Consider the following 72,089-nt stretch of genomic DNA (forward strand, 5'->3'; position numbering starts at 1 on the left):
CACTGGAGGCACAAAAGGGGCTGGATGTGCAGCACTCCCTTCACAAACGTCTGGACTTCTGGAAGAGAAGCCAATTCCTTCTGAAAGAAAATCGAGAGGGCCGAAATCTGAACCTTAACACAGTCTAATATCAGGCCCATATCCACTCCTGTTTGTAGGAAGTGGAGAAAACGACCCAGATGAAAATCTTCCGTAGGTGCATTCTTGGTCTCACACCAAGACACATACTTTCGCCAGATACGGTGATAATGCTTAACCGTCACCTCCTTCCTAGCCTTTATTAAAGTAGGGATGACCTCTTCCAGAATCCCCTTTTTTGCTAGGATTCAGCATTCAACCGCCATGCCGTCAAACGTAACCGCGGTAAGTCTTGAAATACACAGGGCCCCTGTTGCAACAGGTCTTCCATCAGCGGAAAGAGGCCAGGGATCTCCTGTGAGCATCTCTTGTAGATCTGAATACCAGGCCCTTCGAGGCCAATCTGGAACAACAAGTATCGTCTGTACTCTTCTTCGTCTTATGATCCTCAACACTTTTGTGATGAGAGGAAGAGGAGGAAACACGTAGACCAATTTGAACACCTACGGTGTTATCAGAGCGTCTACTGCTACTGCCTGAGGGTCCCGAGACCTGGCACAATACCTCCGAAGTTTTTTATTGAGGCGTGACGCCATCATGTCTATTTGAGGAGTTCCCCAAAGACGTATTATGTCTGCAAAGACTTCTTGATGAAGTCCCCACTCTCCTGGATGGAGATCGTGTCTGCTGAGGAAGTCTGCTTCCCAGTTGTCCACTCCCGGAATGAAGACAGCCGACAGAGCGCTCACGTGATTTTCCGCCCAGCGAAGAATCCTGGTGGCTTCCGCCATCGCGCCTCTGTTTCTTGTCCCGCCTTGGCGGTCCACATGAGCCACTGCTGTGACATTGTCTGACTGAATCAGAACCAGTAGGTTTCGAAGAAGACTCTCCGCTTGTCGAAGGCCGTTGTATATGGCCCTGAGTTCCAACACATTGATGTTTAGACATGACTCCTGGTCTGACCAAAGTCCCTGAAAATTTCTTCCTTGTGTAACTGCTCCCCATCCTCGGAGGCTCATGTCCGTGGTAACCAGGATCCAATCCTGAATTCCGAATCTGCGACCCTCCAGTAGGTGAGCACTTTGCAACCACCACAGGAGAGACACCCTGGCCCCTGGGGACAGAGTAATTTTCCGATGTAAGTGTAGATGGGACCCGGACCACTTGTCCAGAAGGTCCCATTGAATAGTCCTTGCATGGAACCTTCCGAATGGAATGGCCTCGTAGGCCGCCACCATCTTTCCCAGAACTCGAGTGCACTGGTGAACAGACCCTTTTCGGTTTCAGCAGGTCTCTGACCATAACAAAGAAAAAAGAAAAAAGAAGCATTTTCTTGGACGCACTCAATCACTAATTGTTTACTTAAAATGTCTATTCTTTATTGGATATACATTAAAATTTAAGGAATTGGTGAAATATTAAAATATAGTGTGAATGAGGGGCGTGGCCTGGCTGGCATCGAGGAAGGTCGGGTATCTGCTGAGCTCCGGCCGGCAATGCATTAAACTACACCCCTGTGCTGGATTTGGAAGCCCACCTGCAAGGGAATAGTCCCCTAAGCCTTACCACATCACCCTGCACCCGGAGGAAGAGGCTGCGGAATCGGGGGGGCCCTGCGTTGCCCCCTGCGGATTGCGGCCTACCTCCGCCCCAGAAGCCGGGGCCTCGATTTTGGAGCGGCGCCGGCGATCCGTTAAACCCGGTGCGGCGGCCCTGCGGACTCCCTCCCCCACCTGAAAGGCACTCCCTGACACCAGAGGACTTACCCATCGGGCGCTGGCCCTCACGGGAGACCGGTGACCGGACGATCTGCGGGAGGTGAGGGCTGATACGAGTGTGGCTGGCGGCCGGCGGCCATCTTGTGGTTGGCGCCGCCCGGCCTTTAGACTTTACCTAGCCGATCCCCGGCCTCTCCGGGCGCCTGCCCTTCAACCCCCATCTTACACATCATTGCTGGCAAGATCTCTTCCCCCGCTGGCGGGGATCAACGACCGGGGGAACTCCGGAGGGCCTGTATATCACTGATCAGCGGCGGCCATCTTGTGACTGGCTCAGCACCCATCTCACTCCCTGACTGGGGCTGGCTGTAACTAGGGCTCCCTCTTGTGGCGAATGCTGGAATAGTCAGCTCACAGCCACTATACCTATATTTCTATAACCCTGCCTGTTCTCATGTCTCCTGTTTAGCGGCCGGGAAGGAGTCATTATATTGCACCTTAAAACAACAGGTGTGATGCTCTAACAGCCCTGCCGCCATCTGCTATGCCCAGAAGCTGCGGACTCGTCGCTGTGGATGCCCGGCTCCCGCTGCCTCACCCTGAGCCTTTCGACATATACGACACGCTGCTGTGACGTTCAGGAGTATCACACTGTGACACCTCTAACACGTTGTTTCTGGCAAATCCGATTCGCTACGTCCTGATATGCCTGCTATCTTCATAGCAATGTAACTTTCCAATACCCTCCCGACGCTGATGTGACCTTCATTAAACTGCTCACTGCGCCCTACATGGCTTCTACTCTACATATCTATTTCTAGCGACTGCATATGGAGAAATTCCTGGTGTCCACCCCAATGTCCTCGACTGGTCCTATTTCAAACGCACGCGAGGACACATCCCACAGAAATTCCTCGGACTCCGACTGCTCCACCACCCGATCTCGATCCCAAAGAAAACGTACTAACGTACAACTACCAAACCGCCTAAAATGAAACCCACTGACATTGCTGCGGTTCTTGGACCTCTCTTAGACGAAAAACTGGCGGGCCTTAAAGAAGCTATTGATTCCACCTTGGCCCAGCTGACTCAACACAGTAGCCATTTGGATGATGTCGAGCAGAGGGTCTCCACATTGGAGGATGATCTACAAGCCGCACAGTCTACTATAAAGACCCAGACCACGGAAATCAAAGGCCTCACGGAAAAACTCGACAACTTGGAAAATCGGAGCCGTCGGAACAACCTGAGGGTGGTGGGCATCCCGGAGTCGGTGAGGGGCCACGCGCTGCTGGACCTTCTATCCAACTGGCTGCCCGACAAATTAGGTATAGACCTTCAGGGTTCACCTCTGGCCATTGAAAGGGCACACAGAATTGGCCCTGAACGCAGAGAATCCGCGGGACGCCCTAGACCTGTTATCTTACGGATTCTAAACTACGCGGATAAAGCCAGGCTCTTAGACCACTACCGAAAATCAGAGAACCTCCTCTATAAGGGAGAAAGACTGCTCATCTTCCAGGACTTCTCCACTCATGTCGCCAACAAGCGCAGAGAGTTCGCCCCGATTTGCAAGCGATTGTTTGAAGACAACGTCAAGTTCTCACTGTTATACCCTGCTCGTCTTCGGGTCTTTGTCAATGGAAAACCATGCTTCTTTGACGATCCGATAGCGGCAAAGACCCATTTTGCACACCCTGACACTTGACTGTCCACCCTCACTTAAAGCTTGCATATCTTTATAACCGCTTTAATCAATGGGTCACACAATGTTCGGGATATGATTTAGGCATGCTATTTGCGCATGCTGGAGGCTATGCCTCCCATTGTTCTATGTCTGTTAGTTTGATATTTTTATCTGTTTGTTTGTTTGCTCGTTCTGCCTGCTGGGGTAGTGTGTCTCGATCCTCCATAGGTTGGCCCCTCCTTGCTCATTGGGACGGGGGGAGGGGCACCATTTCACCTATACGATTTTGATATTCTGCTTTCCATCTACGGGGGTAGGATAGCATAGCTACCCAAGCTACCACTCAGACCTCAACCCCGGTGACAGCCCCACTTTTAGATTTTAATATAGTTTCGTGGAATGTAGAGGGTCTCAACAGCCCCATTAAACGCAAGAAGGTGACTGCACACCTCTCTCGCCTGTCCCCCCAAGTCGTGTTCCTACAAGAAACACACTGGGTGCATGATTCCCCTGTGTCACTAAAAGCCCCCTGGATTGGGGAATGTATATCTGCTCCTTACACCAATAAAACCAGAGGGGTTGCTATACTCTTTCATAGAAATCTTCAATTCTCCATACGTAAAAAATATATCGACCCAGAGGGCAGATTTATCCTCCTAGATGTCTCCATCGACAATGTGATATATACCTTTTTGAATCTATATGCACCCACTGGCTCTAACAATCTCTTCTTTGCAGATATCCTTCAGAGAGTCCTGTCCTGGGGCGGCAAAAATTTAATTTTAGGGGGAGATTTCAACACGGTCGTTGATCCATCCATGGACAGGTCCGGGGTGAGTACCAAAAAACCCGGATCCTCCTCTACTCTGCTTTCCTCTCTTTGCTCTCAACTTACCTTACTAGACCCTTGGCGTACACACCATCCCCTTCAACGGGATTATTCTTTTTATTCACACCCGCACTCCACCCACTCTCGCATTGACTATCTATTTCTATCTAAACACCTTTTCTTTAAAGTCACCCACACCTCAATCAAGGACATCATTATTTCAGACCACGCTCCCATCACCCTGTCCCTACATTTATCTCTACCCCAGAATATTTCTAAATGTTGGAGATTCCCAGCATATCTCATACATTCAGAGGATTTCTTATTACATCTCAAACATTCCTGGCATAATTATACTACTGATAACTTGGATCAAATTTCTAAAACTCCACTCTTTTGGGGGGCCTCTAAGGCAGTCCTTCGAGGCCATATTATTTCCTATGTTAACTCTAAGCGTAAGAAATTCAACACCAAATTGCAGGAACTTAGCGCGGCTCTCACACTCGCATATCGCACCTACAAACAATGCGACAATCCTACCCATAGAGAAACGTACCTCATGGCAAAACAAATCTATGATACCTTTCTCACCGAACAGGCCCAGATCAGCTATGATTACGGCAGAAACAGGTTCCATAGGTGGGGGAACAAGTCTGGCAGACTCTTGGCCAACTTGGTTAGGGGGCCCCGAAACAAAACATGGGTTAACTCGTTGCACAGCTCTGGAGGTGTTCTCTCTGATCCCACTGACATTTGCTCGGCTTTCATGAGGTTCTATAAATCCTTATATACTGCCGACACTGATGACGCAACTGATGGTCAACTATTCCTGGTTGAGGCGCAGTTGCCAAGGCTAGAGGTGGAGGAAAGGAACTCGCTGGATGCTCCCATAACTGACGATGAGGTACGGGCCACCATTAAGTCCTTACCCAATGGAAAGAGCCTTGGCCCTGACGGCTTCAGTGCCGAATTTTATAAGATGCTGGATGCCGATATACTCCCTACATTAACACGATTATATAACCACATCCTAACAACCAACATGTGTGGGGGAGCGAGCTCGGGACGGGCCTGGTTCTCTATTGTCGTTTTATAGATGATTTATTTTTTATTTGGGATCACAACAAAGCACCCCTTACACCTTTTTTAAATAGTCTTAATAATAATCACTTTGGTCTCACCTTCACTAGTAATTATAATTTTACCAATATCACTTACCTAGATATAGCTCTCTCCGTTGAAAATAATACAATAACTACAGAAACCCATGTTAAGGAGGTAGATCAACATGGGTTTCTAAATTACCAGAGTAATCATTTGAAAAAATGGCGGGATAATATCCCAAAAGGACAATTTATCCGTATGAAACGGAATTGTTCATCAGAACTGGCCTTTGAGAGACAAGCACATAGACTACACAATTCCTTTATAGAACAGGGCTATCCTAGAGAGGTGATAGATAAAGCTTACAAGGAAGTACAGGGAATGAAAAGAGAGTCCATACTTATGAGATCAAAAAATAAAAATAAAAATAATAAAAATAATAATAATAAAAATAAAAGTAAAAACAAAGGACAAGTAGGAGATGGGGAAATTGATAGGTCACTGAATTTTGTAACTCAATATAACTCACACGCTGTGGAAATTAAAAACATCATAAAAAAGAATAGTCAACTTTTGGTGTTAGATAATTATATTGGGGATCTTATTGGACCAGAAAAGGGAGTAACATTTCGAAAAGCAGGGAATATTAAAAGTATACTAGTCCCAAGTCATTATATAAAGAAAAATAAAAATAATGAGAATAAAGGGGAAAATTGGCTATCAATAAAATTACCTATGGGTTTCCACAGATGTGGGAAAGATAGATGTGAGACCTGCAAGTTTACTGAAAAAAAGTCCACTACCATAAGATCATTTGTCACAAATGAATGCTATAGTATTAAGGATTTTATAAATTGTAGCTCCAATTATGTGATATATGTATTAACTTGTGGTTGTGGTAAACAATACGTGGGTCGTACAACAAGGACCTTACATACGAGATTTATGGAGCATAAACGAAACATTACAAAAAATTTGAAAACTCATTGCCTGTCAAGTCATGTATCAAATTGTGTAGAGGGTTCACTTGATAAAATTAATATAATTGGCATTGAACAAATTGGAGCGACACAGAGAGGGGGTGATCGCTTCAATAAGCTATGCAGACGCGAAGCATTTTGGATTTTTAGATTATGCACACTAAAACCGCAAGGATTGAATGATACTGTAGAATTAAACAATATATGAGTACATAAAAATTAACAAACTGAATACTAATTGGCTATAGTACGACTAAATTTGAGCATCTATATGATTGGTATATGTAGATAATTCTTTCCTTATAATTGTGAGATATGATATTATACTACATCATATGCTTATATATCTTCCTCCTTCTAATAGTTGATTCCTATGATTAGCTTCCCTTCCATATATATATATGTGCGTGTATATTTAGATGTATATGCACATATATATGTTTATGTATATGTAATACTGTTTTAATTGTTATCTTAGCCTCCAGATATATCATTTGATGCGATATGATGAATTAATAAATTAATAAATTAATAAAATAAAATATTATTATGTGTTTGATTGTTTGAAAATCATGTGATAACTGTGGTGGTTGTTATTATTATAACCACTATACTTATTATGAGTATTACTATTCATTATTTAATATATATTTTATAATAAATTTTTTTAATATGAACTGAGATAGATTAAATATATCATTGGTGTGGAAAATTGCGATGATGATTGTTATATAGCTTAATAAGTAATGATTAATGTATGTACAGCTAACTGATGCTTGTTTAAATAATGTCACAAGTAATATATATATATTAAACGGGCAAAACATGAGATTGATATAAACAGGAAATGATACCATAACAACCATGAAAACGCTTGATGGAACGCATGATTGGAACGCACGGAATGCGCATGCGCAACCTACGGAAACAGGAAAGAGAGGGAGGTTCCTGAGCTCCGTTAAATACAGAGCGGTGTAAGACAGCACCATTCATTCATTCATTCTCTCTGAAGAAGCCGCCGAGCTGCACAAAGGCGGGGAAACGCGTTAGAGGAGTGCTATCCTCGGCTGGGATCAATTGCTGCTTACAACCAGCACCGCAAGAGTGAGGACCTGTCTGGAGCCTAAGGAGTGAGACGTCACCCTGGTAAAACCATACCATGGTCTGAAGACACGCCGAGTTGCTGTTTGCTGAGCGTGGCCACGCTGGACTGATAAGTACAATAACATACTAAAATCTGTCTGCAGTTGTTGCAATTAAGCAAGGAGATTCCTGCACTAATACTAAAATCTGTCTGCAGTTGTTGCAATTAAGCAAGGAGATTTCTGCACTAATACGCTTGCTACTAACAAATTTCAAGCCTTGAACCATAATCAAATTATCAGCTGAAAGAGATTTATGCTTTTTAACTTTCTCCATTCTCCATTATGGCATGCTAATGGCTACTAACATTCAGCCCATTAATTCAGTCTAATTATTCCGGAGTGGCTACATCATTGACTATATATTATATATGTTTTAAATGATATTAGAATTAACACCGGCCGTGTGATTCATGTTTGTCTTGTAATTGTTAATTAAATGTTACATGTTTTTAAATATATATTGATTTGGACAGCGCTTCATTTATTTTTTATATGCTCCCATAACTGACGATGAGGTACACGCCACCATTAAGTCCTTACCCAATGGAAAGAGCCCTGGCCCGGACGGCTTCAGTGCCGAATTTTATAAGATGCTGGATGCCGATATACTCCCTACATTAACACGATTATATAACCACATCCTAACAGGGGAGACTCCCCTTCGTTTTAACGAAGCCAAGCTTATAGTACTCGCAAAACCAGGTAAAGATCCTGCCCAAGTAGGGTCATACCGCCCCATTTCACTCCTCAATCAGGACTTTAAAAATAAGAATTTACTTACCAATAATTCTATTTCTCATAGTCCGTAGTGGATGCTGGGGACTCCGAAAGGACCATGGGGAATAGCGGCTCCGCAGGAGACTGGGCACAAAGTAAAAGCTTTAGGACTAGCTGGTGTGCACTGGCTCCTCCCCCTATGACCCTCCTCCAAGCCTCAGTTAGGATACTGTGCCCGGACGAGCGTACACAATAAGGAAGGATTTTGAATCCCGGGTAAGACTCATTACCAGCCACACCAATCACACCGTACAACTTGTGATCTGAACCCAGTTAACAGCATGATAACAGAAGGAGCCTCTGAAAAGATGGCTCACAACAACAATAACCCGATTTTTGTAACAATAACTATGTACAAGTAATGCAGACAATCCGCACTTGGGATGGGCGCCCAGCATCCACTACGGACTATGAGAAATAGAATTATCGGTAAGTAAATTCTTATTTTCTCTAACGTCCTAGTGGATGCTGGGGACTCCGAAAGGACCATGGGGATTATACCAAAGCTCCCAAACGGGCGGGAGAGTGCGGATGACTCTGCAGCACCGAATGAGAGAACTCCAGGTCCTCCTCAGCCAGGGTATCAAATTTGTAGAATTTAGCAAACGTGTTTGCCCGGACCAAGTAGCTGCTCGGCAAAGTTGTAAAGCCGAGACCCCTCGGGCAGCCGCCCAAGATGAGCCCACTTTCCGTGTGGAATGGGCTTTTACAGATTTTGGCTGTGGCAGGCCTGCCACAGAATGTGCAAGCTGAATTGTACTACAAATCCAACGAGCAATCGTCTGCTTAGAAGCAGGAGCACCCAGCTTGTTGGGTGCATACAGGATAAACAGCGAGTCAGATTTTCTGACTCCAGCCGTCCTGGAAACATATATTTTCAGGGCCCTGACTACGTCCAGCAACTTGGAATCCTCCAAGTCCCTAGTAGCCGCAGGCACCACAATAGGTTGGTTTAAGTGAAATGCTGAAACCACCTTAGGGAGAAATTGAGGACGAGTCCTCAATTCTGCCCTGTCCGTATGAAAAATTAGGTAAGGGCTTTTATAGGATAAAGCCGCCAATTCTGATATACGCCTGGCTGAAGCCAGGGCTAACAGCATTACCACTTTCCAAGTGAGATATTTCAAGTCCACAGTGGTGAGTGGTTCAAACCAATGTGATTTTAGGAATCCCAACACTACATTGAGATCCCAAGGTGCCACTGGAGGCACAAAAGGAGGCTGTATATGCAGTACTCCCTTGACAAACGTCTGAACTTCAGGTACAGAAGCTAGTTCTTTTTGGAAGAATATCGACAGGGCCGAAATTTGAACCTTAATGGACCCTAATTTGAGGCCCATAGACAGTCCTGTTTGCAGGAAATGCAGGAATCGACCCAGTTGAAATTCCTCCGTAGGGGCCTTCCTGGCCTCGCACCACGCAACATATTTACGCCAAATACGGTGATAATGTTGTACGGTTACATCCTTCCTGGCTTTGATCAGGGTAGGGATGACTTCATCCGGAATGCCTTTTTCCTTCAGGATCCGGCGTTCAACCGCCATGCCGTCAAACGCAGCCGCGGTAAGTCTTGGAACAGACATGGTCCCTGCTGGAGCAGGTCCTGTCTTAGAGGTGGAGGCCACGGGTCTTCCGTGAGCATCTCTTGAATTTTCGGGTACCAAGTCCTTCTTGGCCAATCCGGAGCCACGAGTATAGTCTTTACTCCTCTCCTTCTTATGATTCTCAGTACTTTTGGTATGAGAGGAAGAGGAGGGAACACATACACTGACCGGTACACCCACGGTGTTACCAGAGCGTCCACAGCTATTGCCTGAGGGTCCCTTGACCTGGAGCAATATCTGTCCAGTTTTTTGTTGAGGCGAGACGCCATCATGTCCACCTTTGGTTTTTCCCAACGGTTTACAATCATGTGAAAGACTTCTGGGTGAAGTCCCCACTCCCCCGGGTGAAGATCGTGTCTGCTGAGGAAGTCTGCTTCCCAGTTGTCCACTCCCGGAATGAACACTGCTGACAGTGCTATCACATGATTTTCCGCCCAGCGAAGAATCCTTGCCACTTCCGTCATTGCCCTCCTGCTTCTTGTGCCGCCCTGTCTGTTTACGTGGGCGACTGCCGTGATGTTGTCCGACTGGATCAATACTGGCTGACCCTGAAGCAGAGGCCTTGCCTGACTTAGGGCATTGTAAATGGCCCTTAGTTCCAGGATATTTATGTGAAGTGACGTTTCCATGCTTGACCACAAGCCCTGGAAATTTTTTCCCTGTGTGACTGCTCCCCAGCCTCTCAGGCTGGCATCCGTGGTCACCAGGACCCAATCCTGAATGCCGAATCTGCGGCCCTCTAGGAGATGAGCACTCTGTAACCACCACAGGAGAGACACCCTTGTCCTTGGAGACAGGGTTATCCGCTGATGCATTTGAAGATGCGATCCGGACCATTTGTCTAGCAGATCCAACTGAAAAGTTCTTGCGTGGAATCTGCCGAATGGAATCGCTTCGTAAGAAGCCACCATCTTTCCCAGGACCCTTGTGCACTGATGCACTGACACCTGGCCTGGTCTTAGGAGTTTCCTGACTAGGTCGGATAACTCCCTGGCTTTCTCTTCCGGGAGAAACACCTTTTTCTGTACTGTGTCCAGAATCATCCCTAGGAACAGCAGACGTGTCGTCGGAATCAGCTGCGATTTTGGAATATTTAGAATCCATCCGTGCTGTCGTAGTACTATTTGCGATAGTGCTACTCCGACCTCTAACTGTTCTCTGGACCGTGCCCTTATCAGGAGATCGTCCAAGTAAGGGATAATTAAGACGCCTTTTCTTCGAAGAAGAATCATCATTTCGGCCATTACCTTGGTAAAGACCCGGGGTGCCGTGGACAATCCAAACGGCAGCGTCTGAAACTGATAGTGACAGTTCTGTACCACAAACCTGAGGTACCCTTGGTGAGAAGGGCAAATTGGGACATGGAGGTAAGCATCCTTGATGTCCAGAGACACCATGTAGTCCCCTTCTTCCAGGTTCGCTATCACTGCTCTGAGTGACTCCATCTTGAACTTGAACCTTTTTATGTAAGTGTTCAAGGCTTTCAGATTTAAAATGGGTCTCACCGAGCCGTCCGGCTTCGGTACCACAAACAGCGTGGAGTAATACCCCTTTCCCTGTTGTAGGAGGGGTACCTTGATTATCACTTGCTGGGAATACAGCTTGTGAATGGCTTCCAATACCGCCTCCCTGTCGGGGGTAGACGTTGGTAAAGCAGACTTCAAGAACCGGCGAGGGGGAGACGTCTCGAATTCCAATTTGTACCCCTGAGATACTACCTGCAGGATCCAGGGGTCCACTTGCGAGTGAGCCCACTGCGCGCTGAAATTCTTGAGACGGGCCCCCACCGTGCCTGAGTCCGCTTGTAAGGCCCCAGCGTCATGCTGAGGACTTGGCAGAAGCGGGGGAGGGCTTCTGGTCGTGGGAAGAAGCTGTCTGTTGCAGTCTTTTTCCCCTTCCTCTGCCCCGGGGCAGATATGAGTGGCCTTTTGCCCGCTTGCCCTTATGGGGACGAAAGGACTGAGCCTGAAAAGGCGGTATCTTTTTCTGCTGCGAGGTGACTTGGGGTAAAAAGGTGGATTTCCCAGCCGTTGCCGTGGCCACCAGGTCCGATAGACCGCCCCCAAATAACTCCTCCCCTTTATACGGCAATACTTCCATATGCCGTTTGGAATCCGCATCCCCTGACCACTGTCGCGTCCATAATCCTCTTCTGGCAGAAATGGACATCGCACTTACTCTTGATGCCAGAGTGCAAATGTCTCTCTGTGCATCTCGCATATATAGGAATGCATCCTTTAAATGCTCTATAGTCAATAATATATTGTCCCTGTCCAGGGTATCAATATTTTCAGTCAGGGAATCCGACCAAGCCACCCCAGCACTGCACATCCAGGCTGAGGCGATTGCTGGTCGCAGTATAACACCAGTATGTGTGTATATACTTTTAAGGATATTTTCCAGCCTCCTATCTGCTGGCTCCTTAAGGGCGGCCGTTTCTGGAGACGGTAACGCCACTTGTTTTGATAAGCGTGTGAGCGCCTTATCCACCCTAGGGGGTGTTTCCCAACGAGCCCTAACCTCTGGTGGGAAGGGATATAGTGCCAATAATTTTTTAGAAATTAGCAGTTTTCTGTCGGGGGTAACCCACGCTTCATCACACACTTCATTCAATTAATCTGATTCAGGAAAAACTACGGGTAGTTTTTTCACACCCCACATAATACCCCTTTTTGTGGTACTTGCAGTATCAGAGATGTGCAAAACCTCCTTCATTGCCGTGATCATGTAACGTGTGGCCCTACTGGAAAATACGTTTGTTTCTTCACCGTCGACACTGGAGTCAGTGTCTGTGTCTGGGTCCGTGTCGACCCACTGAGGTAACGGGCGTTTAATAGCCCCTGACGGTGTTTGAGACGCCTGGACAGGCGCTAACTGAGTTGCCGGCTGTCTCATGTCGTCAACAGTTTTCTGTAACGTGCCGACACTGTCACGTAATTCCTTAATTACGGCCATCCATTCAGGTGTCGACTCCCTAGGGGGTGACATCACCATTATAGGCAATTGCTCCGCCTCCACATCATTTTCCTCCTCATACATGTCGACACACACGTACCGACACCCAGCACACACACAGGGAATGCTCTGATAGAGGACAGGACCCACTTAGCCCCTTGGGGAGACAGAGGGAGAGTTTGCCAGCACACACCAGAGCGCTATATATGTATAGGGACAACCTTACAATAAGTGTCTATCCCTTATAGCTGCTTATATCTGTTATTTTGCCAAATAAGTGCCCCCCTCTCTTTTTTACCCTGTTTCTGTAGTTGCAGGATGCAGGGGAGATTCTGGGAGCCTTCCTACCAGCGGAGCTGTGTGGGAAAAATGGCGCTGTGTGCTGAGGAGATAGGCCCCGCCCCCTTCACGGCGGGCTCTTCTCTCGCTTTTTTCTGGAAAACTGGCAGGGGTTAAATACATCCATATAGCCCAGGAGCTATATGTGATGTATTTTTTGCCAAATAAGGTAAATTCATTGCTTCCCAGGACGCCCCCCCCCCAGCGTCCTGCACCCTCAGTGACCGGAGTGTGAAGTGTGCTGAGAGCAATGGCGCACAGCTGCAGTGCTGTGCGCTACCTTATGAAGACAGGAAAGTCTTCTGCCGACGATTTATGGACCTCTTCTTGCTTCAGCATCTGTAAGGGGGCCGGCGGCGCGGCTCCGGGACCCATCCATGGCTGGGCCTGTGATCGTCCCTCTGGAGCTAATGTCCAGTAGCCTAAGAAACCCAATCCACTCTGCACGCAGGTGAGTTCGTTTCTCTCCCCTTAGTCCCTCGATGCAGTGAGCCTGTTGCCAGCAGGTCTCACTGAAAATAAAAAACCTATTTAAACTTTTACTCTAAGCAGCTCAGGAGAGCCACCTAGATTGCACCCTTCTCGTTCGGGCACAAAATCTTAACTGAGGCTTGGAGGAGGGTCATAGGGGGAGGAGCCAGTGCACACCAGCTAGTCCTAAAGCTTTTACTTTGTGCCCAGTCTCCTGCGGAGCCGCTATTCCCCATGGTCCTTTCGGAGTCCCCAGCATCCACTAGGACGTTAGAGAAATATTGACCAAAATCATAGCTAATAGGTTGCAAGCCTACCTACCCCGCCTTATCTCACCCGCGCAGATGGGGTTTATCAAGGGTAGACAATCCACACGAGGAGTGCGAGCGGCCCTGACTGCGATATCTCACACCCGCTTTAATCAGGCCAAAAACAACATCATTGTAAATTTGGACGCAGAGAAGGCGTTTGATAAAATTGCCTGGCCTCACCTATCCCGAGTACTCGCCCACCAGGGATTCGGCGCAGCGTTTTGCAACTTGGTTCAGACCTTGTACAATAACCCAGTGGCACAGGTCTTAGTCAACAATGTGACATCTCCACCCTTCACGTTGGAAAGAGGCACTAGACAAGGATGCCCCTTATCTCCCCTCCTTTTTGATCTAGCATTAGAACCTCTTATACGCCATATTCTGCTACACCAAAACTATAGGGGCATCGAGGTGGGTACACAGGAATTACGGGTGGTGGCATTCGCAGATGACCTCCTTTTTATGTCAGACCCTCACCGTACGATCCCACAACTGATTGCTGTGATTGATCGTTTCTCCTCTTTTGCAGGGTTTTCCATTAATTACAGTAAGTCGGAGGCACTAGACATATATAGACAGGCGAGACTAGGTTGGGGGACCACTTTTCCCTTTAAATGGGCGAATACACATATTACCTATCTAGGCGTTGCACTCCCTACTCACCCCTGCCACCTGTATAGGCTTAATATCACCCCGGTGCTCCATAAGATTAGAACCGAACTCGGTCTCTGGCAATCCCTCCCCCTTAACATGCTAGGGAGATGTAATCTATTTAAGATGACCAGCTTCCCAAAACTCCTCTATGTTCTACAGATGACCCCCCTCTTATTATCCAAGTCGGATATATCTTCTCTGAATACCTCTATCTCCAGATACATCTGGGCTGGTAAACGTCCAAGGATTAGCATGAAAAAATTATCCCAGACGGTACCTAGAGGAGGAATTAATTTACCTGATGTTAAACAATATAATCTTGCATGCCTCCTCCGCATTGCTATGGACTGGCTTGGAGACAATAATTACTACACAGACTCCAGCCTAGACTCTCAACTTTGCGCCCCCTTATCCCTCAGTTATCTTCTCCATGCCAAACCCTCCAAGTTGGCGCTACATATCACCACTAATTCATTACTACTCCCCATAATACAGGCGTGGCAAATGGCGAGGAAATCTCTCAATCTTCAACACCTATACTCACTCTCGATGCCCCTTATAGGCAACCTGGGGTTTCAGGAGGGAGAGGCTCTGCAACCCTTCATTACCTGGCACTCCCTTGGTATCCGCAACCTGCGCAATTTGCTTAATTCCTCTCGCGTCCCGCTGTCTTTCGCAGAGGCACGAGGAAAATATGGCCTGCCCCCTCACCACGAGTTTGCCTACTTCCAGGCAATACATTATCTTAAAAATGTACTTTCCAAATTGACGGGGAATGACTTTCTTAACTCTCTAGATACATTACTCCAATCAACATGCTACTCTATATCAACCATTTATACACGTATCCGTCATGAACTCATTCCTGACACGGACCTTCCAAAGCTGTCCCAATGGTCCTCCCACATTTCAACGGTAACCCCTGAATCCCTCCTCAATCACTTTCAACTCACCCTAAAACTTATCCCTGCAAGCTCCTATCAAGAGATGGCCTATAAAATGCTCCACAGGGCATACATCTCACCTTAACGCCGATCTTTGATGGGCATCTCAGAAGACAGCAAATGCACTAAATGCTCAACGGAGGGGGCCGACCTTTTCCATTGCTTCTGGGACTGTGCTCTGGTGTCACAGTTTTGGCATGAGGTATATCATTATGGAACCACCTCCTTAGGCATATCCTTTAGTTGCACTGTTTCTTGGGCATTGTTTGGGTGTTTGACTGACCAACCAGATATCCCCAGGTCTAACAAAAAATTACTTATGATACTATCTGCGGCTGGCAGGAAGGCAATCCTACAACAATGGATCCACAACATACCTCCTAATCTTTCAATGGTGACCTCTAGATTATTTTTTCTATTCACCATGGACTGGCTGGAGGCCTCTATCCATAAGGAGAGGCTCACCCCTGCCCTATTCCAATGTTGGGACACATACATTCTGACACTACCCTTACACACTAAACAAGCCATTGACAAATGCTTTCAATCTACCTCATGGTACCTTCTCCACACTTTAGCCCAACCTAACCCCTTGAACATCTGATTTGCCCTCTCTCCTTTCCTTTTTCCGGATCCCTCCTCCACTCAGTTTTATTCTCAATAGTCTACCGGGTTGACTAGAAATATGGACCCTCGATATGGGAAGATTGCTCTGTGGATGGATCGACGGCCCGTGTCCCATAGCAGGCATTACATGTTAGTTTATTTTCTTATGTTTTAGATATTATGTATATGTTGAGGGAATTCGAAATACTTTGTCCGTATTGGCGGAGAACCGAGGTTTAAACCACCCCTTTTCATCTATAGTCTGATCCGCTTGGAGAACTAAAACATAACCTCAATTCCCTGATATCCTTAGTTATACATGAGTTACCTTTCTTGGAAGGGTATAAGGTTTTATGTAGAGAAAAGTTTGAAAATATGTTTTGATCTCTACCAGGTTTTATATGAGACTGAATACTTTATAACTTCCTGTCTTCTGTCTAGAGGCTTATATATAGTGCATATTATGTTGTACAATGCTAACTATATATTCCATTCGATGTCTCGAAATACTGTATATCTATTCTGTATGGTGTGAGATTATAATAAAAATAATTTGAAAATAAAAAATAAAATATAGTGTGAATAAGAAAAACAGAATGTGATAATAAAAACTACTCGTTTCCGAATGGTGATCCCTCAAAGTGTTAACTCAATAAAGGCTATATTGCCTGTAACATAGTATCCGTGTCTTTTATTAGTGTTGTCCTGTAAACTGCTTTTTAATGAGTACAACAGGCTGCCAGTATTATTGCTTATGCTTTTGCAACAATTTCAGGTATGCTCTCATACAATGTAGCTACTATTGCTGTTCTTATAAATTGTAGCTTATAAATGTTGCTGGCTTTATTCCAAGGATGTGTCTCTGCTAATCTTTCATGCAGGGGAAATATTTCCTCCACTAATTATCCTTGATAACCACAAAAACTTGCAAATATATTCTTATATGCTACAGCTATTTGATATTAGCTTGATTTTATTATATATTGCCCAGTTATCTGTGATTAACACACCATCTTTTCTATATTATTCAAGGGATGTCTTTCCCACCATATCTAGTGTGTTATCTTATAAACTATAAATAATCCGTTAGCCTGTATATAATAATCATCACACTTCCATCCCATCAGAGTAATTGCATGTATTTTAAGCAGCCGTGCACAACACTGTTATTTCATTACAATCTCTCAGTATCAATAATACTTTCAATTCATTTATTGTTCTGTCTGATAGTACTGATTGTTTGTAGAAAGTAATAAGATTTAATGTATTGCGATCACAGCACTATGTAGCTTTATAGGCTGTGATCATAGATGATACAGGTGAACACTGAAAGCCGGCCGCCTGTCTTAATGCCGCTGGCCGCACTGAGCTCAGCGTGTGTGCGGGCTGACGCCGGGACTCCCCGCTCTCTCTCCGTCTGATGGCTTCACTCACGAAGCCGCTGCCGGCAGCGGAGATCGTGAGAGGGAGCGATCGAGGTCTATTGCTTATCTCTGAGGGAGGACAACACAATTACATTACACTTATAGACACATTATTATCTTTAGTTTGACTTTGAGTTAAACACCACCCGGAAGCAGCCCACGGCCGTTCCACCTTAGGCTTCCTCAGGGCGCTAACCAGAGCCAGGATTTCCGTCTCCTTATATCTCCCACATATTGTTTTGATTGGATCTAAAGGCTGTCAATCATTCAGATCCTGCTGCACACTTATAGCATGAATCTTGACATTGCTGCAATGGTAAAGCCATTGATATTCCTGCTATTTCTGTAATGGTAATACATTCCATTATATTATATCATTACAACTGTGATCCGAGGAATCAGATAAATATGTCAGTATTAATAAACATTATTTAGAATTTTATTATACTCAGAATTACCACATTAATCCCAGTAATAATTCCTACAGTACATTTCTTCCTACAAAAATTATCAATATCAAATTTTTTAAAAGTGAATTTTTGTTCTGACCTAAATTCCAGATAATTATATCCTTTAATTTTAAGAATTCTCATATGTTTGGAATATCTTAATTTCAGTTTTACTCATCCAACCCTATTCTGATTTCTTTAATGCCAATTAATTATTTTTTTATATTATTTTTCGTGCCCAATATTATCTTTCCATTACTCTATTGAATAACTATTCCTAATACATTACTATACATCAAAAGTTGTTCCTTTGATCTCAATACTACATGCTGGTTTCCTGATATTGGTCACTATCTTATATATGGTCTCCTATTTTTATAGATCTTTTACACTGATGATTCCCTTTCATCATTACTATGTGAATATAGGCCCTCATTCCGAGTTGTTCGCTCGCAAGTGAATTTTAGCAGCTTTGCACACGCTAAGCCGCCGCCTACTGGGAGTGAATCTTAGCTTCTTAAAATTGCGAACGATGTATTCGCAATATTGCGATTACAAACTACTTAGCAGTTTCAGAGTAGCTTCAGACTTACTCGGCATCTGCGATCAGTTCAGTGCTTGTCGTTCCTGGTTTGACGTCACAAACACACCCAGCGTTCGCCCAGACACTCCCCCGTTTCTCCGGCCACTCCTGCGTTTTTTCCGGAAACGGTAGCGTTTTTATCCACACGCCCATAAAACGCCGTGTTTCCGCCCAGTAACACCCATTTCCTGTCAATCACACTACGATCGCCGGAGCGAAGAAAAAGCCGTGAGTAAAAATACTATCTTCATTGTTAAATTACTTGGCGCAGTCGCAGTGCGAATATTGCGCATGCGTACTAAGCGGAATTTCACTGCGATGCGATGAAAATTACCGAGCGAACGACTCGGAATGAGGGCCATAGTGCACGTCTTATTTATTTCACTGTGCTCCATTCTCCTTAGTGATTATTCCCTCCCCTCAATCCATATGTGCAATCCATCTCCAAGTCTCTCTCGTTGGAGATAGTATAATTTAATCTAAGTTTTTAACTGTGTGCGATAATTATATAGTGTTCTCTCTCATTATTATGTGGTAATTCATTAGATATAATGAAGTGTTCTTACTCAAAAATTATTATTATTATTATTATTATTATTATTGCCCTCCCTCCCCAAGTGAAGTGCCTGAAATCCAAATTAACACTCTGTGCCACTACCAGTGTTTTCAACCCATGATCCTAGTATATACATCTTTGTTATCAATTATCCTTAATTTTTGTGAATTAATATTCACCAATACTACCTATGTTTCTTAACCCACAATTGCCACCTACATTCGAATAAGGTCGGTTAATAATTTACCATTGCAGCAATGTCAAGATTAATGCTATAAGTGTGCAGCAGGATCTGAATGATTGACAGCCTTTAGATCCAATCAAAACAATATGTGGGAGATATAAGGAGACGGAAATCCTGGCTCTGGTTAGCGCCCTGAGGAAGCCTAAGGTGGAACGGCCGTGGGCTGCTTCCGGGTGGTCTTTAACTCAAAGTCAAACTAAAGATAATAATGTGTCTATAAGTGTAATGTAATTGTGTTGTCCTCCCTCAGAGATAAGCAATAGACCTCGATCGCTCCCTCTCACGATCTCCTCTGCCGGCAGCGGCTTCGTGAGTGAAGCCGTCAGACGGAGAGAGAGCGGGGAGTCCCGGCGTCAGCCCGCACACACGCTGAGCTCAGTGCGGCCAGCGGCATCGAGACGGGCGGGCGGCTTTCAGTGTTCACCTGTATCATCTATGATCACAGCCTATAAAGCTACATAGTGCTGTGATCGCAATACATTAAATCTTATTACTTTCTACAAACAATCAGTACTATCAGACAGAACAATAAATGAACTGAAAGTATTATTGATACTGAGAGATTGTAATGAAATAACAGTGTTGTGCACGGCTGCTTAAAATACATGCAATTACTCTGATGGGATGGAAGTGTGATGATTATTATATACAGGCTAACGGATTATTTATAGCTTATAAGATAACACACTAGATATGGTGGGAAAGACATCCCTTGAATAATATAGAAAAGATGGTGTGTTAATCACAGATAACTGGGCAATATATAATAAAATCAAGCTAATATCAAATAGCTGTAGCATATAAGAATATATCTGCAAGTTTTTGTGGTTATCAAGGATAATTAGTGGAGGAAATATTTCCCCTGCATGAAAGATTAGCAGAGACACATCCTTGGAATAAAGCCAGCAACATTTATAAGCTACAATTTATAAGAACAGCAATAGTAGCTACATTGTATGAGAGCATACCTGAAATTGTTGCAAAAGGATAAGCAATAATACTGGCAGCCTGTTGTACTCATTAAAAAGCAGTTTACAGGACAACACTAATAAAAGACACGGATACTATGTTACAGGCAATATAGCCTTTATTGAGTTAACACTTTGAGGGATCACCATTCGGAAACGAGTAGTTTTTATTATCACATTCTGTTTTTCTTATTCACACTATATTTTAATATTTCACCAATTCCTTAAATTTTAATGTATATCCAATAAAGAATAGACATTTTAAGTAAACAATTAGTGATTGAGTGCGTCCAAGAAAATGCTTCTTTCTTCTTTTTTCTTTGTTATGGTCAGAGACCTGCTGAAACCGAAAAGGGTGTCTGTTCACCAGTGCACTCGAGTTTTGGGAAAGATGGTGGCGGCCTACGTTAGCTTCATATGAGTCCAGGACTCAAAAGCATTTGGAGGGCACCTGCGTACAGGGTCATACAGGGTCGAGAAAACCCAAAATATTCTCAGCAACGCAGAAGGTACCACAATACATTTGAACTGTATACACAAGAAAATTATAGTTAAAAAAACTGGTGCGGGATTACACAAACTATATGTACATTCGTATTTCACTAGGTCTCTGACCATGTTCTGGATGTCCTGGGCTTTCTCCATTGGTAGGAAGACCTTCATTTGTTCCGTATCCAGTATCATACCTAGGAACGGTAGTCGAGTTGTCGGAATCAACTGTGACTTCGGTAGATTTAGGGGTATATGCAATTGCGGTCGAATTCCCGCAATTGTCGAAAAACTGGACTTTTTCGCAAAAAATAAAAATAAAAATCGACAATGCAATTCAGTACTTTCCGTCAAAAAAACGGACTTTCAAAATTCGACTTTTTGAAATTCGACATTTGCCAAATTCGACATTTCTGCAATGGTACAAATGTGGCAATTCGCCAAAAGTATATTCAATTGAAGTTTGGAAATTCGACAACAGTGCTTTTAGACAGTAAATTCGTAATTTTCAATCCGCCACACTTTGGTGGGGGAATCTAATAAAAAAAATTTAAAACATGGGGTTTTTTTTTTGGTTTTTTTTTATTGGTAATAGCATATCTATTTATATTAGAAGGGATTAGGTACTTGGTTTGTCTATTTTGGAGGCACAAGTATTATTTATATATTTTTAAAAATATTCTTTTTTTTTTTTTTTAAATGGAATGGTAAAATCCCGAATGAAATAAAGTTTTACTTTCACGGTGTGTGTCTCCTGTTTTTGTTTGGGTATTTTTTTTCCAGTAGAACTACAGGTACCAGCGGGCCCGTTTTTCTCCCGCATGCTGGTACTTGTGGTTCTCCAAGTACCAGCTTGTGGGGGAGGCTTGCTGGGACTTGTAGTACTACTGGAAAAAACAATATTCTTTCATTTTTCCAAAGGCTATCAGCCCCCCATCCGCAGCCCTTGGATGGGGGGGAGGGGGGGGAGACAGCCTCGGGCTTCCCCCCCCTGGCCCTTGGTTGGCTGTGGGGGGGGGGCACCCTTGATTGAAGGGGTCCCCACTCCCCCAGGGTACCCCGGCCAGGGGTGACTAGTTGGATATTTAATGCCACGGCCGCAGGGCACTGTATAAAAGTGACCCCCGGCTGTGGCATTATCTGTCCAGCTAGTGGAGCCCGATGCTGGTGTAACAATACGGGGGACCCCTACTCTTTTTGTCCCCCGTATTTTTTGCACCAGCACCAGGCGCAGAGCCCGGTGCTGGTTTTAAAAATACGAGGGATCCCATGACATTTTTTCCCCCGGATTTTTAGAACCAGGACCGGCTCGAAGAGCCCGGGGCTGGTTATGCTTTGGAGGGGGGACCCCACGCAATTTTTTTTCGTGTTTTTTACCGTTTTTTAAAAATCGGAACAAAATCCGTCAAATCGGCCGTTTTTCGACAGCGGGACTGTCGAATCCGTTTTTTATTGAATATGGTCAATTTCGGCACCCACTTGCCGAAATTGGACGGTCGAATTGTGTCGAATTAAAAAACGGGTGAAAAATTGCCGCGATTCGCCGCTAATTGCATATACCCCTTAGAATCCAACCGTGTTGCTGGAGCACTCTCAGAGAGCGCCAAACTGCTCAGCAATTTCTCCCTTGATCTCGCTTTTATCAGGAGATCGTCCAAGTATGGGATAATTGTGACTCCATGCTTGCGCAGGACCACCATCATTTCCGCCATTATCTTGGTGAAAATCCTTGGGGCCGTGGAAAGTCCAAACGGCAACGTCTGAAATTGGTAATGACAATCCTGTACAGCGAATCTCAGGCATTCTTGATGGGGGGGATATATGGGGACATGAAGGAACGCATCCTTTATGTCCAGAGACACCATAAACTCCCCCTCCTCCATATTGGCTATTATCGCTCTGAGCGATTCCATTTTGAATTTGAATCTTTTTTTTTTTACAGGTTTAGGGATTTCAGATTCAAGATCGGTCTGACCGAACCGTCCGGTTTCGGGACCACAAAGAGGGTTGAGTAGTAACCTCTTCCCTGCTGGTTCATGGGAAACCTGATTATCACTTGCTGTATATACACAGCGTTTGAATTGCAGCTAACACTACATCCCGCTCCGACGTGGAAACTGGTAGGGCCGACTTGAAAAATCGGCGCGGGGGCACCTCTTTGAATTCCAGTTTGTAACCCTGGGAAACTATTTCTAACACCCAGGGATTCAGGTCTGAGCTGACCCAGACCTGGCTGAAAAGTCGAAGACGTGCGCCCACCGGTGCGGACTCCCTCAGGGGAGTCCCGGCGTCATGCTGTGGGTTTTGGAGTAGCCGGGGAGGTCTTTTGTTCCTGGGCGCCTGCTGAAGCAGGTGCTCTTTTGCCTCTGCCCTTACCTCTGGCAAGGAAGGAGGATCCCCAACCTCTTCTGGACTTGTGCGACCGAAAGGACTGCATCTGATAGGGTGGCATTTTCTTTTGCTGTTGGGGAATATATGGTAAAAAATTTGATTTACCTGCTGTAGCTGTGGAAACCAGGCCTGTCAGCCCATCCCCAAACAATACATCACCCTTATAGGGTAGTACTTCCATATGCTTTTTGGAATCCGCATCACCTGTCCATTGGCGAGTCCATAAGGATCGTCTCGCTGAGATCGACATGGCATTGGCCCTAAAAGCCAGCAATCCAATGTCTCTTTGAGCATCCCTCATAAATAAGACTGCGTCTTTTATATGGGCTAGCGTTAAGAATATAGTATCCTTATCCATATTTTCAAAATTATCTGTCAGCTCATCTGCCCAAGCTGCAACTGCGCTACACACCCATGCCGACGCAATCGTCGGTCGTAGTACAGCACCCGTATGAGAATAAATACACTTTAAGTTAGTTTCTTGCCTGCGATCTGCAAGGTCCTTAAGGGCAGCTGTGTCTGGAGACGGTAGCGCCACCTTCTTGGACAAGCGCGTCAGGGCCTTGTCCACAGTGGGAGGTGATTCCCAAATCTCCCTGTCCTGTTTAGGGAAGGGGTATGCCATATAAATTCTTTTGGGGATCTGCGGCCTCTTCTCCGGAGTCTCCCAAGCTTTTATAAAGAATTCATTTAATTCATGAGATGTGGGAAAATTAATAATCTGTTTCTTTTCCTTAAACATGTGTACCCTTGTGTCGGGAACCGAGGGTTCATCCTCAATATGCAAGACATCCCTAATAGCCACAATCATACACTGAATGGTTTTAGTCACCCTAGGGTGCAATTTTACTTCGTCATAGTGGACACTGGAATCAGAGTCCGTGTCGGTAGTAGTGTCTTGTGTTAAGGGACGTTTTTGAGACCCCGACGGGCCCTGTGAATCGGTCCAATCCGAGGATTGACCCCCTGATGTTCCCCTTAATTCAGCCTTATTAAGCCTTTCATGTAAAGATGTCACACTTGCATTTAACCTATGCCACATGCTCATCCAATCCTGAGTCGGCACCAGCGACGGGGACACACCACTCATTTGCTCCACCTCCTCCTTGGAGAAGCCTTCCGCTTCAGACATGTCGACACACACTTACAGACACCTCACACACACAGGGGGTTACCTGTAAGCGGACAAAACCCCAACCAGGCCCTTAGGGGAGACAGAGAGAGAGAATGCCAGCACACACCCAGCGCCCAAACACTGGAATATATATGACCAGATAGCGCTTTTATATATTTATAATGTTAATCTCCACTCACTGCGTCTCCAATGTGCCCCCCTCCTCTTTTTTCCAGCCTGTGAAGCTCAACAGGGGAGAGAACAGGGAGCCAGCGTTTTCTCATGCAGCCTTTGTGGAGAAAATGGCGCTGGTTAGTGCTGAGGATCAAGCCCCACCCACCCGACGGCGGGCTTCGGTCCCCTCATGATATTGTAAGAAAATGGCGGGGGTCAGTGTCCCACAGCTGTCCCACAGCCTAATCCAACATATTTATGCCCAAATTGAGGTTTATTGCTGCCCAGGGCGCCCCCCCTGCACGCTACAGTGCCTCTTGTGTGTGTGACTGGGAGCAATGGCGCGCAGCTTACCGCTGCACGCTTACCTCATGAAGATCTGATGTCTTCTGCCGCCTGAAGTCTTTTCCTCAATACTCACCCAATCTATCTTCGGCATCTGTGAGGAGGACGGCGGCGCGGCTCCGGGACAAACCCCAGGTGAGACCTGTGTTCCGACTCCCTCTGGAGCTAATGGTGTCCAGTAGCCTTAGAAGCAGTGCCCAACTTGACAAGCCAGCTCTGCTTCTCTCTCCTCGGTCCCACGATGCAGGAAGCCTGTTGTCAACAGGACTCCCTGAAAATAAAAAAACTAACAAAATTATTTTTCCACAGAAAACTCTGGAGAGCTCTCTGCAGTGCACCTATTCTCCTCTGGGCACAAGATCTAACTGAGGTCTGGAGGAGGGGCATAGAGGGAGGAGCCAGTGCACACCCATAGTCAAAGTTCTTTTTAGGTGCCCTATCTCCTGCGGAGCCCGTCTATACCCCATGGTCCTTACGGAGGCCCCAGCATCCTCTAGGACGTAAGAGAAACAATCTTTAGTATAATTAACAATAAATAACAGCTAAAATGCAAATGAATAATATTAGGAAGATCAGACAACATGTTGCTATATAAGGCAGAAATGGATTCGTTGTGCAATACCGATTGTCGGGACCCTGACCTCGAGCGCAGCGTGTCCCCTCCCGGGCTCGCCACACTTTGGGCCCGGTGGCGACATTCAGTGGACCACCACCCAAGTGGGGATTCTGGGTGGTGGTCAGGATTCCGACTGTCTGCATTTCAACAGGTGTCGGGATTTCCGAGTCTGTATTTTGAGCGCCGGTATCCCGACAGTCAGGAATTTAATTGCGTCACGGAGAAATGATTAGCGAAATCACATTTTAATCTTTGCTCACTTATTATAGCAATACGTAGAGCAGTTCTAATATTAATGTGTACTTTATATTTCTAAATAAAACAAAAAACCCATCCAATCCTTTAATGTATGCAATCATAACTGTACCCATCCCAAAGACTTTCTTTGTCCAAGTACTTTCATTACCTATCCCTATATAAGGGATGTAGTTATGTGACCGGCGGTCACAACATCAACGCCTACATCCCACCCCCGCAAAACCACGACAGTCGGCATGCCGACCAACAGGGACTATTCCCACTCGACACTCATAGAATAGGAACAGAACCCACTAAGGGGATGAATACACCTCCCCTAAGGGGATGAACAGGGGGTTGACATAATGACGCCATTACTGATGCATGGCCTGCGTTGCGTGAATGATAACGCCCAAACGGACAATTGGATCAAAATTTGGATTGCACCTCCAGTGTAGAGAATTTAGGGCGACATGTACTAAGCAGTGATAGGAGTGGAGAAGTGAGCCAGTGGAGAAGTTGCCCATGGCAACCAGTCAGCTGCTCTGTATACTTTTATAGTATGCAAATTATAAATGTTACGTCAAAGCTGATTGGTTGCCATGGGCAACTTCTCCACTGGCTCACTTCTCCACTTTTATCACTGCTTAGTACATTTCCCCCTTAATAAACCACAAAAATGGTCCTGTCACTTTTTACCGTATCTGCTACGGGTGCTCCTCGGGTAACGCCAAGAACTATGGATTAATATTTACTCACATTAAAACGTCTCAAATTAACATCTCTATGGGGTATATGCAATAGCGGGCGAATCGCGTCATTTAATCCGCCCCTGTAAAATTCGCCCGCACTCGCCAGCCGCAGCCCTGTCGCCGGGACCCTGAATTCACCATATGCAATGTAAAACGGATTCGACCCACCCCCAGGCGGATAACGGCCAATCGGCGAGTAGTGGGCGTCCCGAATTCGCCTTCCCGCCGAAAGCAGCCCTTTTTTAGGGCTTGTTTGCTGCGTGCTCTGCAGCCATTTTGTGAACCTGCAGAGAGGTGTGAGGAGGTGCAGAGCTAGCAATTTGGTTGTTTGCTGTGGATATCGTTTGGACACCCCAGCAGGCTTTATTCCAGGACAGTCAGGAGGATTCCTGTTACCCCGGAGGAGAGCCATTTTAGGAGCTTTTACAACATTTGTAGGTAAGTACCACATGTGTGTCTGGTGTTGCATGTATGTGTTTGTGTAGTGGGGGTTGCCATGAGGTGTACATGGGGTGTTTGTGTATGTGTGCATGTGTGCAGGTATGTATATAGCCCCTTGCTTGTGTTGCTGCATTTTTTGGGGGAGACTTGTGTTTTGGGGTAGTTTTTCACGTTTTTTTTTTTATTTTTTAAAAGACTTTTTGGGTCTTCTATTAGCATTGGTGTACCTCCTGAGTGTGCTGGGATGTTTTTTGGCCATTTTGGGGTGATTTGGAGCAAGTTTGGTCGACAGCCTGGTCGACATGTGCTGTGGACTGTTTGGCAAACATGTGTTTTCCCTCCTCATTTAGCATTGGTGTACCTCCTGAGTGTGCTGGGATGCTTTCTGGCCATTTTGGGGTGATTTGGAGGAAGTTTGGTCGACAGCCTGGTCGACATGTGCTGTGGACTGTTTGGCAAACATGTGTTTTCCCTCCTCATTTAGCTGTGGTGTACCTCCTGAGTGTGCTGGGATGCTTTCTGGCCATTTTGGAGTGATTTGGAGCAAGTTTGGTCGACAGTCTGGTCGACATGTGCTGTCGGCTGTTTGGCAAACATGTGTTTTCCCTCCTAATTTAGCTGTGGTGTACCTCCTGAGTGTGCTGGGATGCTTTCTGGCCATTTTGGAGTGATTTGGAGCAAGTTTGGTGGTCGACATGTGCTGTCGGCTGTTTGGCAAACATGTGTTTTCCCTCCTAATTTAGCTGTGGTGTGCCTCCTGAGTGTGCTGGGATGCTTTCTGGCCATTTTGGAGTGATTTGGAGCAAGTTTGGTCGACAGCCTGGTCGACATGTGCTGTGGACTGTTTGGCAAACATGTGTTTTCCCTCCTCATTTAGCATTGGTGTACCTCCTGAGTGTGCTGGGATGCTTTCTGGCCATTTTGGGGTGATTTGGAGCAAGTTTGGTCGACAGCCTGGTCGACATGTGCTGTGGACAGTTTAGCAAACATGTGTTTTCCCTCCTCATTTAGCTGTGGTGTACCTCCTGAGTGTGCTGGGATGCTTTCTGGCCATTTTGGAGTGATTTGGAGCAAGTTTGGTCGACCGCCTGGTCGACATGTGCTGTGGACAGTTTAGCAAACATGTGTTTCCCCCCCTCATTTAGCTGTGGTGTACCTCCTGAGTGTGCTGGGATGCTTTCTGGCCATTTTGGAGTGATTTGGAGCAAGTTTGGTCGACAGTCTGGTCGACATGTGCTGTCGGCTGTTTGGCAAACATGTGTTTTCCCTCCTAATTTAGCTGTGGTGTACCTCCTGAGTGTGCTGGGATGCTTTCTGGCCATTTTGGAGTGATTTGGAGCAAGTTTGGTCGACATGTGCTGTCGGCTGTTTGGCAAACATGTGTTTTCCCTCCTAATTTAGCTGTGGTGTACCTCCTGAGTGTGCTGGGATGCTTTCTGGCCATTTTGGAGTGATTTGGAGCAAGTCTGGTCGACATGTGCTGTCGGCTGTTTGGCAAACATGTGTTTTCCCTCCTAATTTAGCTGTGGTGTACCTCCTGAGTGTGCTGGGATGCTTTCTGGCCATTTTGGAGTGATTTGGAGCAAGTCTGGTCGACATGTGCTGTCGGCTGTTTGGCAAACATGTGTTTTCCCTCCTAATTTAGCTGTGGTGTACCTCCTGAGTGTGCTGGGATGCTTTCTGGCCAGTTTGGGGTGATTTGGAGCAAGTTTGGTCGACAGTCTGGTCGCCATTTTGTGTGGGTCAGCCATTTTGTGTGGGTCAGCCATTTTGTGTGGGTCAGCCATTTATACATGTATGTATGTATGTTTATTTTATTTTTATTTTATAACAGAGATGTCAAAGGACAAGCAGACCCGATCCGCCCCTTCCCCCACCCCCTCGGATCTATCCCTGCATAGCAACGAGGAGTGGGAGCCAACCCAGGAGGCGGATACGACCGACCAGGCATGTAGTGACCAGCCGCGGTCGTCAAGGGCCCATGAGAAGTCCAAGAAAAAGCCTAGTAGAAAGGTACTAACCACACCTGCAGACACAAATAGCATCAAACTTTACCCACTGTAGTTTGTGCAATGCCATGCACACCTACTGGAATATGTGCGCAATGCCAGGGATACTGACACTCACAGGAACATACCGATCTTATTAAAAATTATTATTATTTTTTTTTAATCCCTAAAGGCAAGAAGCCAGCCAGAGGAGCAGTCGGAGGAGGAAGCCTCTGGTGAAGATGCAGGACCGAAAAAGGCGCGTGGACCCAGATACACTGAGGCGGAAAACTGTACCCTAGTGGATTGCGTCGACAGGTGCTACGACGTTTTGTATGGACCAAGGGCACAGACAACAGCAGCTAGGACAAAGCGAAGCATCTGGGAATCCATTGCGAGTCAAGTCACTGCAATATCTGGAAACCACCGGAGCACCAGAAATTGCTTGAAGCGGTACAGTGATTGCCGCAGACAGACCAAGAAGAAGATGGGGATTCAGCGCCGACATGAGACAGCTACGGGAGGTGGCCCGGCTCTCAACCTGAAGTGGCTACCCTGGGAGGATGTTATTAGAAGGCGCATGAACCCTGCCATGGTCGAAGGAGTTCGCGGAGGTGTGGACTCTAGCCGTCCTGCTGGCTTTCCCGAGGAGGAAGAACCGCCCAGAAGACGGAAGAAGGCGGGAGATAAGCCGTCCAAAAGGAGGTCTGATGGTAAGAATACATTCACATGAGCTGTACTTCCCTCTAAAATTTTTGTATGTGCTAATGTGCTTTTTTTTTTTTTTTTTTTCAGACAGGCCTGCCCAGAGGACATCACCTGCGCACAGGACATCGCCAGCGCACGGACCGTCACCTGTGCAGCAGGCATCAGCAGCAGCGCGCGGACCATCAACTGCGCCGCAAGCATCGCGAGCACACAGATCGTCACCTGTGCGCCACAGTTTGTCATCGCGCAGTTTGTCACCTGTGCACCAGACGACGTCAGCGCACAGACTATCACCTGTGCGCCAGACACAGTCGGCGACCACACCACAAGATGGGCGCCAAACTACAGCTCCTGCGCGCAGGCCATCACCAGATCGTCTTCTCTCCAGGAGCTCTGGGACTGTGACTGAAGAGCCTCAAGACACAACCCTTGTGGACCCATCACCCGATCTGTTTGAGTCTACAGGGTTAACAGACGAGACTTTTCTTGGGTTTGAGGACAGCCATGCAGACGTATCCAGCCAGACCCTTGAAAAGTCTTCCGAAACGAGGACAAGTGGAGCTCCTGGAGCAGCGGCATCACAGGATGGAGAAGGTTTGTATTTATTTTGTGTGTGTGTGGGAGGGGGGGGGGGGGGGGGGGGGGTCAGCAGTTGTGTAAATTTTATTAACTTTCCCCAAAAAATTATTTTGCAAACAGTGGTGCCACGGACCAGCAGCGGACTAGCTTCGGGGATTGGTTCCTACTTCAGGCCGGATCTCCTCCTACAGGAGTCGTCAGAGGATGACGAGGTGGAAGTGCAGGAGGCTCCAGTTACTACATCCCTGTGTGAGTAAATTGAATTGTGAGCCTTTAAAAAAATGTATGATGAATGTGTATAATATTGTCTAATTTTCTTTTCAGCTGCCCAAATCCAAGTGGTGGCAGACATCCAGGAAGGGCAGAATCCCTCAACTGTTCAGAGGGTTCACACCCTGGCATCGGAGATTGGGACCCGCCAGGATACGTACACAAATGTCGTGGGAAGCAGACTGGACAACATTGAGAGGACAATGGAGAAGATGTCAAACAGTCTGCTTGAACTGCAGAAGACTCTTTCCGACAGCACGGCCACAATACTACAGGTCAGAATGCAAGATCATAGGGAGAATATGAACGTACTTAACATTCTGGCCGAATCCATGACCCGGCTCGTGGACAACAGCTCATGTCTGGCAGAAAGCAATAAAAACATGTCGGAGAGTCATCGACACTCCTCATCCAGCCAACAGGTCATCGCAACCACACTGCAGATGATCTATGATAAGCTCCCAGGACTAGCTCATCAACACGCTGGTGATCCACCATATCCGCCGTCGCAAGCCACAAGGACGCCTCGTACCCTTCCTCAAGTCCCATCCCAGTACAGACAGTCACAGATGTACCAGGGATATACAGGGATGTACCCCACCCCCCAGATGCCTCCACCACCGGCCACACAATCTTCAGCCGCATGGGCACAGAGGCCCAGTCAACATACTACCCAGCCTCCCAGGACATCCACGCCCTATCAGGGGGAAGAAGATAATCCGGACAGACTTCCACCATAAACCCGGTCGTATTGTTTTATTTACTTATAAATGTTTTTCATGTATCCCTTTCTTCCCCTCCCATTAGTTTTTTTTTTTTCTTACTATTGTTTTCTGTGTTGGGCTTCCCCACCCGTGACCGGGTACTACCAAGGAGCTTTGTGTAGGCATACATGCGCGGGCATGTATGCGGGCGCGTGTGGTAACGGATGAAAGCTCCTTGTGGCTACATGTATGATGGGCCAAAGAGCTATTCTGATACCACTTTTTTCTTCCAAAAATCCTTTTTGTAATGGTGTACAGTAGGCTTTCATTGTGTGAATTTACTATTCACTAGTCTGTGTTTTTGACTTATTCATAGGATTGGTGGGGAAAAATGAAGTGGACGGCATAAGTTCGTGTTGTGCGTACCAAGGTGAGTAGAACCATGTTTCAATGTATCTATTCAAGAAACTTTGAACCGCATGCCTTTGTAGAACCACACAGTCCAGCAATGGGTCATGCTGGGCTGTGTTGTTCCACAAATGTTAGCGTTTCAAAGTGCTGACCACTGACGCCACTATTTCACTTTGAACCGCATGCCTTTGTAGAACCACACAGTCCAGCAATGGGTCATGCTGGGCTGTGTTGTTCCACAAATGTTAGCGTTTCAAAGTGCTGACCACTGACGCCACTATTTCACTTTGAACCGCATGCCTTTGTAGAACCACACAGTCCAGCAATGGGTCATGCTGGGCTGTGTTGTTCCACAAATGTTAGCGTTTCAAAGTGCTGACCACTGACGCCACTATTTCACTTTGAACCGCATGCCTTTGTAGAACCACACAGTCCAGCAATGGGTCATGCTGGGCTGTGTTGTTCCACAAATGTTAGCGTTTCAAAGTGCTGACCACTGACGCCACTATTTCACTTTGAACCGCATGCCTTTGTGGAACCACACAGTCCAGCAATGGGTCATGCTGGGCTGTGTTGTTCCACAAATGTTAGCGTTTCAAAGTGCTGACCACTGACGCCACTATTTCACTTTGAACCGCATGCCTTTGTAGAACCACACAGTCCAGCAATGGGTCATGCTGGGCTGTGTTGTTCCACAAATTTTCATTGAAAAGAAATGAACATGAATTTAGTGTGTCTTTACTTTAATATACTTTTTTTCTTTTCCCCACAGATATCTATATACACAAGAAAAGAATGTAAAGAAGAACAAACTACTTTTTTGTTTTAATTAACTTTCAAACTTTATTTAAAAAATAACATTTTTCTTCAATAAACTTTAAAAAATAGAAGTTTCCTGTGGTTTTTATTAAAATTTGTAATGCAGTTGAATTGTACGTAAGTAGATTGCCCAGGGAACATCAGGTGAACTGTGTCTCTTCACATCCACGCCACTTAGGAAGGATACACCGGAAGACCTGTGGAAGAGAACAGTATGAGCTTCCAGATATGGGTGATAGTGTCACCCTGGGACTGGAAAAAAGAGGTACATACAACAGTCCACACAACACAAGCGGGTTACAGCGGCCCAAATGCAACCCTCCGGCACTTGCATCACTACACATCCAAACATTCCCTGACTAGCATTGCTGTTTCAGGGAATGTTTGGATGTGCAGTCTTGCAAATGCCAGAGGGCTGCACTTTGGACATGTCGGGGTGATTTTGGACAAGGGAGTTTTGGGCAATACATCTCACCTGAGGGGGGGTTGTCTGCTACATGGCGGAGGGTCAGGTCCACATCACCAGTAGGTCGCCCATGGAACATCAGTTGAAATGTCGTTTCTCTTCACATCCACGCCACTTGGGAAGATACATCGCAGGACCTGTGGAAGAGAACAGTTTGAGCTTCCAGATATGGGTGATAGTGTCACCCTGGGACTGGAAAAAAGAGGTACATACAACAGTCCACACAACACAAGCGGGTTACAGCGGCCCAAATGCAACCCTCCGGCACTTGCATCACTACCCATCCAAACATTCCCTGACTAGCATTGCTGTTTCAGGGAATGTTTGGATGTGCAGTCTTGCAAATGCCGGAGGGCTGCACTTTGGACATGTCGGGGTGATTTTGGACAAGGGAGTTTTGGGCAATACATCTCACCTGAGGGGGGGTTGTCTGCTACATGGCGGAGGGTCAGGTCCACATCACCAGTAGGTCGCCCATGGTAGAGTTGGATAAAAGGATCAAATATTTGCGGTAACCCAACAACAGGATAAAACAGGGGGTAACGAACTGTACAAACATGGCCTGGGGATATACATCAACAGGATGTAAAACTCTGAAATACATAAATGAAGAGGTTTTTTTAAAAATATTCCAATGTCAGTTTACACGATAATACAAATGTTGTCAGTATACTCACAGGCAACTGCAAAATAATTTTGGATCAATGTCCGCCGGGAATCCTCTCCTTCGTCCATACCCACCGGTAGAGCAGAAGACCGGTTCCCGCGTCGGAAAGCACTGCGACGAAGAGTCACCGGCAAACGGTTTGCGACACATATGTTGTGTAAAATACAACATGCATTTACCATGCCGCAAACCTTCGCCGGTGAGTACAAAAGAGCACCGCCGGAAGTGTCTAAACATCGAAACCGGCTTTTAAGTACACCGAAGGCACGTTCAATTATTTGCCTCGATGCAATGTGTGTCTCTTGGTAACGTTTTTCTGCTCTACCGACAGGATTAGACAATGGGGTCAAGAGCCACGGTTTGTTTGGATAACCCGCATCGCCTATAGAAAATATAAAAAAAATGTTAGGTACTTGTAAAAAATAAAAAAAATAAAAAATAATAAAAATCAAAAAAATTGAAATACATACCTAACAGCCAGCCACCAGGCATGTTTCCTGTTTCAAACTTGTCAAACAGCGATGACTGGCTTAGGATGAAGGAGTCGTGAGATGATCCAGGAAATCCCACTAAAATGTTCAAAAATCTCATGTTTACATCACAGACCGCCTGCACGTTCAGGGAATGGAACTGTTTTCGGTTCCGAAAACATTCCTCCGAATTCCGTGGCGGTCTGATCTGCACGTGGGTACAGTCAATCGCGCCCAGCACATTGGGAAATTTGTATTTGTTGAAAAAGCCTAATTTTATCTCACGACATTCGCTGTCCGTCTCTGGAAATGTGATGTACTGGATCGTCAATTTGCGGAAAGCCCTAATGACCTGGGTTATACAGCGCGACAGTGTCGACTGTGAAAAACCGCATGTTTGAGACAGTGTAGGCTGGAATGTGCCTGACGCCAAAAAATGTAACGTCCCCAGCAGTTTCTGAAAACCGCTGATTGCACGATTTGTCCGTGCCCGAGGTTCCAAGTCGGCCTCCAACAGAGCGTACAGCGAATATATGTCGCGAGTCGATAAGCGATAATTTTGTATCACCTCGAACTCGCTGAGATCCTCCAGTTCACGCCTAGTGCGATACTGGCGTGGACGTGGAAATGAAACCCGCAATACTGGCTCACCCAATGCAGACATTTGCTGACCTGGATCCTGATGTTCATCAGCACTTTCTTCCTCCATCATGCTTGCAGCCAGCATGAACATCACAATCTGGTCAGAAAAAGGCTCCATCATTGTAGTCAGTACAAAAATAGGAATGTGTTTTAAAACGCTGGAATTTTCCTAAAAAAAACGATTCCACAGAGCTGACTGTAAAATGGCTCCTTCTCCCTGTAGTCTCAAACCTGGGAGTGAGGAGATAGGAGGGGCTTTGCAGAAGTGTATCCTGGGTAAAAATGTGGAATCATGGGTAAATTTCCCTCAGGAGATTGAAGAAAAAAAAAATCCTTTAAAAAATCAATTAAATAATACTTGTGAAGCAAAAAAAGACAAACCAAGTAGATAATCCTTTCAAATATAAATAGATATGCTACTAGCAATCCTCAAATATTAAAAAAAATCATGTACTAAAAATTTTTTTTTAGATCCCGCCAGCCAACTGAGGCGGACTGAAATAGTCGAATTTGCGGTCGAAAAGCACTGCTGTCGAATTTCCAAACTTGAATTGAATATGCTTGGGGCGAATTGCAGCATTTGTACCATTGCAGAAAAGTCGAATGCGGAAAAAGTCGAATTTCCTAAAGTCGAATTTTGAATGTCCGGTTTTTTGCGAAAAAGTACTGTACTGCATAGGCAAATTTATTTTTGGGGCGAAAAAGTTCCGGAATTCGACTATTTCTGAAATTCGACCGCAATTCGACTGCAATTGCATATACCCCTCTAGATTTACCAAATTTTTAACACTCCTTTATATTTCTAAACGTGAAAATCAGAAACTCTGGAGCGAAGAACGGGTAGAACAGCTAATTTTCCAGTATATACACCAAATGAGGTACTTGGTGACCACTGTATAGTACACAGGTACTCCATCCCTTACTAGCATGGGTGATGGAGAGAATCACTTGTCATTTGGTGCCATCTCCCACACTGCACCAATCCTGGGATCACAGCCTCCTGTACTGGTCTATCGATGTACACAAGCTGCTGAAAGCTCCGCGTGGGCTCCATCCAGAATTATTGTATTGATCATATAAAACCACTTCTCGGCACTGTGGTGAGCGGCAGGAGCAGGGGGCCAAAGTAAACAGTTCACTAAACCAAAGTGATTTTTTTGTCTTTTTTTAGTTTATTCGCCCCTGAAGCAGCCACCAGGTATCTTCTTTGTATTTAAGAGTTATCAGCAGAGGACATCTACATGCCATACCAGCCTTCCTGTGAGTAATTACAAACAGTACACCAAATGCAGAAAGTGGCTCAATAAATAGACAACAAGAGGTAAATTTACTAAGATGGGAGTTCTATTTAAAATGAGATGTTGTCCATAGCAACCAATCAGATTCTACTTCACATTTATCTAGCACCTTCTAGAAGATAATACCTGGAATCTGATTGGTTGCTATGGCCAACGTTCCATCTTAAATAAAACTACAAATTAGTAAATTTAACCCCCAAAATCACCCAAACATTTATGTCTCTCAAAGATGGTGATCACTTGAAGGCCAGCCTTTCTGCAGGTTACAGGAGGTTTCAGTTGAGAACAAACGTTAGATCCCTACCCTTGGCGCTCCATGTCACATTGGAGAACTGCAGCAGCTTGTGTAGGAGTATACATTGCACTTGATTGCACCATGGGGGTAATTCTAAGTTGATCGCAGCAGGAATTTTGTTAGCAGTTGGGCAAAACCATGTGCACTGCAGGGGAGGCAGATATAACATGTTCAGAGAGAGTTAGATTTGGGTGGGTTATTTTGTTTCTGTGCAGGGTAAATACTGGCTGCTTTATTTTTACACTGCAAATTAGATTGCAGATTGAACACACCATACCAAAATCTAACTCTCTCTGCACATGTTAAATCTGCCTCCCCTGCAGTGCAAATGGTTTTGCCCAAGTGCTAACAAACTTCCTGCTGCGATCAACTTGGAATTACCCCCAAGATCGACCAATCTTGTGCTGCTTTATCTTAAAATGTGGCCAACATCACATACTGGATCCCCTGTGACTCCCTTTCGCCTCTCAAGTTAATTCCTTTGTTTTACTATTACAGATAAGAGAGTGAGAGGGTTTCACTAACAGATAGAGAAGAGTGATGTCCCGGCATCATTTCAGAAATATCTAACATCTCATTTCTGTCCCTTTATTTTATTAACACAGATTATAGTGATGTCACTGTGACACTCCCAGACTCCCACACCTTCCCAGTCAGGTCCCCTTGTTACTTATGCCCCTTTTACACTAAAAACCCAGGTCCAACCTGGGTTATTGAATACAGTTTCAAGCCGTGTCACAGCTGCTTGTAACCGTATTCACACTGCAAGCTGAACCCAGGTTATTGTCGACACTTGGAGATTACACCATTTCCAAGCATTGATAGTGTGGCTCTCTGCTAGTTTTAGCTTTACCTAGGTCGGATAACACAGGTTACGGTTTCATACTGCAGACTTCCCAGGTTGGTCCCGAGTTCGATCCAGAGAACCAAACCTGGTTATTCCTTTTCACACCAAGCCAGGACCAGAGTTTTTAATAGAGATGAGTGGTGCCATTCTGACACTCCCAGACTCCCTCACCTCCCCAGTCAGGTCCCTGAGTTGGAATAGAGATTAGAGTGATGTCACTGTGACATTCCCAGACTCCCTCACTTTCCCAGTCAGGTCCCTGTGCTGTTACTAACACAGGGACCCCCATCATCCCTCCCCTCCATCTACCCCACCCTGTCCTCCTTCCGTCCCACTTCAGACAAGGAAGTCCACTCCCTCATCTTATCCTCCCCCCACCTGCCCCCTGGACCCCTTCCCTCCCGTCTTCTCCGCTCCCTCTCCCCCACTGCCTGCTCCCACCCTGCTCTCCTCATTTACCTATCGCTCTCTACTGGCAACTCCCCCCCCCCCCCCCCCCCCCCCGCCCCCGTCATTCAAACATGCTCTGGTCTCACGTATTTTCAAAAAAACAAACCTCAACCCTTCATCACTCACTAACTACTGCCCCATCTCTCTTCTCCCTTTTGCCTCCAAACTACTTGAACGACTGGTCTACAGCCGTCTTACAAGCTACCTCTCTGACAACTCCATCCTCGATCCACTACAATCTGGCTTTCGCCCACCCCACTGAGACTGCCCTGGTGAAAGTCACCAATGACCTGCTTTCGGCCAAATCCAGGGGCCACTTCTCTCTGCACATCCTTCTGGACCTCTCTGCTGCCTTTGACACCATGGATCATCCATTCCTCCTCCGCACACTCCAAAATGCTGGCCTAACACTGTCCTTGACTGGTTTTCCTCTTACCTCCCTAACCGCTCCTTCTCTGTGTCTGCCTCCGGCACCACCTCACACCTTTCCATCTTTCCTGTTGGTGTCCCTCAGGGTTCTGTCCCTGGCCCCCTTCTTTTCTCCGTGCACACCTCTTCCCTGGGTGCGCTCATTAACTCCAGCTGCCTCTCTGCAATCTCCTCCTGGATGTCTCAGCGCTCTCTGAAGCTCAACATGGACAAAACTGAACTCATCATCTTTCCCCCATCCAGAGCAACACCCCCTACCAATATCTCTATCACTGTTGACAACACCATCCTCTCCCCCATTCCCCAACTCCGCTGCCTGGGCGTCACTCTTGACTCCTCCCTCTCCTTTGCACCCCACATCCAAGCTCTGGCGCAATCTTGTCGGTTCCAGCTACGCAACATTGCTCGCATCAGGACATTTCTCTCCCAGAGTGCAACTAAACTTATTATCCACTCACTGGTCATCTCACGACTCGACTACTGCAATGCTCTCCTCACTGGCCTCGCTTGCTCCCATCTTGCTCTCCTCCAATCTGTCCTGAACCCCGCAGCTAGGCTCATCTTCCTCTCCCACCGCTCCACATCTGCCACTCCCCTTCGACAAAATCTACACTGGCTCCCATTCCCCCACAGAATCCTCTTCAAACTCCTCACCCTCACATACAAGGCCATCTCTAATTCTACTGCTCCCTACATCTCCAACCTCCTCTCCCTTCATACTCCCTCCCGCCCCCTACGTTCGACCAATGACCATCGCCTCTCCACCGCCCTGGTCACTGCTTCCCATGCTCGAGGTCAAGACTATACCTGTGCTGCACCCCTTTAGTGGAACGCACTCCCCCGCTCCATTAGACTCTCCCCGACCTTGCAAAGCTTCAAACGGGCACTAAAAACCCACCTATTTATCAAAGCATACCCTTCAGATGCATAACCTAGTCCTGAGGCCACTCCTCCATCCCCCTGCCTCATGCCTTGAACATCTCAGCTTTGCTCACATATTGCCATCAGGCTACCTCCCGCTTGCTTGCATCTCATGTCATCTGTCTGTCGACCCTTCCGACTAGATTGTTAGCTCTTTAGAGCAGGGCCCTCTTTCCTCGTTATCTATGCCCTCTTCTCGACACATTTCACTCGCAGCTCTTCCCTACTCAGTGACTATCTTTACCCGCTCTTTCTCCTGCTGGTAAAGACTCATCTCCATCTATGTCCACCAGCCCCTAGTAGTACGATGATCACTCCCTCACTACTTACATCTTAGCTGTATTATGTCTTGAGAATTGTGGTGCTCTTTTTTACCTGTACTCTATTTTTGTCATTTATTTACTGTAATGCTAAGTTTTGTCTCTCTGTACTGTCCTTTGTACGGCGCTGCGAAACACTTGTGGCGCCTTATAAATAAAATATAATAATAATAGAATGAGAGTGATGTCACTAACACTCCCAGACTCCCTCACCTCCCCAGTCAGGTCCCTGTGTTAGTAATAGAGATTAGAGTGATGTCACTGTAACACTCCCAGACTCCCTCACCTCCCCAGTCAGGTCCCTGTGTTAGTAATAGAGATTAGAGTGATGTCACTGTAACACTCCCAGACTCCCTCACCTCCCCAGTCAGGTCCCTGTGTTAGTAATAGAGATTACAGTGATGTCACTGTGACAATCCCAGACACCCTTACCTTCCCAATCCGGTCCCTGTGTTAGTAATAGAGATTACAGTGATGTCATTGTAACACTCCCAGAGCCCCTCACCTTCCCAGTCAACAGGTAGATAATCTCCATGGTGAGGTCTAGTATCATCTCCGTCCCGGCACTCCGATCCATCTCCATCTTCGATAAGCAAGTCAGATGCTCAAAACAGGACTCTCTTCCATTCGACTAAGCCCTATATTTTGTAAGGAAAGAGAGAATAATAAAATAACGGAAACAAGAAATTGTTACTACATTGCACATTACTTCCATTGTAGTTGTGCAGCACATGTGCCACAGGGATAGTCTCCACACTTTGGGCACTGACTCGACTATTCAGCTTTAGCAAAGGAACGTAGTACATGTACATACATCAGATCTAATTTCTGATCTAATAATCTGATTTCTGGATGGTATACAGGTTATTTAGTGAATTGTTTGGATTTGATCTAAATAAGAATAAACTTGATCAGTGCATGTATGCATATAAGGGTTTGCATCTGTCTGATGACGCCTCATTGGATGAAGCTGGAGCAGCTCAGTCACTTGTTCTCCAGCTCGAGGCTCCAGAAATATATTTTTCAACAGGCAGATAATAGGGATGTAACAGTACTTTATCACCACAGACCCACCAATCCACACGTTCGGCTGGATCAGGTGACTTTAATACATCATACATAACATATAACCACATATTATACAACAGACATAAGTCACATGACAATTTATGCACAACAAACGTTACTAATACATATCAGTCTTTTCCATGGATTCCACAATTCAAAGAAAGAGAACATTAAAATTGTACATTGAAACATTCCCACCTCCTTTTAAAAAAGTTGTGGATTTGTTCCATGGGTACATGTGAAAGAGCGTAACTTCTAGATTATAACATGTAGTGTTCACCCTAGGGGGAACTGTGTGCAGGGCGCCATCCTGGGGACATGGCCACGCGGGAAGGGGCGTGGCCTTGTGGCACAGTAAGGGGCATGCCCAGCACTTACCGAGATGCTGGACTGCCCCCAAGAGCTCTCCTCTTACTGTGAATAGATGGCGTGCGTCTATTTACTGGCTGTGAACGGCAACCGTAACTTTTCCTAAGGGCAGGGCATATTTTGCCATTTTAAAATCAGGCAGGGCGCGGCACCCCACTGAAACAGCCTCTGCGGGAATACTAGCATGGGTGTGGATTTTATTATTGATGACACAAAAATGGAACGCGTAATGTAACTCCCGGGTACAATCCACAAGTTATGCTTTCTAATACGCACCTTTTATTTTTTGTAGACGTATGTAGTTAAATCTCCTATGTATGTAAGGGTTTATTCGCCAATTCATGTCCCTACTCTTGGGAACAGAGAACACATCACCCTTTATTCCACTAATCTAAGCTGTACTTACCTCGCTGTAGGGTGGGCGATTATTTGTATATTTGAATTTATTACCCTATTGCGTTCTTGTTATTTTGCTTTATGCATGTACCAACTGCTATAAATCATGTTCAAATTCCTATAGAAACACGTTGCAGCGCTGACTGGTGGAAGCTACACATCCTACGTTTCAATATTCAAATACGAGGTGCGTCAGGTGTAGAGTGGTGACCGCCCATGGTTTTAAACCATCGAACAGAAAATATAAATGGTGAGCAACCGATGGTTTGTTACCAACATATGACGTTGGCACCCGCACAAAATGGCACCGTCAGGCTCAGCCATCGGTTTTTATATCATCAGTGGCCGGTCATTGATGGTGAAACACTCAGCACAGGTTTCTTACCATCGATGGCCGGCCCTAGTCGGGTATCACCTAGCAATATTCACCACACAGCAATACCTGGTGTGCTATGTTTTTGAAATTCACATTTCTCACCCTAATAATTTACAATTTTTTTTTTTTAATTATATTTAAGATCATTTGATAGTGGCAAAAATATCCCCATTTATTAATGTTTTTACTTAATTCCCTGATTAATAAACGTAGTCCTACCTACTGGGACACAATATGCAATGCCTACAGTCCAGCTGCCAACACTATAAAGTCAAATTTCAAATATACACAGTAGCACGAGAGTCTGCTCCATCTGTACTGCGTGCAATTAGCCCCCGCAGACATAATAGCACAGAGACTAATAAAGCTGCCGCTGCTGCTCGGGATCACTCACAGCTACCACGTTGCATCTTCCCCGCCGTCCAGCTTTAAAAGAACGCTCCAGGCTGCCGGAAGCCGCCAGTATGATGGGAAACACAGCAGTGCTCCCAGCCTGTGCGTTCCAACCGACTTCCTGGCTGTGCGTTCCAAGCCTCGTGCTGCGCATTCGAACCCAGGCGGTCACGTGATCTTGTTCTAGCCGGTGGATCCAGGCTTCTTGTATTTTATCTCATCTGTCAGTCTCCGGCCGCACTGTGCCCACTCACTGCAAAGCGGCTACAGTGGGCGTCCTGATATATACCCGCCACTGCAAGGTACGCTCAGCTCTATACTGTCCTGCTGCAGCAGCTGAATTTACTGTATATATTTATGAAGGGGCCCAGATGTTGCACTCTCTAATGTTCAGTCAAACCAATGAGGTGGCAGGCCACACCCCTACACATGGGCCCCTACCACTGCATTCCCCTGGTGGGCCCTACATGCCTCAGTCCGCAACTGCCTGCTACTGCAATCAGGCCCGGCGACAGGGGGGTCAAAGGGGACACGGGTCTCGGGCCCCAGCGTTGTGAGGGGCCCCAAGGTCCGGCTGCAACAGTGCGGAAGCTGCATGGATGGATGTAATTATATACATCATGGCTAGAGATGTGCACCGGAAATTTTTCGGGTTTTGTGTTTTGGTTTTGGGTTCGGTTCCGCGGCCGTGTTTTGGGTTCGAACGCGTTTTGGCAAAACCTCACCGAATTTTTTTTGTCGGATTCGTGTGTGTTTTGGATTCGGGTGTTTTTTTCAAAAAACCCTAAAAAACAGCTTAAATCATAGAATTTGGGGGTCATTTTGATCCCAAAGTATTATTAACCTCAATAACCATAATTTCCACTCATTTTCAGTCTATTCTGAACACCTCACAATATTATTTTTAGTCCTAAAATTTGCACCGAGGTCGCTGGATGACTAAGCTCAGCGACCCAAGTGGCCGACACAAACACCTGGCCCATCTAGGAGTGGCACTGCAGTGTCACGCAGGATGGCCCTTCAAAAAAACACTCCCCAAACAGCACATGACGCAAAGAAAAAAAGAGGCGCAATGAGGTAGCTGTGTGAGTAAGCTAAGCGACCCTAGTGGCCGACACAAACACCTGGCCCATCTAGGAGTGGCACTGCAGTGTCACGCAGGATGGCCCTTCAAAAAAACACTCCCCAAACAGCACATGACGCAAAGAAAAAAAGAGGCGCAATGAGGTAGCTGTGTGACTAAGCTCAGCGACCCAAGTGGCCGACACAAACACCTGGCCCATCTATGAGTGGCACTGCAGTGTCAGGCAGGATGGCCCTTCCAAAAAATACTCCCCAAACAGCACATGACGCAAAGAAAAAAAGAGGCGCAATGAGGTAGCTGTGTGAGTAAGCTAAGCGACCCTAGTGGCCGACACAAACACCTGGCCCATCTAGGAGTGGCACTGCAGTGTCACGCAGGCTGGCCCTTCCAAAAAACACTCCCCAAACAGCACATGACGCAAAGAAAAAAAGAGGCGCAATGAGGTAGCTGTGTGAGTAAGCTAAGCGACCCTAGTGGCCGACACAAACACCTGGCCCATCTAGGAGTGGCACTGCAGTGTCACGCAGGCTGGCCCTTACAAAAAACACTCCCCAAACAGCACATGACGCAAAGAAAAATGAAAGAAAAAAGAGGTGCAAGATGGAATTGTCCTTGGGCCCTCCCACCCACCCTTATGTTGTATAAACAGGACATGCACACTTTAACCAACCCATCATTTCAGTGACAGGGTCTGCCACACGACTGTGACTGAAATGACGGGTTGGTTTGGACCCCCACCAAAAAAGAAGCAATTAATCTCTCCTTGCACAAACTGGCTCTACAGAGGCAAGATGTCCACCTCATCATCATCCTCCGATTCATCACCGTGTACATCCCCCTCCTCACAGATTATCAATTCGTCCCCACTGGAATCCACCATCACAGCTCCCTGTGTACTTTGTGGAGGCAATTGCTGCTGGTGAATGTCTCCATGGAGGAATTGATTATAATTCATTTTAATGAACATCATCTTCTCCACATTTTCTGGAAGTAACCTCGTACACTGATTGCTGACAAGGTGAGCGGCGGCACTAAACACTCTTTCGGAGTACACACTTGTGGGAGGGCAACTTAGGTAGAATAAAGCCAGTTTGTGCAAGGGCCTCCAAATTGCCTCTTTTTCCTGCCAGTATACGTACGGACTGTCTGACGTGCCTACTTGGATGCGGTCACTCATATAATCCTCCACCATTCTTTCAATGGGGAGAGAATCATATGCAGTGACAGTAGACGACATGTCCGTAATCGTTGGCAGGTCCTTCAGTCCGGACCAGATGTCAGCATCAGCAGTCGCTCCAGACTGCCCTGCATCACCGCCAGCGGGTGGGCTCAGAATTCTGAGCCTTTTCCTCGCACCCCCAGTTGCGGGAGAATGTGAAGATGGAGATGTTGACAGGTCGCGTTCCGCTTGACTTGACAATTTTCTAACCAGCAGTTCTTTGAACCCCTGCAGACTTGTGTCTGCCGGAAAGAGAGATCCAAGGTAGGTTTTAAATCTAGGATCGAGCACGGTGGCCAAAATGTAGTGCTCTGATTTCAACAGATTGACCACCCGTGAATCCTTGTTAAGCGAATTAAGGGCTCCATCCACAAGTCCCACATGCCTAGCGGAATCGCTCTGTGTTAGCTCCTCCTTCAATGTCTCCAGCTTCTTCTGCAAAAGCCTGATTAGGGGAATGACCTGACTCAGGCTGGCAGTGTCTGAACTGACTTCACGTGTGGCAAGTTCAAAAGGTTGCAGAACCTTGCACAACGTTGAAATCATTCTCCACTGCGCTTGAGACAGGTGCATTCCACCTCCTATATCGTGCTCAGTTGTATAGGCTTGAATGGCCTTTTGCTGCTCCTCCAACCTCTGAAGCATATTGTCACGAACCGGTCTCTTACCTCTGCGGGTTCTGGGGTTCATCCGTTGCCAGTGCGGTTGCTCGCGGTGCTGTGCGCCCGTGTGGGGACACGGCGTGATCAATGGCACAGGTAATGCAGAGTCTGGGAACTGTGAGTGCGGGGACCAAATGGCCTAAGGCACTGCGGTGTGTCTGCTGTATAGGAGGTGGCCATGTTGGAGACCAAATAGCTAATACAGAGCACTTGTGAAAACACCTGTGGGCAGGTGTAAGCCAATCCCGTGCTTGTGCTGCCTTTAAGTAGGCTGGGATTATGTTACTCTGGGCCAGTGCTTTGTTGTATCAAAGCTGTGCTCTAGCTCTGAGCTCTCTCCGTGCATTCCTGTGTGATTCCCGTGGTCCAGATATCGCCTCCGTTCCCAGAGGTCCGTCTGCAGCCTTCACTGCTGAAAGATCCACCGGCTCTCCGCTGTGCTGTCAGTTAATTGCTCACCTACTGGAAACAGTTGAATTCCCAGAGTCTTGCATGAGGTTACCTTGTCAGTCTGCCTATCCTACAAAGTCTGGAGGATCCCATTTCCCTCAGCTGTTCGTTTGTTCAACTCTGCATTTAACCCATTCATCACCTTGTCATCTACTACAGTTTCACAGTGATCTCCGGAACCCACAAGTAACCCAATTCAGTACTTTTATTTGCTATGTTGTCATTACAAGGATAATTCATCACAGTCTCTCAGTTAACTCTCAAAACTCCATTGCCAATTCTTACAGTTAATTCTCCATGTCTGCATTAACCAGTTAAACACAATCTGCAGTTCAGCATCAAAGCTTGTTTATATTTGCTATGTTGTCATAACAAGGATAATTCTTCACAGTCTCTCAGTTAACTCTCAAAACTCCATTGCAAATCCTTACAGTTATCTCTTCATGTCTGCATTATCCAGTTAATCACATTCTGCAGTTCAGCATCAAAGCTTGTTTATATTTGGACAATCCAACATTTATTCATCAGCTTGTTTTGCATATGTTTCCATGAACATTTCTTTTATTTATTTTTGAGTTTTCTCTTGCATATTATTCCTGCAATACTTCAGTATAATATGATGATTAACAACTTGTCAGTTAACTCTTTACTGAATTGTTATTTTGAATAAATATATGAATCGGAACTTTCTTCGTCCTCCCTGCTTTCTTCATAGCCCAGCACCTACACCTGTGGTTGGTCCCGGGTTAACGGATTCACAAAAACACCCGGACCTGACAGTAAGCACTGGCCACGTGGATCCGTCAAGTGACCAATTCGCAGGAGGCGGTGCTACGTCAGATATCCTTTCCCGTCTGGAAAACCAGGAGTCTATACAGACACAAATAGTGCAGTTTATGCAAACTATGGCAGACCGTTTAGAGACTCTCCATACGGCTATTAAAACATCCCAAGTCCAGATTCCAACCCCGGATGTCCCAGTTACCACTACAGCTTCTCCTGTGACGCTGCCTACGTCCCGCTTGCAGTTACCCTCTCCGAGTAAGTTTGACGGAACTCCAAAACTTTGCAGAGGATTCCTGAATCAATGCAAGATCCAGTTTGAACTGATGTCTGCCAGTTTCCCATCAGCTCGTTCTAAGGTTGCATATATTATTGCCCTCCTCTCCGGTCAGGCTCTGGAGTGGGCATCACCATTATGGGAGAGAGGTGATCCTATCCTCTCTAATTACAAAGAGTTCGTATCTTCCTTCCGGAGAATCTTTGATGAACCAGGCAGGACCACCTCAGCATCCTTGGAGATTCTCCGTCTACGTCAAGGTTTACGTCCTGTCAGTCAATATATTATTCAGTTTCGCACGTTGTCTTCAGAGTTAAATTGGAATGAGGAGGCCCTGATTGCCGCGTTTTGGAATGGACTTTCAGAGAGAATCAAGGATGATTTAACTATCCGGGATGTGCCAACTAAACTGGATGAATTGATTTCTCTCTGTAACAAATTTGACCTACGCTACAGGGAGCGATGTTTAGAGAAATCCAGGGCAGAGCGATCCAGTCCACGTGATCATCCTAGACCTCGACAAGATTCTTCATCACAGTCTCCGGTAATGACTGAAGAACCTATGCAGATTGGGCGCTCTCGCCTCACAGAGGAGGAACGACTTCGTCGTCGACAGGGTAACCTCTGCATGTACTGTGGGTCCTCCGAACATTTAGTTAAATTCTGCAAACTCCGACCGGGAAACTCTCGCCTCCTAGCTTATTCAAGAGAGGTTAAGCTAGGAGTTACTTTAGAATCACGTTCTGGGAAAGAGCCAACCTTGTCTATTCAATTAGAACAGGGGTGGCCAACCAGTCCGAGTCAAAGAGCCAAAAAATCTTGTTAGGTACATCAAAGAGCCGAAGGTGAGCATGCAAAAATGGGGTGTGGCCTTGTGCCCGCTAGGCCACGCCCTGGTATAATATACATTGAAAGATCCAGATCCACATAAATACATTTGTGAAGCCAGATCCAACATAAAATGCATTGAAGAAGTCACTTCTGCATAAAATAATTGAAAAAGCCATAACTATATAAAATATAATGAAAGATGATTCACATAGTACACTTCCGCTCTCCCATGTGTCACTTCAGCCAGCACCCTGCTGTGTCACTCCAGTCAGCTCCCCCACGTGTCACTCCTGCTAGCACCCTCCTATGTCACTTCATCCAGCTTTCCCATGTGTCACTCCTGCTAGAACCCTTCATGTGTCACTTCAGAGCCCCCCACCAACTCATGCCATTGTAGCAGCTCCTTATTACCCCTTTCGCACCATGCAAATATCCCGGTATCGATCCAAGTTGGTGTGCGGTGTGAATGGGCCATGGTCCTGGGTTGCCTGACCCGATAATTCAACCCGGGTTATAAGCAGTGTTATTCCTGGGTTGAATACCAGGTCAGTGGCAGCGTAATCGGGTTCCCGGGTCGATGGGACCCATTTACTACATAGGGAGAGGTGGCACGGAGATGATCTCATCTCCCAACGCCGCCTCCACCCCCGCGCCCCTCCCCTTCAGCTATGGTAACCTACCCAGCAAATTGCCGGGTCGGGATGCCACCTGTTAGGGTCCAATGCCAGATCCCACCCGGGAAGGACCGTTTCTAATTCCCATGTGGGATCCTGCATTGGCGATGTGAAAGGGGCTTAAGGATCCTCTGTTTGACGGTGGGTGTTTTATCTCTAGTATCTGGCTTCCTCAGTCCACAGCCCTCATAGTGCTTCTGTGTGTCTTTCTGGAGTGCAGTGGTTACCGGATCTGTTGCGGTAATGTGACTTAAAGTGTCAGGAGCCACATTTAAAGAAAGAAAGAGCCACATGCGGCTCAAGAGCCACAGGTTGGCCACCCCTGAATTAGAAGTTCCAAGTTCTACAGTGAAAGTTTCAGCCCTCCTAGATTCCGGGGCAGCCAAGAACTTCATCTCCTCAGCCTTTGTCATACGGTCTAAAGTTCAAACCATGCCCCTGGAAGCAGCAGTTGCTGTTACAGCAGTGGATGGAAGTCGAATTCCAGATGGTATAATTACTCATCGAACCGTATGTCTCAAGATGAAAGTTGGTGAGCTCCATTCCGAATACCTCTCCTTCTACGTGATTCCCAAAGCCTCTCAAGATGTGATACTTGGTTTACCTTGGCTGCAGAAACATAATCCTCAACTTAATTGGCAAACCATGGAAGTCCTTTCATGGGGTAAATCTTGTACCAAGGACTGTGTAGCTGCAATTGTACCTCTTCGGTCAATTAGCCTTTCCGATCTACCTCCGGTGTATCAATCCCTTGCGGATGTTTCCAGTAAGCAAGCAGCAGACTCTCTACCTCCTCATCGTGAATGGGACTGCCCAGTCGTCCTGGTTCCGGGCAAGACCCCTCCTAGGGGACAAATTCATCCGCTATCCATCCCAGAGACGCGGGCTATCCGGGCATCGCATTACAGTTTATACTGATCATAAGAATCTTCTGTATCTGCAGTCAGCTCAGTGTTTGAATCCACGACAAGCTCGATGGGCGCTTTTCTTCTCACGATTTGATTTCAAACTCAGCTTTCGTCCAGGTTCTCAGAACAAAAAGGCAGATGCCCTTTCCCGGTCCTTTGCTTCTTCTGAATTAAATGATGCTACCACGAATCAAGCCATTGTGAATCCTACGTCCTTCTTAATGACTCGAACCTCTCCAGTTCCTCCGCCTGGCAAGACCTTTGTCGCCACAAGTCTTCGAAAACGGCTGCTTACCTGGGCTCACTCCTCTTCCTTCATGGGTCATCCTGGGGTTCTAAAGACTCTCAAATTTATTCAACAGTCTTATTGGTGGCCACGTCTCAAAGCCGATGTCCAAGAGTTTATAGCAGCATGTCCTAAATGTGCCCAACATAAGAGTCCAAGAAGTTCTCCACCAGAGTTTCATCCATTGCCAGCCTTAGAGGTTCCAGCAGCAGATCAAGAGCTTCAACGTCTATCTAGCATCTGGAGTTGTGTACGTAAGTCCTTGGTCAAAACTTCCGTTCGTTATAAATCTTTTGCAGATAGAAAACGTAAAGCTGTACCGAGTCACAAAGTGGGAGACCAAGTTTGGATTTCTACGCGCAATCTCAAGTTCAAAGTTCCTTCTAAGAAATTTGCTCCCAAGTTTATTGGTCCATTTCCCATTGTTAAGGTACTCAACCCTGTGTCATACAAAGTCAAGTTGCCACCGTCTTTGAGAATTCCTAACGCCTTTCATACATCTTTACTGAAGCCTTTGATTCTCAATAAGTTCCGTACTACCCAGTCCAAATCTCCTAAAGTTCACTCTTTGCAGAATGAGGAATTTGAAGTTAAAGAGATTGTGGACTCACGTTCCCGATATGGACGTTTACAGTTTCTGGTCGACTGGAAGGGTTACGGTCCAGAGGAAAGATCCTGGGTTTTCTCTGAAGATGTTCATGCTCCAAGACTGGTACAGAAATACTTCTCCAAAAATCCTGATAAGGTTCAAAGGTGTTCGGAGACCACCCTTAGAGGAGGGGGTACTGTCACGAACCGGTCTCTTACCTCTGCGGGTTCTGGGGTTCATCCGTTGCCAGTGCGGTTGCTCGCGGTGCTGTGCGCCCGTGTGGGGACACGGCGTGATCAATGGCACAGGTAATGCAGAGTCTGGGAACTGTGAGTGCGGGGACCAAATGGCCTAAGGCACTGCGGTGTGTCTGCTGTATAGGAGGTGGCCATGTTGGAGACCAAATAGCTAATACAGAGCACTTGTGAAAACACCTGTGGGCAGGTGTAAGCCAATCCCGTGCTTGTGCTGCCTTTAAGTAGGCTGGGATTATGTTACTCTGGGCCAGTGCTTTGTTGTATCAAAGCTGTGCTCTAGCTCTGAGCTCTCTCCGTGCATTCCTGTGTGATTCCCGTGGTCCAGATATCGCCTCCGTTCCCAGAGGTCCGTCTGCAGCCTTCACTGCTGAAAGATCCACCGGCTCTCCGCTGTGCTGTCAGTTAATTGCTCACCTACTGGAAACAGTTGAATTCCCAGAGTCTTGCATGAGGTTACCTTGTCAGTCTGCCTATCCTACAAAGTCTGGAGGATCCCATTTCCCTCAGCTGTTCGTTTGTTCAACTCTGCATTTAACCCATTCATCACCTTGTCATCTACTACAGTTTCACAGTGATCTCCGGAACCCACAAGTAACCCAATTCAGTACTTTTATTTGCTATGTTGTCATTACAAGGATAATTCATCACAGTCTCTCAGTTAACTCTCAAAACTCCATTGCCAATTCTTACAGTTAATTCTCCATGTCTGCATTAACCAGTTAAACACAATCTGCAGTTCAGCATCAAAGCTTGTTTATATTTGCTATGTTGTCATAACAAGGATAATTCTTCACAGTCTCTCAGTTAACTCTCAAAACTCCATTGCAAATCCTTACAGTTATCTCTTCATGTCTGCATTATCCAGTTAATCACATTCTGCAGTTCAGCATCAAAGCTTGTTTATATTTGCTATGTGGTCATAACAAGGATAATTCTTCACAGTCTCTCAGTTAACTCTCAAAACTCCATTGCAAATCCTTACAGTTATCTCTTCATGTCTGCATTATCCAGTTAATCACATTCTGCAGTTCAGCATCAAAGCTTGTTTATATTTGGACAATCCAACATTTATTCATCAGCTTGTTTTGCATATGTTTCCATGAACATTTCTTTTATTTATTTTTGAGTTTTCTCTTGCATATTATTCCTGCAATACTTCAGTATAATATGATGATTAACAACTTGTCAGTTAACTCTTTACTGAATTGTTATTTTGAATAAATATATGAATCGGAACTTTCTTCGTCCTCCCTGCTTTCTTCATAGCCCAGCACCTACACCTGTGGTTGGTCCCGGGTTAACGGATTCACAAAAACACCCGGACCTGACACATATAGAGGGTTGAATTCCACCTCGTTACCACTTCTTGCTTCAGATGATGGCAGGGCAGGTTCAGGCGTTTTTGGTGGTGCTCCAGTCTTCTGTACGTGGTGCCTGTATGCCGAAAGTGTCCCGCAATTCTTCTGGCCACCGACAGCATCTCTTGCACGCCCCTCTCGTTTTTTAAATAATTCTGCACCACCAAATTCAAGGTATGTGCAAAACATGGGACGTGCTGGAATTTGCCCATATTTAATGCACACACAATATTGCTGGCGTTGTCCGATGCCACAAATCCACAGGAGAGTCCAATTGGGGTAAGCCATTCTGCGATGATCTTCCTCAGTTGCCGTAAGAGGTTTTTAGCTGTGTGCGTATTCTGGAAACCGGTGATACAAATCGTAGCCTGCCTAGGAAAGAGTTGGCGTTTGCGAGATGCTGCTACTGGTGCCGCCGCTGCTGTTCTTGCGGCGGGAGTCCATACATCTACCCAGTGGGCTGTCACAGTCATATAGTCCTGAGTCTGCCCTGCTCCACTTGTCCACATGTCCGTGGTTAAGTGGACATTGGGTACAACTGCATTTTTTAGGACACTGGTGAGTCTTTTTCTGAGGTCTGTGTACATTTTCGGTATCGCCTGCCTAGAGAAATGGAACCTAGATGGTATTTGGTACCGGGGACACAGTACCTCAAACAAGTCTATAGTTGGCTCTGCAGTAATGATGGATACCGGAACCACGGTTCTCACCGCCCAGGATGCCAAGGCCTCAGTTATCCGCTTTGCAGCAGGATGACTGCTGTGATATTTCATCTTCCTCGCAAAGGACTGTTGGACAGTCAATTGCTTGGTGGAAGTAGTAAAAGTGGTCTTACGACTTCCCCTCTGGGATGACCATCGACTCCCAGCAGCAACAACAGCGCCAGCAGCAGTAGGCGTTACACGCAAGGATGCATCGGAGGAATCCCAGGCAGGAGAGGACTCGTCAGAATTGCCAGTGACATGGCCTGCAGGACTATTGGCATTCTGGGGAAGGAGGAAATTGACACTGAGGGAGTTGGTGGGGTGGTTTGCGTGAGCTTGGTTACAAGAGGAAGGGATTTACTGGTCAGTGGACTGCTTCCGCTGTCGCCCAAAGTTTTTGAACTTGTCACTGACTTATGATGAATGCGCTGCAGGTGACGTATAAGGGAGGATGTTCCGAGGTGGTTAACGTCCTTACCCCTACTTATTACAGCTTGACAAAGGCAACACACGGCTTGACAAATGTTGTCCGCATTTCTGTTGAAATACTTCCACACCGAAGAGCTGATTTTTTTGGTATTTTCACCAGGCATGTCAATGGCCATATTCCTCCCACGGACAACAGGTGTCTCCCCGGGTGCCTGACTTAAACAAACCACCTCACCATCAGAATCCTCCTAGTCAATTTCCTCCCCAGCGCCAGCAACACCCATATCCTTCTCATCCTGGTGTACTTCAACACTGACATCTTCAATCTGACTATCAGGAACTGGACTGCGGGTGCTCCTTCCAGCACTTGCAGGGGGCGTGCAAATGGTGGAAGGCGCATGCTCTTCACGTCCAGTGTTGGGAAGGTCAGGCATCGCAACCGACACAATTGGACTCTCCTTGTGGATTTGTGATTTCGAAGAACGCACAGTTCTTTGCTGTGCTTTTGCCAGCTTAAGTCTTTTCATTTTTCTAGCGAGAGGCTGAGTGCTTCCATCCTCATGTGAAGCTGAACCACTAGCCATGAACATAGGCCAGGGCCTCAGCCGTTCCTTGCCACTCCGTGTGGTAAATGGCATATTGGCAAGTTTACGCTTCTCCTCCGACGATTTTATTTTAGATTTTTGAGTCCTTTTTTTACTGATATTTGGTGTTTTGGATTTTACATGCTCTGTACTATGACATTGGGCATCGGCCTTGGCAGACGACGTTGATGGCATTTCATCGTCTCGGCCATGACTAGTGGCAGCAGCTTCAGCACGAGGTGGAAGTCGATCTTGATCTTTCCCTATTTTTGGAACCTCAACATTTTTGTTCTCCATATTTTAATAGGCACAACTAAAAGGCACCTCCGGTAAACAATGGAGATGGATGGATACTAGTATACTTATGGATGACGAGTGACTGCCGACACAGAGGTAGCTACAGCCGTGGACTACCGTACTGCGTCTGCTAGTATAGACTGGATGATAATGATATAAAAAATATATATATATCACTACTGCAGGACAGGTATATATTATATAATGACGGACCTGCTGGACACTGTCAGCAGCAGACTCCTAAACTACTAGTATGAAGAAGATAGAAAAAAAAAACCCACCACAGGTAGGTATACAATTATGGACGAGCACTGCCGACACAGAGGTAGCTACAGCCGTGGACTACCGTACTGCGTCTGCTAGTATAGACTGGATGATAATGATATAAAAAATATATATATATCACTACTGCAGGACAGGTATATATTATATAATGACGGACCTGCTGGACACTGTCAGCAGCAGACTCCTAAACTACTAGTATGAAGAAGATAGAAAAAAAAAACCCACCACAGGTAGGTATACAATTATGGACTAGCACTGCCGACACAGAGGTAGCTACAGCCGTGGACTACCGTACTGCGTCTGCTAGTATAGACTGGATGATAATGATATAAAAAATATATATATATCACTACTGCAGGACAGGTATATATTATATAATGACGGACCTGCTGGACACTGTCAGCAGCAGACTCCTAAACTACTAGTATGAAGAAGATAGAAAAAAAAAACCCACCACAGGTAGGTATACAATTATGGACGAGCACTGCCGACACAGAGGTAGCTACAGCCGTGGACTACCGTACTGCGTCTGCTAGTATAGACTGGATGATAATGATATAAAAAATATATATATATCACTACTGCAGGTATATATTATAATATAATGAATGACGGACCTGCTGGACACTGTCTGTCAGCAGAATGCGTTTATAGAATTAAAAAAAAAACACCACACGAGTGTTTAACTTTTTCAGGCAGACAATATACTGGTGGTCACTGGTCAGTCACACTGGCAGCAAAAGTGTGCACTGTTATGTACTCCTGCTATAACTGCTCCCCAGTCTCCCCCACAATTAAGCTGTGTGAGCAGTGAGCACTCAGCACAGTCAGATATACATAGATGATATTATCATGCAGCACACTGAGGCTGAGCACAGATATGGTATGTGACTGTGTATCGTTTTTTTTCAGGCAGAGAACGGATTTTAAATAATAAATAAAACTGGTGGTCACTAGTATAACTATCAGCAAAACTCTGCACTCTCTGAGTACTCCTAATGCTCCCCAAAATTACTAAAATTAAATTACTAGTAAATCAAGTGTCTCACTCTCTATCTAAACGGAGAGGACGCCAGCCACGTCCTCTCCCTATCAATCTCAATGCACGTGTGAAAATGGCGGCGACGCGCGGCTCCTTATATAGAATCCGAGTCTCGCGATAGAATACGAGCCTCGCGAGAATCCGACAGCGGGATGATGACGTTCGGGCGCGCTCGGGTTAGCCGAGCAAGGCGGGAAGATCCGAGTCTGCCTCGGACCTGTGTAAAAAGGCTGAAGTTCGGGGGGTTCGGATTCCGAGGAACCGAACCCGCTCATCTCTAATCATGGCATCACACCACAATGCCGGCTGCCCGCGGTGTAGGTAATAGCATGATGCAGCTATTACCTACACAATGACGATGCTGAAGTTAGCTTCTTATTCGGCCAGCTTCTTATTCACTTCTTATTCACTTCTTATTCGAGCTCCAGCTTCTTATTCAAAAATTTAGTTTTGCAAGGGTTAACTAGTCTTGGGCCACAAATTTGACACCTGATCTCAACAGAGGGTGGTCACTTACATATCACCCACTTGTATTTTGCTTGGCCCAACGCTGTTTTGGGCATGAAATACACTGGCAAAGTGGGCACACACACCATATTTTGCCATTTTGAATAAGTAGCTGTAGTTTTGCAAGGGTTAACTAGTCTTGGGCCACTAATTTGACACCTGAACTCAACAGAGGATGGTCACTTACATATCACCCACTTGTATTTGTTTGGCCCAACGCTGTTTTGGGCATGAAATACACTGGCAATGTGGGCACACACAGCATATTTTGCCATTTTGAATAAGTAGCTGTAGTTTTGCAAGGGTTAACTAGTCTTGGGCCACAAATTTGACACCTGAAATCAACAGAGGGTGGTCACTTACATATCACCCACTTGTATTTTGCCTGGCCCAACGCTGTTTTGGGCATGAAATACACTGGCAAAGTGGGCACACACACCATATTTTGCCAATTTGAATAAGTAGCTGTAGTTTTGCAAGGGTTAACTAGTCTTGGGCCACAAATTTGACACCTGAAATCAACAGAGGGTGGTCACTTACATATCACCCACTTGTATTTTGTTTGGCCCAACGCTGTTTTGGGCATGAAATACACTGGCAAAGTGGGCACACACACCATATTTTGCCATTTTGAATAAGTAGCTGTAGTTTTGCAAGGGTTAACTAGTCTTGGGCCACAAATTTGACACCTGAAATCAACAGAGAGTGGTCACTTGCATGTGACCCACTTGTATTTTGCCTGGCCCAACGCTGTTTTGGGCATGAAATACACTGGCAAAGTGGGCACACACACCATATTTTACCATTTTGAATAAGTAGCTTAGTTTTGCAAGGGTTAACTAGTCTTGGGCCACAAATTTGACACCTGAAATCAGCAGAGGGTGGTCACTTACATGTGACCCACTTGTATTTTGTTTGGCCCAACGCTGTTTTGGGCATGAAATACACTGGCAAAGTGGGCACACAACATATTTTGCTATTTTGAATAAGTAGCTGTAGTTTTGCAAGGGTTAACTAGTTTTGGGCCACAAATTTGACACCTGAAATCAACAGAGAGTGGTCACTTGCATGTGACCCACTTGTATTTTGCCTGGCCCAACGCTGTTTTGGGCATGAAATACACTGGCAAAGTGGGCACACACACCATATTTTGCCATTTTGAATAAGTAGCTGTAGTTTTGCAAGGGTTAACTAGTCTTGGGCCACAAATTTGACACCTGAAATCAACAGAGGGTGGTAACTTACATATCACCCATTTGTATTTTGCTTGGCCCAACGCTGTTTTGGGCATGAAATACACTGGCAAAGTGGGCACAAACACCATTTTATAAATTGCTATTTTGAATAAGTAGCTGTAGTTTTGCAAGGGTTAACTAGTCTTGGGCCACAAATTTGACACCTGAAATCAACAGAGGGTGGTCACTTACATATTACCCACTTGTATTTTGTTTGGCCCAACGCTGTTTTGGGCATGAAATACACTGGCAAAGTGGGCACACACACCATATTTTGCCATTTTGAATAAGTAGCTGTAGTTTTGCAAGGGTTAACTAGTTTTGGGCCACAAATTTGACACCTGAAATCAACAGAGGGTGGTCACTTACATATCACCCACTTGTATGTTGTTTGGCCCAACGCTGTTTTGGGCATGAAATACACTGGCAAAGTGTGCACACACACCATATTTTGCCATTTTGAATAAGTAGCTGTAGTTTTGCAAGGGTTATCTAGTCTTGGGCCACAAATTTGACACCTGAGACTGGAGGAGGCTGCACAGGAGAGAGCTCTTAGGCCCTGGTCCTTTTCTGAAGCCTGCAGTGTTTCCCCTGGGAGCCTCCCAGGGGAGGATGGATCCTCCTGCGGAGGACGATGATGGCGAGTCCCGGGCTGCTGGGCCCGAAGGAGGCCCCGGGATTTCTGGCCTGCATACAGCCATGGAAGTTCCAGCATTGGGAGATTCGGTCAGTGTGGCAGCCCCAGTGATTGTGGACCCTGTGAAGAAACAGGATCCCCAACTGGTGACCCCCAAACCACGGGACTCTGGCTCTCCAGGTGAGGAAAACCGGGGGGGTGATATGGCGAAGGTACCTGCCTGTGGTGAAGCGGGGGATGCTGTGGTCTTTGATAGCAGCTCAGAATCCTCTGTGGATGAATATGTGAATATGAGCCTGGAAGAGTTAAAAATGGAGCAGTCTCGTTTAACCTCTCGTCTTTCCCTCAAGAGAAGGAAACGAAATACTTGTAGCAGTCGTGAGAGAGCTCTTCTAAAGGATGAGATATGGGAGCTAAGTACTAGCCTGGCTGCAGTAAAGGAAAGAATGAAAGTGTTATGTAATCTGGCTCTTTCTCAGGAGAAAGAAGTATTGATAAAGTCCTTACCTGAGCAGGATTGTGGGGGCAGTAGCAGGTCGGTCCCAGCAGTTTCAGTGGCTGCGTCGGCATTGTGTCGTCAGGTTCTGTCTCAAGGGAAAAAGGAGTTGCAGGAATCTCTGCCTGAACAGGATGGCGGTGGCGGCCTGGTCCTGGCAAGTTCAGTAGCGGCATCAGAGCCTCCAGTGGAGTGTATGGAGGTGGGAGTCCAGCCTATGGAGAAGGAAGTGGCTGTCGGGAGCTGTGATGGAAGTGATTTTTCTAAGATCGTGCATGATGCTGCAGATATCGTGGAAAGGCCAATGATGGCAGTACCTGGTGGCTTCCAAACGGGGGAGGCGTCTCTCCTGGAGGGAGTGCTGGGTGGTGACGGTGCGGGGGGCGTGGCGGTTGCTGGGGTCTTGGCGGATGCTGGGACTCTTGTGACTGTCACTGCTCCCTGTGGACTTGTCCCCGAAACGCTCGCCTCTAAAGTTGCAAGTGTGGGTGCGGCGCGGGCCGTGGTTGATGCTGAGGCTGGCCATCCCTGTAAGCCTGCGGTGGCTGGCTCTGGCTTAGTCGCCGTGGTGGCTGAGGGAGGCGGGGCCAAAGACGCATCAGGTATGACATCGCAGGTGACATCATTACCCACATCGATGGGTGTTTCAAAGTATGAAGCCATGCCGAAAGAGGGGCAGAGATTGGCTCAAGGACTGCCAGCTGTAGATAAGAGCAAATTAACCCCTGAAGAATTTATGTTAGTAGAAACTGTATATGGTAACATGGATATGCCGGTGAGGGCTCTAGCAGCTGTGAATTTGTTTCAGGCGAACCAGGTCAGGATGACTGGTGGGGTGGGGAATGTGGGAATAGGGGCTTGTAGTGGTCTGGCACCTGAAGGGCTCCCTGTAACTCCCTCTGAGGTTAGGCCGGGTGCTGGTTCATATGCTAATTCTTTGGCTGCTCCTGGTCGGCCGAGTGCTGGTCCTCAGTTCGGGGTGAGTGGGGGTCAGCCCATAAAAAGAAGAAATGTGGTACAGTTCAAATGGGTAGGGGATGGGGAGGCTCCTTCAAAGTCGGAGTTCTTAGGTATGATCTTCTCACTGGGGTTTGAGGCTGCAGATCTTTTTGCATGCATTCACCCAGTGAGAACTCCAGATTTCGACCTGAGCTTCCTCTCCCTGAATGGCCTGCAGGCCTTTGGCTCACGTTGGGAGAAAAACAAGATGAAGGAACCATATTGTTTTTTCAAATCCCATACCATCACGAGGCAGGACAGGGTTAAGATCACTGTGTTGGTGCGTAACGAATCACTGCCCCCTGCTGATATTATATATTGGTTGTCTAGGTCTTGTACAGTACTCTCTCCTTTGGTAAAGTTTGATCATACAAGGGGGGTCTGGGGTGGTGCCTATTCGGCCTTTGTGAGGTTACACCAGGTAGGGGCTGAGACTAGACACATACCTTCCGCCGCTTACATTGGCCGTGATCGACTCCAGTGTTTTTACCCTGGGCAACCCAGAACCTGTCATAAGTGTGGTGACTTCCGTCACCTCAGTAGCGATTGTGGGGTGATTAAATGTGCTTTGTGTGGCCAGTTGGGGCATGGGTCCCGGGAATGCAGCAAGGTCAGGTGTAATCTTTGCGGTACAGTTGGTCATCCCTACAGTCGATGCCCTAAGGCTTCGCATAATTATAGTGCAGGGGTGGAAGAAGTGGTGCCGGAGGTTGGTCCTGGTCGAAAAAGTAGCGTACCGGTTACTGTGCAGCATCAGGACATCTCGAAGAGAATAGAAGATGGTGGGAAAGAGAAGGTTCAGCCTGAAAAGGGGGAGGCATCCTTTCAGATCGTCAATAAAGGGAGGAGGAGGAAGCCTAAAAAAAAGGAGGCAGATTTTATTTGCTCAAATAGGTTCGATGTCCTGTCTTCTTCTGATGATGAAGAAGAGGGGGAGGTGGTCATGGTTGGGGGCAAAGAATTAGTTTTTGTCCCAAATGTCTCAAAAAATAGAAAGCCAAAGCAGGCCTCTAAGCTGTCAGTTGCTGGGAAGGAGGTTGTAGCTAAGGATAAACAGGGAAAAATGGGACAAGGTAAAGCCCAAAGCAAAACTGAGCACTTGGAAAGAAATGGTTCTCAGGGGGAGCTGGAGTGGGACCCTGTGGGGATTGAGTTGAGCCGGGCTGTAGGATCCCTGTTAGACGTGGTTGAAGTAGCTCAGTGTCCAGAAGGGGAAGTCCCTCATTCTTCAGATGAGGTGTTGGTGGTTGATGAAACTCCTGGGTCCCCTGGTGTGGGTGGTCCCGGAGGCGGCTCCTTTATTAGTACCCCAAAAGCTCCTGATCCGGATCCTCCCCCGGACGAGGTGGTAAAGGTGGAGGGGTGTGTTGTTGGGGAGGGGATTGGTAGGAAGGGGTCCGAGAGTCTACTTAGTGAGACTGTGGTCCCTGTTGCTGATAGTGTGAGTGAGGAGGAGGGGGAGGAGGAAGAGATCTCCCTGTCTGATGAGGATGCTATCCCTTTTGGGGTGGCATGTAAAAGAGTTGGATCCTCGGATGAGGACTCTAAAAGACAAGCAAAGAAAAAGTGAATGGGATCCTACTTCTATAATCCAAGAAACATGGATCCCCAACCTATGCGATGTGCCACCATTAATGTGGCTTCCGTGTTTTCCGAACGTGCTCGTTTCTTGGCCTTTGATTTTTTCAACACGGTTGATGTTGATTTTTTATTTTTGCAGGAGACCAGGATAGGTGACCTGGCCACACTTCATCGGGCCAAGGGTCAGTGGAGGCGTGGGCCTTCCTTCTGGTCTCTTGCGGCCGAGCCGTACGGTGGGTTGGCAGTGCTTTTTACTGATATGGTAAACGTGCACAGGATTATAGAATTACAGGTAGGTAGGTGCATGGTTTTGGATGTCAACCTGAGAGGACATGACCTGAGATTAATAAACATCTATGGGCCCCAAACAGCTTGGGACAGGAAATGTATTTTCAGGGAGATAAAACCGTTTCTCTTTACGGCCCGGCAGATCATCTTTGGTGGTGATTTTAACACCGTTATTAGGCCAAAAGATAGGGGAGTCACAAAGATGACCCTGGGCTATGATTCCAATTTTTTAGTTAGCATGATTAGAGAGGCTGGTCTGGTCGATGTGCATGTTCGCCATTTCCCAGACCTCACTGGTTTCACCTATCATTGTGGTAGCCGTAGTTCTAGGATAGATAGGTTTTTTGTTAAGGAGTCTTCGAAAACTTTGCCTCCTGAGACAAAGCCAGTAGAGTTCTCCGACCACGTTTTTCTGTGTGTTGCTTTGAACGTCTCAGAAACCCCTCAGAAAGGGCGGGGCCTTTGGCGTTTGAATTCTGGGCTCCTGAAGGAGGAGGGAGTTAGACAGTCCTTTAGAGACTTTTTTCAACTGCAGGAAACACTTCTGGAGGCTGGTTGGAGTAGATCTGAGTGGTGGGAGGAGTGTAAAAAGAGGACTCAAAGGTTTTTTCAAAGGCTGGTAGCCAGGAGAAACTTGACAAAAAGATGTATCTACCAGAGCCTGAGAAAGGAACTAGATTTCTTGATCTCTGGGCGTGGGGATTGTGGGGAAATCTCCCGGGTGAAGGCTCAGATGAGAGAATATCAGTATGATCGTCTGGCTTCTTTGATTTTGGAGAGGGATTATGGAAAATACCACTCGCCTGATCCCTACCAGAGTTGCAGAAAATCAGTTGATTTGAGGGAGATCCAGGGCCTGTTTGATGACCAGGGTACTCTTCATGGAGACAGGGAGGGTATTTTGGGAGTCATCAGGTCTTATTACTCCGACCTTTTGTCTGAGCAGCCACTCATTAGAGAGAGGATGGATCGGTTCCTGGGGGAGACACCTGGGCTTGAGCAGCTTGATCCTTCTTTTGACTCTTTGGGGAATGATGTGACAGTGGAGGAGGTCAAGAAGGCTATAGACGGTTTGTCTATAAAAAAATCTCCAGGCCCAGATGGGTTAACATCTGAATTTTTTAAAGTTTTCTCAGACATCTTGGCTCCTCATCTTGTAGAGGTATTTAATGAAAGCCTGGGTGAGGGAGTGCTCCCTCCCTCTATGAGATCCTCTGCTCTCATATTATTGTCTAAAGGTAAGGACCCAGCCCGTATTGAGAATTGGCGCCCCATCGCTCTTCTCAATACGGACAGAAAGATTCTGGCAAAGGTACTCTTTAATCGGCTGATGGAAGTTTCCGGGCTGTTACTTTCCCCGTCTCAGCATTGCACTGTAAAGGGTCGAAGCACCTTTAGTGTTGTCCTTGGCATCCGGGAGGCCGTGGAGCAATGTCGTGCTGAAAAATGGGGTAAGTATTTGCTGGCATTGGACCAGTCCAAGGCTTTTGACCGGGTTAATCATCAGTACCTGTGGGCTGTGCTGGAAAGGTATGGTCTTCCAGTAAGGGTGGTAGATTGGCTACGTGTCATTTACAATCAGGCTGAGAGCTTCTCGCTTGTCAATGGTTGGGTTGGGCCCACATTTTCGGTTGACTCGGGTGTCCGTCAGGGGTGTCCCCTGAGCCCCCTTCTGTACGTATTCGCAATTGACCCCTTTGTGCGGAGGATTGAGTGCAGTACTGTTGCAGGGGTGCAGCTGGGCCCTGGGCTACCACTGAGGGTGGCGGCCTACGCGGATGACGTTACTGTGGTCGTGTCGTCTGTGGCAGAGGCGCGTGACATGGAACGTCTTATCTGCGAGTATTCTGAGGCTTCGTGCTCCAGGATCAATCAGGACAAGTGTGAAGCTTTCTGGATGGGGGAGGAAGGTGACGAGTTTGCCCTTCCGGATAGTCTCCCCCGCGCCAGTCCAGAGATAAAAGTTCTAGGTATTAAATTTGGCCGTGGTGATTATGCCACTCAAAATTGGGATAAGAGGCTGGAAGATGCTACTAGAAAGGTGCAGTCCTGGAGAAGGTGGCAGCTCTCTCTCAGGGAAAGGGTTGATTTGTGCAAAACCTACTTGGTTCCGCTTTTCTTGTATGTCAGTTATGTGTGCTTTTTGCCACAATCTTTGTGGACCAAGATGTATTCTTTATTCTTCCTGATGTTATGGGGGAATAGAATGAATCTGGTCAAGAGAGGGATCACCTACAGATCGAGGGAACAAGGGGGGCTGTGTATGGTCAACCCTGTAGTGTTTTTCGCTACAACTTTATTAAAGCTAAATCTAGGGAGTTTGTTTCTAGAAACTCCCCCTCGATGGGTAGAAAGTTTTAGGGCTTGGGTGTCTCCCTTCCTCGGGTTATGGATGGATGGTGGCCGAGTAAAAACCCTTGGAGTCCGGCATGGCTACCTCCCGATCTACGTTATACTGTGCTTGAAGATGACAAGGCTTTGGGGGCTGGAGGTGGGTGAAGTCAAAAACTTCTCTAGAAGGGAGTTGGAGAGAAGAATTTTACAGACTCACTTCTATGCTCCGCTGTCATTAAGGGACTGCCCGGGCAGTGTCTGCTCAGATGGGTTGTCTCTGATTAATTCTCAGAGAATCCCACTGAAGTTCAGAGATATTGCCTGGCTTTCCTTCCAAGGGAGACTTTATGTGCGGGGTAATCTCAAGTGTCGAAGTGCCGATGATCGTGGTTGCCCACGTGAGGAATGTCTAGGGGAGGAGGAGACAATGGACCACTTCCTCCTTGAGTGTCCCTTCAATATAAAGGTTTGTAAAGCGGTTTCAAGGGCCTTACGCATCCCGTGCCTTTCGGGGCATAGTTACCCTGAGTGGGTTTATGGGACGTTCAAAGGGTATAAAGGATATGATTTAACCACAATTTTTTTAGTTAGTTTAGCAGTTAGGTTTCACACATGGGGTGCACGGTGTCAGGTTTCCCTCAGAGCAAAGGTCCTCCCCTGTGAAGTGGTGGTGGGAAATATTCTACACGAGATTAGGGGGATGATGGATATGGACAGGAGGAGGTTGGATGCTGTCGAGTGGTCCAGGCTCTGGCGCCACTTGAAACCCCCTTGAGTGGGTAGCAGAAATCCTTTTCTTGTTCATCTTTTGGCTTTCTGTTTTTCACCTCCCCGTAGATTTTCTTTTTCTGGTTCTTTTGTTGAGACGGTTTACATGTGGCTAAAAGGTTTCATTCATTTTTTCATTGCTTCTGGTTATGATGTGTATTGTTTGTATAGTAGGTTGGTTTTGTCTAGATGATATATGTTAAGCTGTACTGGCAGTATGTGCAGCCATACAAGCTTTGTTGATTTCTGTTTGGTTGGCTAGACAACAATTCAGTGTATACTGTGTGTCTTGTTTTATGAATTTTACCATATTTATATAATATATGTTGCAATTTTCTTAATAAAAAGATACCCACTTGTATGTTGTTTGGCCCAACGCTGTTTTGGGCATGAAATACACTGGCAAAGTGGGCACACACACCATATTTTGCCATTTTGAATAAGTAGCTGTAGTTTTGCAAGGGTTAACTAGTCTTGGGCCACAAATTTGACACCTGAAATCAACAGAGGGTGGTCACTTACATATTACCCACTTGTATTTTGTTTGGCCCAACGCTGTTTTGGGCATGAAATACACTGGCAAAGTGGGCACACACACCATATTTTGCCATTTTGAATAAGTAGCTGTAGTTTTGCAAGGGTTAACTAGTTTTGGGCCACAAATTTGACACCTGAAATCAACAGAGGGTGGTCACTTACATATCACCCACTTGTATGTTGTTTGGCCCAACGCTGTTTTGGGCATGAAATACACTGGCAAAGTGGGCACACACACCATATTTTGCCATTTTGAATAAGTAGCTGTAGTTTTGCAAGGGTTAACTAGTCTTGGGCCACAAATTTGACCCCTGAAATCAACAGAGAGTGGTCACTTGCATGTAACCCTCTTGTATTTTGCCTGGCCCAACGCTGTTTTGGGCATGAAATACACTGGCAAAGTGGGCACACACACCATATTTTGCCAATTTGAATAAGTAGCTGTAGTTTTGCAAGGGTTAACTAGTCTTGGGCCACAAATTTGACACCTGAAATCAACAGAGGGTGGTCACTTACATATCACCCACTTGTATTTTGTTTGGCCCAACGCTGTTTTGGGCATGAAATACACTGGCAAAGTGGGCACACACACCATATTTTACCATTTTGAATAAGTAGCTTAGTTTTGCAAGGGTTAACTAGTCTTGGGCCACAAATTTGACACCTGAAATCAGCAGAGGGTGGTCACTTACATGTGACCCACTTGTATTTTGTTTGGCCCAACGCTGTTTTGGGCATGAAATACACTGGCAAAGTGGGCACACAACATATTTTGCTATTTTGAATAAGTAGCTGTAGATTTGCAAGGGTTAACTAGTTTTGGGCCACAAATTTGACACCTGAAATCAACAGAGAGTGGTCACTTGCATGTGACCCACTTGTATTTTGCCTGGCCCAACGCTGTTTTGGGCATGAAATACACTGGCAAAGTGGGCACACACACCATATTTTGCCATTTTGAATAAGTAGCTGTAGTTTTGCAAGGGTTAACTAGTCTTGGGCCACAAATTTGACACCTGAAATCAACAGAGGGTGGTAACTTACATATCACCCATTTGTATTTTGCTTGGCCCAACGCTGTTTTGGGCATGAAATACACTGGCAAAGTGGGCACAAACACCATTTTATAAATTGCTATTTTGAATAAGTAGCTGTAGTTTTGCAAGGGTTAACTAGTCTTGGGCCACAAATTTGACACCTGAAATCAACAGAGGGTGGTCACTTACATATTACCCACTTGTATTTTGTTTGGCCCAACGCTGTTTTGGGCATGAAATACACTGGCAAAGTGGGCACACACACCATATTTTGCCATTTTGAATAAGTAGCTGTAGTTTTGCAAGGGTTAACTAGTCTTGGGCCACAAATTTGACACCTGAAATCAACAGAGGGTGGTCACTTACATATTACCCACTTGTATTTTGTTTGGCCCAACGCTGTTTTGGGCATGAAATACACTGGCAAAGTGGGCACACACACCATATTTTGCCATTTTGAATAAGTAGCTGTAGTTTTGCAAGGGTTAACTAGTTTTGGGCCACAAATTTGACACCTGAAATCAACAGAGGGTGGTCACTTACATATCACCCACTTGTATGTTGTTTGGCCCAACGCTGTTTTGGGCATGAAATACACTGGCAAAGTGTGCACACACACCATATTTTGCCATTTTGAATAAGTAGCTGTAGTTTTGCAAGGGTTAACTAGTCTTGGGCCACAAATTTGACACCTGAAATCAACAGAGGGTGGTCACTTACATATCACCCACTTGTATTTTGTTTGGCCCAACGCTGTTTCTTTTTCATCCACTAGGGGTCACTGGAGTACTCTTGGGATATGGACGGCTTCCACAGGAAGTAGGCACTGAATAAATTAATTTTGAAACTACACCTCCCCTCCATATTCCTGAGTACCTCAGTGTTTTTTCTGTGCTCAGCACAGTTAGTAGGCTTGTGGCTTTGCTGCTACAGAGGTCCACATTTCATTGGAATTTTTTCTTTTTTCAACGATTTACCACATCCCTTCCCCCCTTCCAATAGGCGTGGGTCCGGGATAGTGAAGGCTGCTTTAGCAGATGTGGGTGTCGGACCTCTCTAAAAAGAGCTCCCTCACTACCACGTGCAGGACTAAAACCTGCAGTAAAGGCTGGACGGAACTTACAGAGAAGCCCCGTCATAGCCCTCACCACAGGGTCCAGGTATGTTGAACGGGGCGCCACTGTCTGGGATACTGTGTGTGTGTGGTCTCCCGCCGCTCTGAGCTGCGTCAGCCACATGGTTTTATGCATAGGCCGCTCCATGAGTAACTTTGCTGCCACAGTGATGTTCCCTGCACACAGAAATGTCAGGGTCACTGGATAAAAGATCATGACTCGACTCTTATTGATAAAGGGAATACAGCAGCGCTGCATATGTATTACAATAGGCTATGAAGTCTTTGTTAAAACAGGATACAAGTTACATGTGCAGGTTTGAGTGCAACATAAGATGTTTATTAAATCTGCCTACATAATTATAAGTCGGCACTTTGTTATACTGTGAGCATGGGGACATATTAACCATGCTTCCTGTTGTTTTCCTGTTGTATTTCCAGAATTTCCTGTGTTACATCTCTCCTCCATTGAAGGCGCAGGGGTGTTAAGGGGAATTTGGGATCAGGCATATTGCTGGCGTGCACTGCACTTGGCCAGATATATATTTATAGAGACACCTTAGTGCTATTTACTGAGTCGTGCAAGTTGTCTGTCTTTGTTTTTTTGTTTTTTGTATTGTCTGTCTGCATTAGTAAGACACCAGCAATTACTAATAAGCAGTTTCCAGCCATGTCTAAAACATGGGTATACTCTTACTAATTATTTATTTCATAAACTGTTTATAATGATCCTAAAGACTGCAAATCTGAATCATGGCTGTGGCAGCCAAATACTGGCTTTGTTCACTGTTGTAAAGTAAGATATGTTATATCAATTGGTCAGCACATGGTGATTATAAAACAGTATCTGTGGAGCACTGCAAAGCATTATGAGTTCAGGTCTCACCTGCAGCAGCTTTGGCTTAATTCACTTGGCCACACCACACTGGATACGCCCAATCTCATCTGATTTTGGAAGCTAAGCAGTGTTGGGCCTGATTAGCCACCTGGGAGTACAAGGTGCTGTAGGTATTTTTAATCTACAGCCACACCACTCTGGATACGCCCAAACTCATCTGAGCTTGGAAGCTAAGCAATGTTGCATAGTGTTTTGCCATCTGGGGGAAACTGGTGATCCAACTAGATTGCATACTAATACATGCTAGTTCAAACTGTTAAAAATAGCTCAGTTGGGGCTTACACTATCAATATAAACCTACCATAGGTTTAACAGTCAGGATGGCTCTCCAGAGGCTGCTCCCAAGAGCGCGCTCCCGGCGCCGGCCACTAGATAGGGCCCATTAACTAAGCTGTGGTTAAGCAGCAGTCATCTCGGGTTTTAAGCCTGTGTGAGGTCACATTTAGTTTCAGACTTCTAAAAAATGTATTATACCTCTGTATCAGGATATATCTGGATACTTGTGTATGGGTATATAATATATACGTGTATGTATGCATATATGGAATATATATATATTTATTAAGGTCTGAGTATGTGTGAATATACATTGTTGTATGTATGTGTAGATATAGATATAGATATATAGATAGATATATATATATATATATATAATATGCTGACATTAAAAATCTATTTTGCAGTAAGCAAGACTAATTGGTCAGCACACAGTGCTTATAAAACAGTATCTGTTGAGCACGGCAAACATGGTGAGTTCAGGCCTCATCTGCAGCAGCTTTGCTTATTGTTTTTACAGGTGGCTCTGTAGCTAAGTGGTTAGGCTTTCCGGCCACAGTGAACATTGTGTTTGCATGGACACTGGTTCAGATCCTGGTTTAACAGGTGTTAAAAAAAAAAAAAAACATGGTAGGACACCATTTTCTTTTAACGTTACTTCCTGGTTCTTTCCCGGAGGTTGCTGCTCTACAACACTTAGCATCTGGAGGAGCGGGGTGTTGTTAGGAGTTTAATTTATTAATTGTTTTGTACAGCATGACTCTACAGGAAGATTCACTATTGCTGGTAACCACATGCACGGTAATGCAGGTTAATACACACGTTACTTCCGTGGTGTACTTACTGGTTGGAGTACATGATCACTAAGTCTAATGCATAGTCAAACAAGCAGCTTCGCTGCAAAGTCGGTCACACAGTGTGTCGGACAAATATGAATCTGGGCCAGTGGCGCAATGTATAACGCATCTGACTACAGATAACAAGATTGTAGGTTCGTCTCCTACCTGGCTCGTTTAAGTTGTCGTGATCGTATAGTGGTTAGTACTCTGCGTAAAAACTGCACAGACAGACCCTTACCGGTCCTCTTTTTGGGGAATGCAGGGGCATGTACTGCCTGAGGGGGAAAAAAAAAATAATAATAATAATTTTTACTGTTTCAGTTAGATTGTTGCGGTCGATTTACCGCCAGCCCTCATAGCACCAGGCCAGTACGTCAGGTTCTCAGCGAAGGCTGAACGATTTCCAATGAGAGACAAAGTACAGGTCATTCGTCATCTGGTACAATTCGTGCTCAAGCCACGCACAGTCTCGGTTCATTTGTGCATTCGCCTATTAGACACAATAGTGGCGGCTTTCGAAGCGCTTCAGTTCGGAGGACTTCACTCACGTCCTTTTCAATTGGATGTGCTCGCACAGTGGTCGGGCTCGCATCTGCAGATTTACCGCAGGGTGAGGTTGTCTCCAAGGGCCAGAGTGTCTCTACTCTGGTGACTCAAAGTACAGAATCTAACCGCAGGGAAACGGTTCGGTGCCTGGAATTGGATAATTCTCACGGCGGACGCGAGTCTCAGAGGTTGGGGAGCTGTAGTTCAAAATTATCAGCTCCAGGGTCTCTGGGCGGTTCACGAAACATTGCTGTCTATAAATGTCCTGGAACTCCGGGCAATTTACAGTGCGCTACGACAAGCAGTGCACAGGCTGCAGGCTCAGGCTGTTCAGGTGCAGTCAGACAATGTGACGGCGGTCGCATACATCAACAAACAAGAAGGAACGAAAAGCCGTATGGCAATGCGGGAAGTAGCTTGAATCCTCTATTGGGCCGAGTATCACCAAATGATATTGTCGGCAGTAGTCATTCCGGGAGTGGACAACTGGGAGGCGGATTATCTCAGCCGTCTGAATTTTCATCCAGGAGAATGGGCATTAAATCCAGAAGTATTTCACATGCTGGTCCAGAAATGGAGTTACCCGCAGGTGGACCTGATGGCATCTCGCCACAATCATCAAACTCCCCAGGTCGTGTCCAGAACGAGAGATCCAAAGGCAGTGGCGGTGGATGCTCTCACAATCACGTGGCCATACAGTCTCGTGTATCTGTTTCCACTGCTCCCTCTGTGGCTAAAACGGATCAAAGGAGAGTCCGTCACAGTTATACTAGTGGCGCTTCTTTGGCCTCGGAGAGCTTGGTTCTCGGATCTCCGCGGTCTACTCGCAGTCGGTCTTTGGCCGCTCCCACTACATTCTGACCTGTTACAGCAGGGTCCGTTCCTTTACCCCGATTTAGCGCGGCCGCGTTTGACGGGGTGGCTGTTGAGACAGCCCTCTTAAGAAGAGAGGGCATTCCAGAATCGGTTATACCAACCATGTTACGAGCTAGGACGCCGGTTACGGCAGCTCATTATTACAGAATTTGGCGTGCCTATGTAGGTTGGTGTGAAGCTCGGAAGTTTCCGACATCATCTTTTAAGTTATCCCGTCTTTTGTTATTTCTACAGATGGGGTTAGATAGAGGTCTGAGTTTATCCACACTGAAAGTGCAGATATCGGCGTTGTCCATTTATTTTCATAGTAGATTGGCCCTATTGCCATCGGTTCACACCTTTATGCAGGGTGTCCTCAGAGTTCAGCCTCCATTCACTCCACCTACTGCGCCATAAGACTTGAATCTGGTTTTTAGATTTCTTACAGTCTTTTTATTATGAACCCTTACAACAAGTGGATATTAAATTTCTCAATTGGGAAAACAATTTTTCTTTTAGCCTTAGCGTCAGCAAGGCGTGTTTCAGATTTGGGTGCTTTGTCGTGCAAGCCACCGTATTTAGTGTTTCATGATGACAGAGCGGAACTCCGGACGAATTCCGCTTTTCTACCAAAGGTAGTGTCATCTTTTCACATCAATCAACCAATAGTAGTTCCTGTGTTACAGGAGACTCTGGTAGGTTGGATGTGGTACGCGCATTACGCATTTATGTATCCCGAACGTCGACCGTTCGTAAGACGGATACGTTGTTTGCTCTCTATGATGCTGCCAAGATGAGTTGGCCAGCTTCTAGGCAGACCTTATCCAGTTGGATTAAACTGACCATTCGTCAGGCTTACCTTCATGCTAGGTTACAGCCGCCTACATCAGTAACAGCTCATTCCACACGGGCTGTGGGAACATCATGGGCAGCGAGTCGTGGAGCTTCTACGACACAGCTTTGCCGGGCGGCTACATGGTCTTCGGTGCACACGTTTGTGCGCCTCTACAAGTTTGATACGTTGGCGGCATCAGCATCTAGCTTTGGCCGCCTAGTGTTACAGGTGCCAAACAGCTCTCCCGCCCACGGGGGAAACTTTGGTACGTCCCAAGAGTACTCCAGTGACCCCTAGTGGATGAAAAAGAAAATAGGATTTTGGTACTTACCAGGTAAATCCTTTTCTTTGAATCCATAGGGGGCACTGGACGCCCACCCAGAGCAGTTTACCTGGTTTGGGGTAGGTTCAGTAGATCTTTATGGTAACACATTTTCACCGACTGGTTTAGATTAACAAGTTATGGTGTCAACTGTTTAGTTGTCAGTAATGTTGTGTAAACTTTATTGTTGTCCGTTATGTTATATGTAATTCTACATTGTCAACCTCTCTATCGCTCCTGTTCGGCTCAGTAAAAAACACTGAGGTACTCAGGAATATGGAGGGGAGGTGTAGTTTCAAAATTAATTTATTCAGTGCCTACTTCCTGTGGAAGCCGTCCATATCCCAAGAGTACTCCAGTGCCCCCTATGGATTCAAAGAAAAGGATTTACCTGGTAAGTACCAAAATCCTATTTTTGGGCATGCAATACACTGGCAAAGAGGGCACACACACCATATTTTACCATTTTGAATAAGTAGCTGTAGTTTTGCAAGGGTTAACTAGTCTTGGGCCACAAATTTGACACCTGAAATCAACACAGGGTGGTCACTTACATATCACCCACTTGTATTTTGTTTGGCCCAACGCTGTTTTGGGCATGCAATACACTGGCAAAGTGGGCACACACACCATATTTTACCATTTTGAATAAGTAGCTGTAGTTTTGCAAGGGTTAACTAGTCTTGGGCCACAAATTTGACACCTGAAATCAACAGAGGGTGGTCACTTACATATCACCCACTTGTATTTTGTTTGACCCAACGCTGTTTTGGGCATGCAATACACTGGCAAAGTGGGCACACACAGCATATTTTGCCATTTTGAATAAGTAGCTGTAGTTTCGCAAGGGTTACCCGTCTCAAAAACTTCAGCAATCAGTGGGCTCGCTCACGGGTGGATCCCTGGATCCTTCAAGTAGTATCTCAGGGGTACAAGCTGGAATTCGAGACGTCCCCCCCCCCCCCCCCCCCCGCCGTTTCCTTAAATCTGCCTTGCCAACAACTCCCTCAGGCAGGGAGGCAGTGCTAGAGGCAATTCACAAGCTGTATTCCCAGCAGGTGATAGTCAAGGTGCCCCTACTTCAACAAGGACGGGGTTACTATTCCACAATGTTTGTGGTACCGAAACCGGACGGTTCGGTGAGACCCATTTTAAATTTGAAATCCTTGAACACATATATAACAAAATTCAAGTTCAAGATGGAATCGCTCAGGGCGGTTATTGCAAGCCTGGACGAGGGGGATTACATGGTATCACTGGACATCAAGGATGCTTACCTGCATGTCCCTATTTACCATCCTCACCAGGAGTACCTCAGATTTGTGGTACAGGATTGTCGTTACCAATTCCAGACGTTGCCGTTTGGTCTATCCACGGCTACGAGGGTATTTACCA

General features: G+C 46.2%; 1 protein-coding gene and 2 long non-coding RNA genes across 3 annotated transcripts; 2 read left to right on the plus strand and 1 right to left on the minus strand.

The window, feature by feature from the left end:
- Positions 1–26,827: 26,827 nt before the first annotated feature.
- On the plus strand, positions 26,828–29,239 carry LOC135057510 (uncharacterized). The gene is made up of 3 exons (XR_010244172.1): positions 26,828–26,982; positions 28,820–28,998; positions 29,167–29,239. It is a non-coding gene; the product is annotated as an uncharacterized LOC135057510 (long non-coding RNA).
- An 85-nt stretch (positions 29,240–29,324) lies between these two features.
- LOC135057512 (serine/arginine repetitive matrix protein 1-like) lies at positions 29,325–30,532 on the plus strand. The gene is made up of 3 exons (XM_063963372.1): positions 29,325–29,686; positions 29,769–30,275; positions 30,381–30,532. The coding sequence occupies exons 1-3, from the start codon at positions 29,461–29,463 to the stop codon at positions 30,515–30,517; spliced, it is 870 nt and encodes a 289-aa protein (XP_063819442.1). The 5' UTR covers positions 29,325–29,460; the 3' UTR covers positions 30,518–30,532.
- A 2,779-nt stretch (positions 30,533–33,311) lies between these two features.
- Positions 33,312–34,574, minus strand: LOC135057513 (uncharacterized). The gene is made up of 3 exons (XR_010244173.1): positions 34,068–34,574; positions 33,608–33,979; positions 33,312–33,523 (listed from the first exon to the last, which is right to left on the minus strand). It is a non-coding gene; the product is annotated as an uncharacterized LOC135057513 (long non-coding RNA).
- Between the last annotated feature and the right edge of the window lie 37,515 nt (positions 34,575–72,089).

Source organism: Pseudophryne corroboree, chromosome 3 (genome assembly GCF_028390025.1).
Source record: "Pseudophryne corroboree isolate aPseCor3 chromosome 3, aPseCor3.hap2, whole genome shotgun sequence".
NCBI classification, from domain to species: Eukaryota; Metazoa; Chordata; class Amphibia; order Anura; family Myobatrachidae; genus Pseudophryne; species Pseudophryne corroboree.

Bases quoted from the DNA above. Each gene is read 5' to 3' on its own strand.
- LOC135057512 (XM_063963372.1), top strand. From the start codon at position 29,461: ATGGGGATTCAGCGCCGACATGAGACAGCTACGGGAGGTGGCCCGGCT. The intron at 29,687-29,768 runs GTAAGAATACAT...TTTTTTTTTCAG, and splicing joins GTCCAAAAGGAGGTCTGATG to ACAGGCCTGCCCAGAGGACA. The intron at 30,276-30,380 runs GTTTGTATTTAT...TTTTGCAAACAG, and splicing joins GGCATCACAGGATGGAGAAG to TGGTGCCACGGACCAGCAGC.